Source organism: Nuphar pumila, chromosome 9 (genome assembly GCF_984573655.1).
Source record: "Nuphar pumila chromosome 9, dmNupPumi1.hap1.1, whole genome shotgun sequence".
Lineage (NCBI taxonomy): Eukaryota > Viridiplantae > Streptophyta > Magnoliopsida > Nymphaeales > Nymphaeaceae > Nuphar > Nuphar pumila.
This window is the reverse complement of record NC_143257.1, coordinates 122,358,372-122,419,319: the sequence shown is the minus strand read 5'-3', so window position 1 is coordinate 122,419,319 and position 60,948 is coordinate 122,358,372. Positions and strand designations below refer to the sequence as shown.

At 38.4% G+C, this 60,948-nt stretch overlaps 1 protein-coding gene and 1 pseudogene across 3 annotated transcripts; one reads left to right on the top strand and one right to left on the bottom strand.

Annotated features, from left to right (window-relative positions):
- Positions 1-11,090: 11,090 nt before the first annotated feature.
- Positions 11,091-54,397, top strand: LOC149829188 (serine/threonine protein phosphatase 2A 57 kDa regulatory subunit B' beta isoform-like). 3 transcript variants are annotated; one of them, XM_090017954.1, is made up of 3 exons: positions 11,091-11,185; positions 11,640-13,005; positions 53,740-54,397. In XM_090017954.1, the coding sequence occupies exons 2-3, from the start codon at positions 11,803-11,805 to the stop codon at positions 54,067-54,069; spliced, it is 1,533 nt and encodes a 510-aa protein (XP_089874080.1). In that variant the 5' UTR covers positions 11,091-11,185; positions 11,640-11,802; the 3' UTR covers positions 54,070-54,397. The 3 variants fall into 3 exon arrangements, with proteins under 3 accessions (XP_089874080.1, XP_089874081.1, XP_089874082.1); XM_090017955.1 differs by lacking the exon at positions 11,091-11,185 and adding an exon at positions 11,244-11,388; XM_090017956.1 differs by lacking the exon at positions 11,091-11,185 and adding an exon at positions 11,244-11,437.
- LOC149829189 (E3 ubiquitin-protein ligase UPL6 pseudogene) lies at positions 31,896-34,740 on the bottom strand (annotated as a pseudogene).
- Positions 54,398-60,948: the final 6,551 nt, after the last annotated feature.

The following is a 60,948-nucleotide window of genomic DNA, read 5'->3' as shown; positions in this document are numbered from 1 at the left end:
AGGAAATATGTATCCGACCTCATTCAGTATTCTTAAGCACGGTCCAACCGTGTAGTCCAGAAAGCCATTAAGTTTTATTCATATGCATGTCTGACTATGCTCTCGACAACTACGGCCATCACGAGCACTTCACCTTTTTCGGGTGGACATAGAATTCCAACTCTCTGGCCCTTACGAGTCTAGTTCTGTAACAGTATTTTCCATGATCATGCATATGCCACGATCTCAACGGATCGACTGCTCGATATATATAACTGTAACGAACACTTGGCCTAATCAAGATGCAAAAACTATTCTGACTCATCAGCCCTTACGAGTAGGGTGCCCTTACAAGCGAAGGTGGAATGAGCCATTTTGGCAAGGTTTCCTATAATAGGACATCATTGTGTCATTCAAGCATATCTTCTGCTAAACATTTCGGCAACATTTTTTCTATTAAACGAAGAAAGCGGGACAACCCTTTCTACTTTGTAGAAAGTACTTGACATAATTTTGGCAACACCTCCTTTATATGACGGAGTAACATACTACGTTATTTTTGAGCTTTGTTGAGCTTCTTCAGAAATTTCGACAGTACTTTCTCTCTTTAACGAAGAAAGCGTGTGTTTCTATTAAGCTTGGTAAGCATCTTTTTAGAAAATTCGATAACACCTCATCTCTTTGACGAAAGAATGCTATGCTTTAACTCATAAAATAGATGCACACCATTCTGCATACTTCATATTTATCGAGGTTCATTGGAACTTTAGGTCTTAGCTAAGTCATGCGCAAGTAACTTAGGCTTTTACGAAAAAATGGTTTTGCGCAAGGGCGAAGCTTTTCCAATAGGGGCTTCTTTCATCAATAAGAATCTTGATTGAGGTGTGGTATATGAAATCACATCAGCAATTTGGAGTTAATCGCCATTTGAACGCTCATTTATGCACAACCATATATAATATAAGCAGAAGCATGTGCTTTATAGTGCGACGGCGTAAATGAAAGCATATTTAATTAATGTTCAATAAGAGAAATTGAACTAAATAACTTGCATAAATCAAATACATATATGTTTTCAGAAAGCAAGAGTCTTGACATCGTTCGACGTGATGTCAATCTTAAATGCATAAAGTAAATTACAGAAAGTAAGAGCCTTGACATCGATCGATGCAACAATAATCTTAAATGCATAAAGTAAATTGCATAATGCAGGAGCCTTGGCATCGTTCAATGCGATGACAATCTTAAATACATATATACTGCATAAAACATGAGCTTTTATCAAAAAATATCCAACGATAGTCGCAAGGAGACACGTGTAAACACTGAAGTGTCCCAAAGAACGTAAACTAAGGACTAAGGTCAGATACTACTTTCAGAAATGTATATGATATATATCATAACACAAAAATTAACAAATACTTGTGAGAGAGTGATCAACGGATCAAACTTATATTCAGATCGGTGAAGAATGGTTTCAACTGCTTCAAACCTAGTTTCGACTAAACTGAGTTCAATCCTTCTTTCAAAAGGCTAAACTAGGTCAGATGAGTTCGACCTAGTTGAGAAAAATGAAGAGTATGTCAAGATGCTACACCCAAGTGGTTTGGACCAAACTGGTTTCAGTCCAAGTCAACTAGGTCACGTGGGTTCAGATTTAGCTCAAGGAGGCTAGGTGGATCAAACCTAGGTTAGGACAAAAATGAGTTTGACTTGATCAGGCTTGACTAGACTCAGTTGGGCTTAAGGTAGGTCAAGTAGGTTCAAATTAGGTCAGGCCAGGTCAGGCAGGCTCAGAAGAATTATGCTAGGTAGGGGAGGTTTTAGAGAGAGAAAACAAAGATGAGAGAGCGGGGGGGTCAAATTTCTTAAAATGAGAGAGGGGGCCTTTGCTTCCTTGGCTTTCTTGAATATTCGAGAAAGCACCTTTTTACCTTTTTGCCTCTCTCATTCCCAATAAAGACTGGAGATTTCTTTTATGTGGGGCCCACTTAGATATTTTCATGGGATATTTTATGGGTCCCACAATATATTTTTTGAAGAATATTTTTATAGGGCCCGCGAACATTTTTTTGGGTCCTACAAAAATTTTGGGGTTTCGATGCTTTTTTTTTCAAAATTTTTTGACTATGTCATTCTCTTCGTATCAACAAAACTAAGAAAGTTAGCTTGTATAATTTTTTTTATTTTATTAAGGAAGGAAGTTATGACCCCCTGACTGTTTGAGTATATATTTGCGAGGATACGTACATCATAAGTATAACTGGTTCATTGAAATCTATTTGTTTCGTATTTTCGGTTCATATGCTATTTTCACATGAAAATGCCTCATGAATTTATTCAAAATTTTTGCTGAAAAATTATAGGTTTTACAATAAGCATGTAGATACATAATTATCTGTTTAATTAATTAGTTAAATTGATTGTTATAATCATAAACAAATATGAGGTGTAAACAATTCTTTATGATATGGATTATCCTGCCCTCTTTTTCATTAGGGACTCTAAAAAAAATATAGTTTTAGTTATTTTATGCCCAATTTGAACTGTTAGATATGTTTATCATTAAGAAACAAACTTTGTTTCTATTTGATTTGACTTAAAAATATGAATATTTCATCATGACATTTTAATACAATATCAACCAGTGAATTTTTTTTTTACAACATCCAAGCATAAGGATGCTTATCACACTACAAGAAATTTGATTTTTACTGTAAAGGCTATGATCAGTGAGAAACGTTCATTTTTCCCCTTTGCAGAGCTCTTACCAAGGTAACTTCATCCTTGATGAAATGGTGGTCACCCATACACAAACCAACATTGATCACCAATTAATTCACTGTTTTTTAAGCTAAATGATCTTATTAGTAGAAACATGTATTAGACTAGGCATTGTTTACCTTTAGATGTGTGTTTTCTAGAGATTAACAACCGATGGTCTTTATGATAACAAAATCGACTTTTTTTTGTTTAAATTAATTCAATCAAAAAACAAATGAAACAAAAAACACATGCAACTATATTTTTTGAAGCGGTTAAGACAGTTAGGACCATGAGTTGTTTAGAAGCTGTCAATTTCTCATACAAGCCAAATTGTGTAGAGAGATGATTACATGAGGTCAAGTTGGACCTAAAAGCTAGTGGATAGGACCTTGTTTTTTTTAAATATCAAGGGGGCAAAAATAATTACTTTATACTTTACTATCCAACCATACCCATGTTTTAAAAATATATCAGATATGCTATGAGAAATATACACGATGTTACTATCCAAAAATATACAGCATATTAGAGACATAGCTGCTACATTATGAATAGCTAACACCCTTGTCCATATGCAAATCTGTAATCTTATCATTTTGTAATGCCGCCCCCCACCCCCACACCCACCCACCACTGTGTTGGCCCCACTTCAGAAACAATCCCAAAAGGCTTATCTCTGACCACCTAATTTTCAACATTCCAAGATGCCCAAATTGACTATTCATGAATATATTTAACATATAGACAAATCTTTGTACTCCATCACAATAATGCATTTGCAAATCCAATTTTTTTGTGTCAACTGCTCAGATAACAAACAAAAATGAGAGAGAGTCGTTGTACGTTTGAGTTTTTATTACTAATTCTAAATAGAATGCCATATGGTGAAATTTTCTTCTTTTGGTGGTTGTGGTTTTGAATTGGCCTGTGATTTTCATGAATGAGTTGACACATGATGATCCGTTGGAGGTTGATTTTTGACATTTCTTTGTTTCTTTTTGCTACCTGATTTTTTTTCCATATTTTGCCCGGAGAAACCATGTCTGAAACTAGAGACAACATGGCCATCCCGGCCGCGCAAAATGCCAGGGCTAGGACCCTCACCCCCAAGGCCTATGCTAGGCTTCAGCTTACAGTGCCCGCAATAGTAGAACCCCGACTAGCCGTCTGACAGCCTAGGCCCGCTCCAACTATGCTAACCCCTTTGAGGTTTTTATTTGCTGCCTGATTACATTAGGTATTTTGTGAATTGCATGAGATTTTTTTTTTGCATAATATGGTTTCAAGAACCACTAAGATCCTATTTTCAAGTGAAAATAATTGCTAAGATCTTGTTGTTTTTTAGTTTTAAAATGCGTTTATATCTAGTTGAAATGGGTTCCTTGAAGATGGATCATGGGTATCTCCTTTGAATGCTCTGATTTAGGACTTGGTGACTTTTACTATGATTGAGAATGTTTTGCTTGTCTTGTCCTACATTAATCCCATTATATCAAGAATATCCATAGCTACCCTATAGTTTTATTTTACATATTTTATCATGTGGAAATAAACCATAGAGTTGGGCACCAAAACTTTTTTACTGTATAAGAGCTTTGCTAAATAAGTTTATCACTCTGATACGTTGGTGCCAATATGTTTCAAATGCTCTTGGCACAAAAGTTTGGTCCTACGTTAATGAAGAAGATGGAGGAGTGACCCATGAGAATGAGGATTAGCCTACCCCTCTTTTTGCTAAGTCACTGTTAAGACCCTTCAAAATTCATAGTTTTAGATGTTTGATGACCTATCTGAACAGTTTGATGTGTTTATCATTGTTTACTCAATAAAGAACATACAGTTGATCAATACAAGAAATCTGCACTTTAGTGGTGCACCTTGGCTATCAATGATTCACTAATAGTTTGAGGGTCCACCATGTGCATTTCTTAGACATTGCCTTATGGCATTTATATATTCCATATCCCAACGAATAAAAATTCCATAAAACATGGGTTTTTGTTTGTCAATGTAATCATATTGTTGTGGGGCCTTAAAACATTAAGTTCTGTTGAAACAATTATACAATTGTTTTCTGTTACTGATATTGTATGGTATCTGGTTTTTAATACTTGGATATAGTGTTAAAATGTGTATATATATATACACGTACTTGTGTATTATATGTATTTGTATGCTTATCTAAAAAGAATCTATATGACTCAAGTGGACGTGCTCATTCTTTACATTTATAGACTATGCCATGAGCTATCATTGATAACATTTATGCAACCTCATGTGAATGATATCTCATGGTAACATATGGATGATACCTCATGCATAATCAAGCTTGCATGCAAGGATGATACCTCATGATAACATTGATACCTCATGTCACTTTGGATTGTATAGACTGTCAATTACATATGGCATATTGCAGAGATTATTCTCTACATGATAACATTGATCATTGTTCTATGTCATTTATTCTTCTGATCATATATTTGCAGATGTTTCTCTAAATTTAGACTTATTCTTGTGAAATGACAAATGAAGTTTTTGTTGTTCAATTGGGTTCAGCAGAAGCTAAATGTGGTCATGGGAAGATTGATGAGTACAATCTATAAGGATTCGATAAATAGACTGCTGACTGAAAAACTGCAACAAACAAGCATTATTGCAAAAGTCCACTCTAAGAAGGTAATGCTCCCTCACTGTTATTATGATTTTCAGAATTTATCTTCAAAACAAGATTTTTCATTGCCATGGTATTGTGTCAGTAAAGCCTTGATTGTATAACAGTAATGCATGATGTATATTACATCTCTATTTTTTATAATTTTTTCTAGTGCACTTATTTAGTGTGCCATGAAAAGTATTTTAGTTGGCATAGATTCAATGCCAATGAAAACTAATCATTGACACAAACACAACGCCAGTGAAGGTAACACCACAAGTATCTAGTTTTATCTGACGCCATGTTTGCACCAGTGCAACCAGTATCACTGGCTCTCATTTTTGTAAAAAACTTCACTGGCGCAATCTTTGCACCAGAAAAATGATTTTCACTGACAAATATAATTTGCACCAATAAAACCTTTAACGGCAAGGGTTTTACTGACACACAAGTTACCTTGATATTGTTAGCAGGAAAATGTTTTCATGCACAAACAAAAAAGCGAAAATGTTTCTCGCTTTTTTTTCATCCTCATTTTATCATGCTACACACAAGCTAAAAACTTTCTTTTGGAATATCAAAACTTGTCAGGCAAAACTTTCTTTTTCTATCAGAGTTTTTTTTTCCGCTTCCAAACATGCTCTAAAGGCATGTTTGAAAGCAATAAAATATCTCATTGGAAAAAAAAATTGCCTATGACAAGTTTTGATATTATAAAATTTCCAAAAGATTTTTTTTTGCTTGTTTGTGTAGCATGAGAAAAACGAGTTGGAAGAGTAAGAAAAATTTTGCTTGTTTTGTGCGTGGGAAAATTTTTCTCTCTCCAGCAAATCATCACCATTACCACCCTCCTGAAGAAGAGGATGGTGATGGAAGGGATTAGCGGGGTAAAGGAAGAGAAAAAATTAGAAAGAAAATGGAAGAAAGGGAGAAGGTGGGTTGCATCCGAATCCTGGGATTTGGCAATAAGGATCTTGATGGCTGGGTGAACGATGTCATGGTGGCGCCATTGTTGGAGATGGTGGTGTTGCCCTTGTCGTCATGCATAAGCTTGTCCATGCCCTTAGGCCCAAACGTCTTGTCGACGATGTCCATCACTGCCGTGCAAGCATTGATGTTGCTGATCAGCTGCGGCTTCCTCTGGGAAGTATCAGTGCCTTTCTTCAGAAGGATGATCTGGGGCTGCTGCAACACTGCCATCCAGATCTCCCCCACCTCGCCCTCTGGAAGGATCCCACTGGGAACCCTCGGTGGAGGCTTTGCCTCTCCGTCACCATACCCTCCCAGCCCGCTCAACTTCACTGAGAGAGAAATATTTTGACATGAAAAATTCCTTGGGTGAAGGATTTTTTTTTAATAATTTTTCTCCGGCTTGGAACGGTTGGAAAAGGGCACGTTTGGAAGAGAGAAAAACTCTCATAAGAAAAAGAAAGTTTTGCAAAAAGTTTTTTGCTTGTTTGTTTAGCACGAGAAAAATAAAGTGAAAAAATGTGAAAAAATGAGAGAGAAGAGGAGGGTGGTGGTGAGATGGATCATGGTGGTGGTAGTGAGCTGTCGTGAGATGGGTGGTGGAGAGTGTAAAAATAAATTTTCTCTTGTTAGAAAACATTCCTGCACCTTTCCAGCGGAGAAATGTTTTCTATCAAAAAGTGTACTTTTTAGAAAAACTCTTTCAGCAAAAAAGTTTCAACCATTTGAACGGATCAAAAAATCCGTACCAGTCTTTTTATTTTTACATCAGTTTTCCTACATCTTTTGGGCTTTAGACCCAAACACCATAATGCAATAACTAGAACTCTTGCTAAATTAAGTGTTTTAGGTGCTATATAGATTTGGAAGGGTAAATCACAAGAGTGGTACGCAGGGATGGAAGATCTATGTATTCTATCAGCTGTACCGGTAGGGTTCTGCCTAACCCCAGCTTGATCAGCCAATAAAAAATTATGGAGAACATTTTTGCTAGATTAGACCAAGAAGACACCTACAAATATGCTTTTTGATGGTCAAAATATTAAATTGTTTAGGACCTACTAACCCCTTTGGCTTGTATTACTTAACTAAAATATGTTATATCAAAGAACATAACATATCATTCACATCTCTTTTGTCGGTTACAGTCATTCCCTAGAAGTTAGAAACCTTGCCCATAATGGCTCCATAGACTTGGCAAGGTGAATCAGCTTAATGCATTCAAATTGAAGAACGTCACGAGTTTGATACCCAGAGCATGCATCCCTTACTGCAAGGTCAAAGCTGAGAAATTATGTCTGGTGGGCGCGGAAGGAGTACCCATGGAGTTTTACACCACATCTATACCGAAATGGGGCTACTGTAAATGTGGCACCTACTGGTCTGTAATAGGATGTTCGAACCAGACCCAAGGGATTTGGCGTAGGATGAGGCCTAGTCCGTTTGACAGGCAATCTAGGTTCAAATCCCATGGGCATCACCTCCTAAGCTTGGCGACTCCTTGGGGTCGAGGGGTAAGCCCTCAGAGTTTTACGCCGACATGGACAGAGACCGTAAGTATGGTGGGCTAAACAAGCATGGCTATAGTGCCTGGGGCGGTTTCTCCGAGTAAAAAAAAAATAGGATGTTCGAACCATAAGGGTGGTTCTGTTTCTCCCTGTTAAAACAAAGAAAAAGAGGCTTAGTCCATGGGATATTTCTAACATGTTCTATTCTCAAAGAGCCTAGATAGGGTCATGTTGAATGGAGCCATTTTGCTGCATCATTAGTACAATCAAATTTTGGATCATTCAGTAGATGGCGCTTGCAGCTGAATGGCCATGATCAAACTAGGGATGCAAATGGACTGGATCCAGTATGGTCATTTTATGATGTTGGCTGTTTTGAGACAATCCGGTCCCACTTTTCTATGTATTTAGCCGATCCTGATCCGATCTGTTTGCACACTAGATCAAACTGACAAGTCCTAGACAATTTCATAGAGACCCGTAGGCTAGATATTGCTTTCATGATTAATTAATTTGGTCAATGTGGCAAAAGCTTTGCTAGATATTGCACATTTAGCACCTACCAAGAAGCTATCAATAGGTTACTAGCAATATAAACCAAGAAATCCTAATGCATTGAAACTTCATAGACAACATTAGTCACCCCTTAAGAATGTTAGAAACTTAAAAGGCTGAACAGGCCAAATGACAAAAACTTTGCCTATCATAAATTTTTTTCTAAGAACTTTACCTATCATAATTTAGTGTCCTAATATATTACAAACTTGCCATGAATTAACATTGATCATCAAACAAGATAAACAATTCACCAAGGGAATCCTTTATATTGGTTTAGGCATAACATTGTCCACACCATTTCTAAACAAATAGATTACCCATATCACTAAACAAAGCCAAAGGTCTTAGCCAATTTACCTGTCCTAATCATTTCTAAAAATAATTTCAAATGGGGTTAAATGAGAAAGCTGGATGGTTAGGCCCAATGTTGTCACTATCGGCCCTGAATCGTTGGGCCTCCGATTCAGCTGTATCGGCCCGATACTCAATTGAATTGTTTTGTATCAGCCCAAAAATAATAAAAAGTTATAACATGTCAATCATAATGTGCAATATTAAAATGCATTTTTGATATTTTTTTTACAATTACTAAAAAACAGCCAATTCTGGCCTGCAGCATATCGAATTTCTGCCTATACGGTGTGTATCAGCCTATACGCACCGATACTGATAACATTTGTTAGGCCACACTATTATAGTGGAGGTTCTCGGGTTCAAATCCCAAAGTATTGAACCCTAAGCTTGCCAAACAAAAACAATTTAATGTATTTTTTTTTGCTTAATTTGAACTTAAAGATGCATATTATGTTGCTCATTTTGTAAAAAGCATATATATATATACTATAATTTTTATATGGGTGCCACTTGTCTGGTAGAATCAGCTAGTGCACGTCACCTTGTGTTGGGACGGTGCAAGTTCAAAACCCAATGATATAGTTGTATAACTGGTAGGGGTCTGCCTAACCCCAGCTTGCCTTTCAAAAAAAGAAAAAATCAACCCTTCATATTTATCAAATTTTGTGTAAAATTCATTTTTTTGTTAAATTAAGCCATCCATAGTATATTATATAGCAAACAGGCAATGACCAACTCATCTCTAGTTCAAAATAAGTATAAAAATACTTACAGACTATACTTTTTTGGAAGACTAGTTAGACTTGGCAAATTTTGAAACGTGAAACGCCCTTGCTAAGACAGGACAAACGAGCATCAATAACAGAAAATCAAGTACTTTCAATGCATTTATTATTTTCTTTATATGAAAGTGTGACTCAATCAATATTAATTTGATTTAAGTATACAATACATCAAATAGGGATATATATTTGATACAATGTAGTTGGGATGTGTCAATGTAAGTTTTTTTTTTGCTCAATCTAACCACGTAAATGTGCTCAACATGGTCCATTTAGTATAAACTAACCCTTAAATCATGTTTTTCAATGAGAAAAATGCTTTTTGAGCTGCAATTTTTTTTTTTTTTTTTATAACAAGGAACCCTCATCGAAGCAAGAAAAAACCTCGAGTGGACCCCATGACCATCCTGCCTTAATTAGCCCACCTCTGAATCACTTAAGGCAGGGTGGTCATGGAGCCCCACCCAGGGTTTTCTCTGGCTTAGAGGGGACAAGGTTTTCACCCCCGCCCGGTCTCAAAATCCTACCCACCACCTTTATCCCTGCACAGGTTTTGATTTTAACTTCCATCATGTCCTTCTTACCTGGCCCAAATGGGATGAGGTGGGATGGGGCCCATTTCTCCTTGGTCCATAGTTATCTCTAAAGAAGGATTGAGGATAGGGACAGGGCAGGCCCAGCAGGGTGGGGCTAAGCCAGGATCGGGGTGGAGACAGGACAGGACATAGAGTAAGTCCATTCCCACTTTCATCCCCATACGGGTTTTGATTTTAACCTCAATCCCTGCCTCCATCCCCGTTTCATGTCCTTCATCCCCAGTCCAAATGAGGCGAGGTGAAGCTGAGCCCCATTTTCTCCGGTTCATCCCTGTCTAACTTGGCGAGGGACAGTAAATTTTTACAGCTCAAAAAGCATGTTTTCATAGCCATTGATTTTTGTATTCCTAAAAAGCTTGTACACAAGTCAGATTCTAGTGATTTAAAAGCTGATTCCTACTGATCTGAGCATACATTTACGGTGTTAGTTAAAAAAAATGTTTTGCTAAGTTGATTGTAGGTATAATCAGTTGCAGCCAACATTTACCGATCGAATAAATAACAATAAATCAAATCAAGGAAAACCACTTTTCCAACTATGATTTTTTTTTCTTTCAAAGAATCCAAATATTATTTTTTAATGGACCTGTTAGGATAGGATCTACCGATTTTCTCAGACATGTAACTTCCAAAGACAGTCCAATATGAAAGGATTATTAAAATTATGGGGTAAAAGCACAGCAGAAAAGGTGAATCAAATCCTTTCATATATTTATTACTTTGCTTATTGCCAAAAAAGTGAAACTCAACAAATGTCCGTGCGTACAGTTTTCGGTTTCAGCGCCCAATCTCTCTCTCTCTCTGACTGACTGAAAACGCCAGAAAACGTTTCTATTTAAATTATGTTTTACGTTTCTCTCCTGTAAAAAGAGTTGCTTTTACACATCAAGTCTATAGAAAAAAATTACTGTGAGAATTTATTGTTTTTTGCAAATATCGACTACTGAGTTTCTGGAATTGCCACGGGGTGGTCGTGGCTTTCCTTGTACCAACCGAAGATGGACGGATCCGAGATTGGTATTTTCTCTCTGAACCCATTTTCTATTAGATCCATCAGTATCAGTCTGTCTGAGGATCCCATTGACACTTTATCGCTACTCTTTTGCTTGAAAATAAGGGTTTTTTTTCCGGCCCTTTTCTTAGGGTTTTGTGGTTCTCGGTTTTGCTTCCGTTTGGGTTTGTGGGTAGTGATCAAATGACCTCAGAATGTGATTAAATTCGTGGGTTTCGTTCCTTTTCTTGATTTTGTTCTTATAAATCGAGATTTCAGTTATGTGGTTTTTTTTATCCCTTTGCTTTTCAGTTATTTTTGTACTCTTTTGTGTTTTTTAATTTTGAGTGATTGCATCTTCGATTGATTGTTACTCCTGGATTCGATTTACTCACGATTCGTGTTCTTGTTCGATAATTTGAATTACTGGAATTGCGAGATTTTAGTGATTTAGGTCTGATTTTTCCTTTTCTGCATCAGGTTTCGTGCGAATATGCGGTTCCGCATTGCTTTGGGCCACCGGGGACCGCTTTTTGGGTTCTAGAGTGGATCAGATTTGATGGGTTTGGTTAGAATTTCATGATTGATCCATTGGGGCTGCTGAAACGGGAAACGGTTAGCCGTTTCTAGGGTTCGATCAGGGATGTTGAACAAGATCATTGGCAAGAGAGGGAGCCGTAAGCCTTCCAAATCGGATGGAAACGAACCGGCGGTGTTCCACTTATCTGCTAATTCTTCTTCCGGCCTTCGCAATTTGGCGTCAGTCTCGAATCCGACCAGTATTTCCACGTCTAACGCCACTGTGAATAGCAATGCCATTAGAAACAATGCCACTGCACAACCTAGTGCAGAGAGAGTTCTGGCTACCACGCCTTCGGCTGTGGGACCGATCGAGCTACTGCCGCTTTTCAGAGACGTTCCCGTCTCCGATCGGCAGAGTCTGTTCATTAAGAAGCTTCAGATTTGTTCTGTCATTTTCGACTTCTCGGATAGTCTCAAATTTGTTAGAGAGAAAGAGACTAAAAGGCAGACGTTGCTTGAGCTGGTCGATTTCATTCAATCGGGTTCAGGGAAGATCACCGAACATGTTCAGGAAGAACTGATCAAGATGGTTTCGATTAATATCTTTCGATGCTTACCCCCTGCTTCGCACGAGAACAGGGGCTCGGAGAATGCTGATCCCGAGGAAGAGGACCCTTTTCTTGAGCCAGCATGGCCACACTTGCAGATTGTTTACGAGCTTCTTTTGCGATATGTTGTTTCTTCAGATACTGACACTAAGATTGCTAAGAGGTACATCGACCACTCCTTCGTTCTGAAATTGCTTGATCTTTTTGATTCAGAGGATCCACGGGAAAGAGACTATTTGAAAACCATTCTCCACCGCTTTTACGGGAAGTTCATGGTACACCGCCCCTTCATAAGGAAGGCGATCAACAACATATTCTATAGATTTATATTAGAGACTGAGAGGCAAGGTGGCATTGGTGAGCTCTTGGAGATTCTGGGAAGCATTATCAATGGGTTTGCTCTGCCACTGAAAGAGGAACATAAACTGTTCCTGGTTCGGGCTCTCATCCCTCTTCACAAGCCTAAATCGGTTTCTTTGTATCATCAACAGCTGACGTATTGCATAGCACAATTTGTCGAGAAAGATTACAAACTTGCGGATACAGTGATAAGAGGGCTGTTGAAATACTGGCCTGTTACTAACTGTCAGAAGGAGGTCCTTTTTCTGGGAGAGTTGGAGGAAGTTCTTGAGGCAACACAATCGGCAGAATTCCAGCGTTGCATGGTCCCGCTCTTTAGGCAAATAGGGCGTTGCCTGAATAGTTCCCATTTCCAGGTATTTTATTATCAATATTTTGTTTGGAATTGTTGGCATGCTTTCACCATTTATACATTATGCAGCATGTATGATCTCTTGCCTGTTGTTTTAAAATATTGTAGGAACACATCGGTATGTTAAAATGACCGACATATCTGTGTAGATGCTGGCACTTTTGGGTGCTGGTATTAGGTGTTTTTGGTGCTACTACACAGAGAAAAGTATATTACAAGAACCACAGTAGGTTACTATGTACATTTTATACTTTCTACATTTTTCCTTCATTTTTAGTGGTATTTTCTGTTTACAGCAATACACATACATATATGTAAGTATGTATGTTTGTGTGTATATGCATGTATGTTCAACATACACATCCCAGCTGCACCCTTGCACCCTTCTTTTTGGAAAACAACTGTGTCATACCAGCCATAGATGTGTTATAGCACATACCAGCACCCCTACCTATGTCACATAGGATTAGGATGACTCTGCTTAAAAGAAAATAAAAATTGCTCTATTTAGGAACCTAAAAAGTTGAACTTGTTTTTATTTCAGTTTTTCTCTTTAATGCTGTTGGAAGGTTGAGATATTAAGCTTATATGGTTATGCACCAAAATATCTGGAGACCTTGTATATCCCTTTAGCTTTATCTTCTAAATATGTTGATCAGAAGATGGAGATGTCCATGGCAGGTGTATGTTACTATGTCTAGATGCAGTGTCAGAGCCATTACCTTGTACAAAAAAAGAAATTGTTTTGATTCTTTAGCTCTTTTCTTCCCCATGTCTGGTTTGTCTAACCTCCTTGTGCTGGCCATTTTGAGTTAGAACCTGCAGCATCAGAGCCATTACCTTGTACCGAGAAAAATTTGTTTCGATTCTTTAGCTCTTTTCTTCCCCGTCCATGTTATTTTCATTTTGTTTATGCAAGAGAATGCAACTGCTTCTTTTTTTTGAATTTTACTGTATCAGAGTTGCCCCCCTCAGTCAGTGTAGTCATTATTGTGGTTGTCTTTTTCCATTGGAAAGTGAATTTCATTTTGCACTTCAACTTATTCCTATGTTTGTTATGCAATGAATGTATCATCAAAGTATTGTCAATATATTAAAAAAAAATCACTTGGGGCTTCACTCGTGCATGAACTTGCAGACTTGGTTCATGCAAAGGATATCTGTTATTGAAATTGATATTAATTGTCAAGTAGTGAAGTCCATCTGTGACAAACAGCTTCACTTTCATTAGTGCATGTTTTTTTGGTAGTCATAGCTTAGGAATTCTGTGTATTTCATCTGTCAAGAAAACGTAACTGTATTTTGGAATTAACATGCACTTGTAGGTACCATCAACCTTTTAGTCAAATATGTTATCTTTGAAAATTAAACTTCCATTGCATAGCAATGAGTAATCACAAAAACTGAGTATGAGTAAAAGGTTGAGAAAGTTAAAACATGAAAGAGAAGCTGTGATTGAATGCAAATCTACGAATGGCAATCCAGTTAATTGTCACCCCCCCCCCCCCCCCTGCTTGTGGATATTGGGATATGGCCATTTTTGTGAAGTTTTCCAATATAACTAATACATATGGGGATACAATACGGATGTGAAAATGGAGTATCCATGTGACATAGCTCCCCCATCTTTGCCAGAAATGAGAAGCTGTGATTGAATTCTGCTATGGATGAGCCACAGATACTGAGATTTGTCCTTGAAAGTCTTCATATCTGTTTGTTTCCAACAATCACAAATATCGGTATCGGTATCGGCTATATCTCGGCGAGGCTATTTCTCGTGATATTATAGATTTGGTGATAAATCTTGAAAAAATCTCTGGGCATAAAAAAATAAAAAAAATATATAATAACAAAAATAAGTAAGAAAATATTATGTTTAGTTAATAAAATACATATATATTAAAATAAATAAGTAAAAAATACAAAATAAAGAAGAAAAACACCTTTAAGATGTAGAAAATAAGTAAAAACAATGACAATAATTGATAATATTGCGATATTAGCAATTTGCTGATATTTTCAAAATATCATGATATTTTACCTATAATATCGTTTGATGAACATAACGCGATAATATCACAATATTTTCAAATATTGCCGATATCTGTGACTATGGTTTCCAAATCTGCCACCAAGCTAAAAAAAACCGCCACATACAAATAGTCCTCAATTTTTTGCCTTTTGCCCTGGACCAAGGGCTAGAAGAATAAGTTTCAATGAATTGCTAATCCAAAGGTTTCCTGTCACCCCAAGCCAAATGAATGAGATTTTTGAAAACTTTGTAGGTCCAAAGGAGATAAGCCATGTCACAGGGACTCCTTATAAGGGTCGTAACACCCGCGTCGACGCGATGCGACACGACATGGGTGTGGCAGTAATAAAAATTTGTTGCACTAGGTGTCGTCAAATGACCCTGGGTGCGGGTTGACTGTACCTAGGTTTATATTTGACCAAAATAGACTTTATCAACATTGACCGAGTCTATTTTGGTTTTGTTTTTTTAAATGGTTTTTTTTTTTTTGGGGGGGGGGGAGGGAGGGCGAGTTTAGGGCACAATCACGCCACCCCCCCAATCCCGACTCCTCCTCTCCTTCTCGACTCCTCTTCTCCTCCTCTTACGGCAATGGCGGCGACGATAACTACAAAGGGCCACCTCCTCTTCCGACGGTGGTGATGAAGCCAGGTACGTCTCTCTTTGTTCCTCTTCTTATTCTGCCTCCTCCTCTTCTCTTTTTTCTGCTTCTTCCTTCTCCTTCCTCTTCCTCTTCCTCCCCCTCCCCTCGTTGGCATAAGGGCCGAACCCAGGCCTAGGTTTAGCAGAACCTGAACCTAGGCCTGGGCTCAGCAAAATTGAACCCAAGCCTACTGGGTTCGGCTTTGGTGAACTCAGGCCTAGCCATAATATATTTAGTAGGGGTGGCAAAATCTGACCCGACCCACCAACCCGCTTCTTAGCCGGGTTAGGGTTTGGCTTAAACGGGTTCGTGTCGTAAACGGGTCGACCCTCCTAACTTGTTTATTAAACGGGTCGGGTTCGTGTTAGGGGTATGCCAACCCGCCAACCCGTTTAATAGGCGGGCGGGTCAACCCGTTTACACGAACCCTGGTGTGGGCTGTGGGAAAGGTGAAGAGGGAGGCGGACCGGCTCGAGAGCGAGCTCCAAACGCAGGAGACGGTGGACAGGGTTCGGAGCCAGTCGAGAGAGCAGCTCCGCCTAAACGAGGAGCTGATGTGGTTGCTGCTCTGCCTCGACATCGTACCGGGGACCGTCCCATTTGAAAAGGAGCTGAGGCGCCTCCTCAGCCAGAAGATCGTTGGCTTGCTATTGCATCACCACTGAGAAGGAGGTGGTGGTGGATGCCAGACGATCACGAAACCCAACATTCTGCTTCTACAAAGGTTTTCACTTGAGCGCGCAAGCATCAGTGCCGTAGTCAAGGTCTCTATGGGATAGTTGCTGTCGGCGTCAATGGAGGCGGCTTCAGGGGCGATGGTGGTGGTTTTCAAAGGTGGGAGTGGCAGAGGCAGCCGGTGGTGGAATCCCCTCCACCGGACGGGCGGGCCTGTCAGAACCCGTGATGAAGGTGACGGCAGCCACCCCACTTCTTCTTCTGGTTTTTTACCCATTCGTAAAAGGGATTTACGGAAGAGGGTGAGAAAGAAAGGAAAAGCAAAAAGAAAGAAAAGGAAAAACAAAAAAAAAGGAGAAAAAGGGGCTTTAGGGTTCTAAAGGTTGGAATCCATTGAGATAAACGGGTCGCCGTGTTTAGGGTTTATGTTATCAGGTCGACCCGTTTAATAAATGGGTCGTCATGTCGTGTAATCGGGTCGTGTCGACCCGACCCGTTTATTAAACTGGTTAACCGTGTCGGGTCGGGTTACCCGTTTAATAAACGGGTCGTGTTTGTGTTTGCCACATCCGACCCGTTTAATAAATGGGTCGTGTTCGGGTTGAGGTATTCTGACCCGCCAACCCGCCGACCCGACCTGATTGCCACCCCTAATATTTAGGTTGATTTAATTGTGGTGTTATTTTTTATTTATTGATTTATTTGTGGTGTTATTTTTTATCGATGAGGAATATCAATTGTAGATTGTTATTTGTTAATTTGATTTATTGCATGATGAATTGATGATATGATACTTGTTTTTATTTTATTAGCGTCAACTTAAAACTGATAAAAATTATATATATATATATATATATATATATATATATATATATATAGACACACACACACACACACTCTCCCCGCACCCCTGTGCCCAAGTTTTTTTAAAGTGCCGCATCACCGCACCCACACCCGTGTCCGCACCAGCACCTATGTGACATAGGAGATAAGCCACAATCTCTTCACCCATATGACACATCAGACACATGCTGACTAAATGGAAAACCCTGATATTGTGGTTTACCTGGGTGGGAATCTAAGCGCTAAGGGAACCACCTTAGGATTGGCACGGGGTCCCCTTATAGTCCTAGGTGGAAAAATGCTGCTTGCTGGTGGTAGGAGTGACCTGTAACAAGATTTTATTGTCAATACATTGCTTAGAGTACTAATTAATTGAGTCTTTGGGCAAGATGACTGGAACCTTCACAATCTGTTGGTATCCCGCCAAGCATTTATTCAATGAGAGAAGGCATCTATGGGAAATAATATCCCATACTCCCTGTCCACGCTAGCTATAAGCAACTGAGTTAAGCTTGTTATTTTTCCTTGACATTTCAAGCATGGTAAAATTGTGCTTGTACTCACATGTTTTATTTTATAACGAGTCTCTCACGTAAATGAACATGATTAGTTTTGGTCATTTTAATGTAAGGGAGTTCATTTGCCAAACACCTCTTTGATTGTGAACTTGGAAGTCTCTATCTCAAAGTATTTTGGCATGCTTTTACATAACTGTGACCTATGTCACAGGGATTCGGCTAGCAGGGTGCCGCACCCGCGTCGACGCGACTCGACGCGGGTGCGGGTTCGGGTGTCGCACCGGGTGCGGTCAACCCGATCCTGGGTGCGTTGACCGCACCCAGGATCATTTAGGTCCATTTGTTTTTTGGATTTAAAAAAAAAAAAAAATTCCCTGTGAAATGGGCTTGCGAATTTGAATTTTTTTAAAAAAAAATCTGCTGTCAGGGCTGACAGGCAGCTGCTGTCTGTCAGGGCTGACAGGCAGCTGCTGTCTATCTTTAAAAAAAATCTGCTGTCTGTCAGGGCTGACAGGAAGCTGCTGTTTATCTTTAAAAAAAATCTGCTGTCAGGGGCTGACAGCAGCTGACAGCCCAGAACTGTACTGGAAGCTTTTCCAGCTCGTATAGAGACCATTTTGCTCTAATAATAGTATTTGTCAGTGCAAGCATGCTAGAAGTGGTATATCATGAATGACATTCATCTTTGAGAAATACTATCTTTGAGAGATACGATGCATTATAAAAACCCTCATTTTACCCTAAATGTCTTATGAAACTTTTTAATGTCAAAATATGGCCTAACTTTGTATAAGCGGGAAACTCCATCAGTGGCATGATTTTATTATCTGGGAAGACCACATCACCACCTTCTCTTGTGATAAGATGATCAAAGTGATACACTTCCCTTTTATATATATATATATATATATATATATATATATATATATATATATATATATATATATATATATATATATATATATATATATTTACATTTTTGCCCCTGCCGCACCCCCGCACCCGGGTTTTTTGGAAGTGCCGAATCCCCGCACCCGCACCCGCACCCGCACCCGCACCCGCACCCGTGCCCGCACCCGCACCCATGTGACATAGACTGTGACCCAACATGAAATCATTGGATGGAGTTAGATGTTTGTATAGACAAAAGAAAAGAACTTGGATGGGATGGTAGATAACTCTTTCTTGCAGGTTGAGCAGTAGTTAAATTGACTCTCATTATTTTCATATATTTTTGGGTAATTTGTAATGAATTCAATATAAGATATTGAATTCTGACTGATGCTTTTGCGTAACAGTTGGCTTGTTAGGTTGGGTTGGCTAAGCAAAAGTTTGGAAGTATATTGCTTTACTAAATCTTAATGTTAAAGCATATTGCTAAGACTTATTTGTTTTAGTATTGAATGTTATGTCTTCTGAAGCATTCACCGTTTATACTATAATTTATTTGTCTGTGGGGAGCACAACCATAATGTGATTTACTAGCCACTTTACCACAGCCAAACTGCTACATCATCTTATCATAGACAGTTATTATCATTTTGGTAATCATCATTATCACCATCACGACCACCACCAACATTATCATCATTTTCATTGTCATATTCATCAGTATCATCATCATTGTGCCATTGTGCTACTAGTGTTATCACCAATGTAGTTATGATGATGTTGATGATGATGATCATCATCATTTGTGACCATCTCCTTGACACTATCAAACATAGGCATCATCATCATCATCATCATCATCATCATCAGTGTAATCACCAAGCAGCATCAAATTATCATGTATCTTAATCATCATCGTCATTATCATTATTATCAGTGTAATCGCCAAAATGATAACACCTGAGGTCACCATTATACCATCATAATCACCACCTCATCTTCCTCTATCATGATTGCTGTTTTTCAGCCACTGCAACCACTATAACCACCAGCATTGTCATGTCATTATTATTAAACATATCATCAGTGTTGTAATTATTGTATCGGAACTCATATCGGAAGGGCTGTACAATACGGGTGTATCGTACCATATCATATCATAAGATACGGAAAAAATCTTATTTTAAAAATCACAAAAAAATAAAAAAAAAGTACACAAAAAATGAGTTTTTTTTTCAAAAATAAAAAATAAATCATAGTACAACATAGAAAAAATAAATCAAATTTAATCATTATGAACAATTAAACATACACATGTACTACTATAACATTTGAAACAACATCATAACAAACTAACAACTAACAAAAACAAAAGGTTTACTATTGAAGAGTCACATTAGATAACAAACAAGAGAAAAAGGTTTTGAGTAAAAAAAATAATGAATTATAACAATCACATAATACAAAATTAAAATAAAACAACTGAATATCATATCACATCGCATAGACAAGCGGTACTGCGATACGCCATATCGTACGATAATGATAACACTGCATATCATCATAACTGTCATCTTATATATATATATATATATATATATAAATAGAGAGAGAGAGAGAGAGAGAGAGAGAGAGAGAGAGAGAGAGAGAGAGAGAGAGAGAGAGAGAGAGAGAGAGAGAGAGAGAGACCTGTATACAGGTCAGATTCCGGTGATCTAAAAGCCGGTTCCCACTAAACAAAACCTATAGATCACACCTGTGGTGTTAGATATGAGAAAAAAAGACTAAAAACTATGTTTTTTGAAGCGGCATAATGGGGGCAGAACGAGCACATTTCTGATATATATATATATATATATATATATATATATATATATATATATATATATATATATATTGGTAATCTCCACATAAATAGCAGTAAACCTTTGGTTATTTTGCATTTTTTTCTGCAATTGTGTCACACTATGGAGATGCTTCTTGAAGTTTTGACATGTACAGAGGGTGTATTCTCTCTCTTGAATACATGATTTTATTTTTATTGGCAAGATTTCTATATCCCCTCTCACCGCTGAGATTTGTTATTGATGCTAGCTGACAGTTTACCATTTCCAATCTTTTGAGAAATCGAGAAATTACGATCAACTGTTTTTATGATGAAGATGCCATAGCTTTTGATATGATTAATTGTGAACGCCAGCCACCAGCAAAAGCTGTGTTGCTTGAATTCTCATTTTCAAATCACATAAAGTTTGACTACTGAGTGGTAGACTTACTGTGTATGGTTAATGGAGCTTCTCATAATCAGACCAGCTGCACATTCTCGTTGAACTAAAATTGATCATACTGATCTGGCCTTTTATGCTGTTGAATCTGAACCAACTTGAATTCTAACTGGATCACATCTTCATGACCTTTGTGTGGCAACAAGATGGGGAAGTGTTTGGTGTTTGGTGAATGGGAATGGCATATGCATATGATTTGTATTAACTGAATCACTCATTAATTGCAAAAATGGATCTATTTTTTTTGGCAATGGATCTAAAAGTCAAAATTACAAAACCAAGCTTTGCCCTCCAATGTATCAACAAGGCTGTATAAAAGGTAAGTTGCATTCCTCATGAGTGGTACCGTGATACGTAGCATAGTGATTGGGCCCAAGTTAAAAGGCACCCAACCATAAGCCTGATTTTGTTTAGTTGCCAGAGAAATTGGAACCAACAACAATTCCAGGTAAAAACAACAGCTAAGAATTGACCCTGATGCTGTGCAGCATTAAGCCACTGCCTAATTGGAAGGACTCAATATAGCAGACTGACCCCTTTCAGGAATCCCGAAGAGAGTCAGTTTTGAGATTGCCATCCATGTTAATAAGCCTAGAATTATAGGAATAGATATAGACATGACAGTTAAGTAGCTCCACCCAGCAGAATTGTGCATACATGCTATTAATTCAGGGTACTCCAGATGGCACCAAGTGTTTGAGGGAAGTCATTCCAAGGCTGAACTTCTTCCCTAGTATCCTTTCTGACCATTGTTGCTATATGTGGGCACATATGAGCTCACTGAATAGAATAACTTGATGCATTTCAACACCTGTTTTTAAAGACAGGCGTTTGTCTGGTTATTATATTGGAAGTTTTCTATTATTATGCCACATAAAATTGATGCCAACCAATGGTTGCCAGCGAGGTCTGGTTTGGCTATAACATTACCTATTGATATAGGAAACATTGTTGGTCTTCATAAGGATGTGATCATATGTGTACCTTCCATGTGACTCATGGAAGCGGACGACATCAATGGTTATGTCCAACCCATGTCAAAGCTTTTCTTTGCACGCTGTCCTTTGTGACATAAGTATCTGCCGCAGCATGCCAGATAGTAATCCTGGGCAGATTGCTTGCATTGATACAGAAATCTCTCTGTCATGGACAAGTTTCCCCTGTAAGTAGAGTTGTCTCAGGGTATGCTTTATAGGTCAAGAGCTTGCACAAGTTGGGATTCTAAGCTTTGCAAGGCACCTACTTGGTTCCTAATCATGCCACAGATTTGAATTTGTAACCAAGTGAGATTTCAACTGTTAAAATTTGCATTGTACAAGATACTTGTGCTTATCTGATAGCAACCTGGTTTCTTCTTGCAAAGAGGCAGAATGGATGCCACCAACATGAATGCCTTGACAGAGTGGTCCTTTAGCATTATTCAAGTAGGATGCATAGTGATAAAAGTTTTAAATGGGAAAATAATGGCAGCCAAACTGTCATGAGAAATTGAAGTCTTTGTTTTTCTCATGTTTTTGTAGGCAAACATCGACAACAATAAATAAATAAAAAAAATAGGAACAAAATTTTGTAAAAAGGAATAAAAATAGAAATATAAAATAACAAAAAATTTCCTGAGACACAGCCAACATAAACATAAAAGTCACAATAAATTCATGATATTCTCGTTGAAATGATAATTCATGATATTTTGAAAATATCAGAATATTTTGGTGGTTTAAGATGGCAACCAAAATATCACATTTATTTGTGACATTTTCAAAATATTGCCAGTATTCGTCACTATGGTGCCATGTCTGTTAATTGGAATAGCATAAAAAACTATCTTGACAGACATTCTTTAGCTCTGTGTGTGTGTGCGCGCGCGTAAGCTTCCTGCTGGTGTTTAACTTGGAAATGTAATTGGATCAAGTGTGTGTGTGTGTGTGTGAGAGAGAGAGAGAGAGAGCTTCCTGCTGATGTTCAACTTGGAAATGTAATTGGATCAAGGGTGTCCACGTTAAAATCACCCATAGAACAGGAGGTGGAATATTAGATATGAGTGAGAAAACAACTTTGTAAATGAGTAATATGAATCCGAATCGAGGAGGATATTCACTACTTTTGGTTATGAATGATGTTGCGGCCAGCAGAATAGCATGAATAATGTCCTCCAACATTGAAATGGCATTGTAAAAGCAAAGGAAGACCTGGGGATGTAGAGTCAGGTTGAAAAATATTCATTATGGTTTGTAAATATCCATGTAACTTGGTGTGGATCTAAACTAGTTCTGAAAATATTCATTATGGTTTGTAAATATCCATGTAACTTGGTGTGGACCTAAACTAGATCTGATAGTTGAGTCCTGCATCAGGCCTGTGTCATGGAAAACAATTGCTAATTTTCTTTTTTGTTTTAGGGCTGTTTATAAATTGTTGATAATTAACCATGGAAAATGACATCATTCACTTCTGAGCTCAATGGTGTAAACCCCTAGGTTTCCTTGCCCTTCAGGTAGTACACCCAGTGTTGCCCTCAAGGCAAGGGTTCACACCCTTGGGTTTCAAATTCATGATATCCCTTCGGCTTGGTGACATTTACTAGTTCCTATCAGATGAGTGAAGCCCTTGTGGGCGATTAGTTAGAAAGGTTGTTTAGACAATGAGGTTAGTTTTTCCACAAAAAAAAATCTGTTCCTGACTAGGATTATGCTTGGATGGTCTGTCACTCTCGGTTTCTAACCCTAGTGATGATGTGAAGAAGGAATTCTTCAGGTTCTAACATTTGATTTTCCTGGTTCCTTGCAATTCTAAGGGCTGCAGGATCTTAATGGATTATTGTGATTGATTTTGTTGAAGGAAAAGGTTATGTATGTCTATGCCTTGTCTTATTGCATGTATGCCTTGTCATATTGTTGTTGGGTGTGATTGTGCTGCAGTTGCCTAGTATGAGAAGCTTCTTTACTTGCTGGAATTATCTTCTTTTTTTAGGCGTAGTTGTGCTGAAGCTTCATTAAACTTGAAGGAACCTCTTTACTTGATGAATTCCACTTGATATAGCTGAAGCTTCATTAAACTTGAAGGAACCTCTTTACTTGTTGAATTTCACTTGATATATGAATAGCTATTGTGGGACTACCACTTTGCACCACGATCTCTGGATAATAAAGAACTATGTAACACGGACTCTTCTAACAGGGTACTGCACCCGCATCGCACCCACACCCATGCGGGTGCGACACTCGGACACGGCTTCCTTTGTGTCAGGTGAAGTCAACCACTCTGAGATCCATTTCTGTCCAAAAGTAGATTCAGTTAACCCTAACCAAGTCCAGTTTTAAGTTAACACTATGTGCATGCATGTGTGTGTGTGTGTGTGTGTGTGTGCCCTCCCTGCACCCCCGCACCCAAGTTTTTTTAAAGTGCCGCATCTGTATCCGCACCCGCACCTATGTGACATAGATAAAGAATTGCATTCTGAAATGCATATGGTAGATTGCTTTCTAAGGTTTGGTAAAATTAAAACCCTCTACAGGCTGCATATGTATTGTGACAAGAGCAGCTATTTATTTATTTTGATCTTTTAGATTACATCCATCTGCATTCATGTTTCATCATCTAGTTTTTGTATGTGGAATCTGTCTTGTGTATCACATTTTTCTGTAGGTAAGATATCTCCGAGTGAAACGTATGGATTTTAAAAAGCATTAGTGGTTTAAAAATAGAATAATTCAAGAGAATCAGAAATATAACTAAAATACCATAATAAAAATCAAAGTAGCTTTTTGATAGTCTAATTTTAATAGAGTTGGACAGTAGTGCTATGTGAAAAAGTTGCTAGTGTATGCAATCATTACCTTGAATGACTTGATGCTAATTATATATTTTTAATGGAATATTTTTGGGAAGAAGTGTGAGTTTATTGGGGAATGCAATGCCTTTTGCCGGAGGCATTGTTACTAGAAGCATATTGTGCAGTATAACTTTTTCTTCGTATTTATAAAAAATACCATTACTGTTATATATGTCTATTACTAACAACCTTAGTTGTCAAAAGTGGTAGGCAGAGCCAAGGCGAAAGACCCCTAAAAGGCCTAGTCAGGACTAGTTGGCCTGGCGGGACCAAAAAAAAATGTTGAGAAAAGTAGAAATATCTCAATAAATTGTTAAATTTAAGTAACAAACATATGATTGTGACTATGAATGAAGTATAAGTGTGTACTTCAGCATAATATAATTGCATAACATTGAACATAAAAAACAATTTGAATATATATAACTGAGAAACGGATTATTATATATAAATTATATAATATATATTTATGAAAAAACACAGATTATATATTATATAATGTATGCATGTGAAAAACACAAATATATCTATATGTATATACATATCAAGGTTGTAAGTATCGTATCTTTACCTGTATCAGTCGGACCCAAAATAAGATACATATTGTATCGTATCATAAAAAAACATTGATTTTTAATAAAATTTTTATAAAAAATCATGAAAAATAAAAAAATAGCAAAAATTCTAAAAACTCATAACACATGAAACAATGATGAATTTTACAAAATACAGCTATAAAATCACATATGAAGCATTTATGTCTCTATGAGCTGCACAAGACATCATCAAACATCAACTATCTCAAAAAAAATGCAAAATATTAAATATCTTGCAATTAAGAACATGCCACAAGACTCACAATTTCATATTACATAAACAAAAACAAACACAAAAACAAAATAACCAAGTCTACTTGAGCAAACCGCAAAAAACCCTCTTCCTTGATCACGGATCGACCCCCAAATCGCTTTTACGACTCTTAGGGTGCGTTGGTATCCCTCTAATGGCCTCTACACAAATGAGAGAGTCGACCCTCAAGAGGTCTTAAAACCTAAAAAAGAAAAAATTATGATTCGACCATTTTTAAAGTGCACCGAAGGTGTATTGTACGACACACCCTATATAGTACGATACATATACAATACACATATGATACACACTCGTATCGGGATACTATCATACGAGTGTGTATCGTATCGTATCGTATCGTACGATACAATACGATACTTACAACATTGATATATATATTTCATAGTCACCTATATCTCTAAAGGTAATTTCTCGTTGAGGGTATTTCTCGGAGAGATTTTCAAAAGTTGATAAATCTTGAAAATATATTGGTAATATATAAAAAATTAAATAAAAATACTAAAAAATAAGTAAAAATACAAAAAATACAAAAATACAAAAATGAAAGAAAACTAAGATAAAGACCTTAAAATAGACAAGATAAATTGATAAATGAGCAACTAACAAACAATAAACTAGTAACTACATAACACAACATAACAAGTTACAACTAACTACATAACTAACAACTAACAAAAAAATCACAAAATGTGCAAAACTCATCGATTCAATTTGGTTTTTGAACCAAATCAAACGAAATTTTGAGTCCAAGGCCACTTTTTAAAAAAAAAATAGAGTGATTTTTCCAAATTTTTATCTTCAATAAATTTGGGGCTTTTTTTAAGAAGAAAAATCTGAAAACAGACGCAGTTTTCTATAGCAATATTTGTCACGATAATAGCACAAGATATATAATTTTCCGATATATTGAAAATATCGTGATATATTCCCAATATTATCATCTACCTTGAAATATCTGATAATATCGCAATATTTTCAATATATTAGTGATATTGGTGACTCTGATATCTATCTATCTATCTATCTATCTATCTATATATATAAAACCAAGTAGGGGTGTCAACCAGTCAGGTTTACCCGGACCCCACCCCTACCAAACCCTTTAGGGTTTGGTTATGGTCATAAATAACAAGACCCTATTAAGACCCGAGTCCGGACCTGAAGATCCGATTAATACATGGATCAATGTATAGTTTGTGAAATTTTATACCAGACCCGGGCCCGACCTGAGTTCCGCTTAGGACCCACAAATTTTCAATGTAAAAATGATAAATAATACTTTTTACCTATGTCACATGGGTGCGGGTGCGGGTGCGGGTGTGGGTGCGACACGGGTGCAGCGCAATTTCAAAATTTTTGGACACGGGGACTCGGCTATATATATATTAAAAATAAAATAAAATATATATATATAAGACTCGGTCAAAGTTGTGCCCATTAGGGGACAGGTGATGAGTTGTGAAGGCATTCTGTACACTTTCTTCATACAGGAATAATTCACTTTTGGGCACTTTCTTCATACACTGTAATAATTTACTTTCTTCATACAGGAAAAAACCACAAAAACTTGAGTTGTGCCCATTCTGTACTTAAAACTTGAAAGTGTACAGGTTTTTTAGTTGTGATGGGTTTTTTTCCTTACAGCTGTAGCCCAGAAAATTTTAAAAAAAAAATTCAAAAAATTTTTTTTTCCAAAAAATGGACCAAAATGACCCTGGGTGCGTTGACCGCACCCAGGGTCGGGTTGACCGAGTCCGAGCCTCACCCGTGTCGGTGCGTGTCGACGCTGGTGCGGCGACCTTGGAGCCGAGTCCGTGTGACATAGCTTTTTACAGGGTATCGCCCTGGTCTGGTTCATGTAGTTCTTATCGGGTCTGGGTATGGTTTCTTTTATGGTGGGTCCGGACCGGATACCATACCTAACAATCAGGGCCAGGTCTGGTTCCACCTGCGTCTGAACCATACCCAACCCGTTGGCACCCTATAACCAAGTGGAGGGGTGAGAAGAGGAAGAAGAAGAAAAGGAGAAGAAAATAGAAAGAAAAAGAGAAGGGAAGAAGGAAAAAAAGGAAAAGTGAAAAAGGAAGGAAAAGAAGAGGGTGGAGGGTATGAGGTCAAAGGAGGAAGAAAAAAAAAAGGGAAGAAAAAGGGAAAAACGAAGGAAATGAAAGAAAATGAAAAAAAGAGGGTAGAGGCTGTAAGGTCAATGGAGGAAGAAAAAGTAGAGGAGAAAACAAAAGAGGAAGAGAAGAATAAGAAGAAAAGAAGAGCAGAAGGAAGAACAAACGGAGAAGAGAAAAAAAAGGAAGAAAGGAAAAAAATGTACCTAGTCTTCTTTTTGCAGCCATGACCCGAGAGAGAGAGAGAGAGAGAGAGAGAGAGAGAGAGAGAGAGAGAGAGGCCCTTCCCCCTTTATATTTGCCCTAATAAGGGTGAAAATGGGTCCGATGCGGGCCAAATCTGAATCCGAATCTGAAATAAAAACATGGATTGAAATCTGGATTGAATATTCAATCTGTTTTCAGCCCAACAAAAATTTTAAAAAATGACATACGTGTCCCTGCAGCTTAGTCTGGAAAAAAGGGCCCCACTGCCCAAACCCATAAGCTCAGGTGGTGGGGCTGCGTCTAGGGTGCCTAGGCACAGCTTTTGACAACTAAGCTAACAGCTCCCATATACTATGTCCTGTTTGAATGATGGTTCACTCCTTTCAGATCTGCCTTCTGGAAGCCTTCTTAAGCTGCCATATTTCTTTTTTTTTCTCTGTTTTTGTCTGCTTCCACCTTCCAGTTGGCATGTCCTCTCTGCATTATGTCCATAGCGTGTTAGGTAGTACATAGAGCATTATCAATAGCTTAGGCTAAGATCTTTTTTGGGGTTCATTTGAAAAACTTTAATATTACCTGTTTGGGCATTATCTACATGATAAATTTCCTGTTTTTCATGTTCATTTGGTTACTGTTAATTGGCCAAAGAATTGTTCTGGCCTGAGATCTTACAGGTCAACCCAACTCTGACCATGAATCAGACACAATATACTGGTTGGCTATGTCACAGGGATTCGGCTAGGAGGGTGCCGCACCCGCGTCGACGCGACTCGACGCGGGTGCGGTCAACTCGATCCTGGGTGCGTTGACCGCACCCAGGATCATTAATGTCCATTTTAAAAAAAAAAAATTGCCCAAATGGGCTTCGAAATTTTTTTAAAAAAACTTTATGCTAGTCTGTCAGCTGCTGACAGACTAGCATAAAGTAAGTTTTTCACGCACAACTGCTGACAGCTGCAGCAGCTGACAGCTGCAAAGTTTTTAAAAAAAAACCCGCCTATTCCCCAACCCCCTTTATATATATATATTACTTATTACATTTTTGCCCCTGCCGCACCCCCGCACCCGGGTTTTTTGGAAGTGCCGAATCCCCGCACCCGCACCCGCACCCGCACCCGCACCCGCACCCGCACCCGCACCCATGTGACATAGCTGGTTGGTTATAATTTATTATGGTAAATATATACTATGTTATATTGGATGTATGCCATTGTGATATGTATATAAGTTATAACAATTCATTATCTCTATTTTTCAGTTATTTATACACTATTTTCAATTTTGTGCATCTGATTGGGTGAACACAGAGGAAATGCATCTCAGTTGGGTATATCTGAATTATTCAGACATCTATCCTAGAACTGAGTTTAAGCATATTTTCCATTAGATTATGCTGCTTTAAGAATTTGTTTTAGCCTCAGTTGTTTGTGTTAGTGATAAATGAGATGATGCTATATATGAATAGTTCCCTTGGTTTGTTTTATGATGACATGATACTAAAAAACAAACTGGTGAGGGATTATGACGATGGAGGGATTTCAGGTATAGGAATGAAGACTCAATTGAAGGAGAGTAAGAATACATGAAGCAAGTTCAGGAGGAGGCAAGTGAGAGGGTTTTGGTTGTGATAGAGGCCTTGTACTGTTGTATGATAAAATTAAGTATTTAAGCTCCAGCATATAAGATGGTGGATTTGATGAAGATATCAATGGTAAGGTTGTTTTGATCAAATGAAGTAGAGGCATGCTAATAACTTGTTGTATGGTAAAACAACGTGCAAGCTGATGGTAAGGGCATTCTTGTGAAACGATGCTAGTGCTTCACTACCATATGGTGTTACAAGGTGAAACAGTAGTGAAGAAGTGTGTAGCTGAGATAAATGGTTAAAGTGGATACCCTGACTGATAAGAGTGGAATCATAATAATTGGTAAATTGGAGAAGGCTTTAAGTGGTACAAATAAAGTAATAAATTTAAAATATATCAGAGACCTTATATACATCTTAACACTACCCTCTTACCATGTACCATTGACATCATTCATGCAGATTCTCAGGATCTAGTTATCCTCCAATGATGCAAGCTACCATGACTCCATCATACTTCGGTAATGAATTTGTAAGTTCCCATAACATACCTCGATAATTAAGGGTGAGCAACAAGCTGGGATTCCCTTGAGAAGTTTGACTTGGCTTTTTTAGAGACTCGGCTCAAGCTCACTTATTTCATGATGAACCACGTTCAACCATTAGAGCTGACTCGTTAATGCTTGGTGAGCTTGTTAAAACTTAAGTATGTGTAAACTTTATTTAAAAGTACCAATGGGGGCTCCGCGGGGTTGGTAGGAGCTGTCAGTGCACGTCTCCTTGTGGTGGGATGTTGCAGTTTCAAAACCCAGTGGTCTGCTTAACCCCAGCTTGCCTTTAATTTTTTTTTATTTGAAAGTATAATTATATTCTATGTCACCTGGGTGTGGGTGTGGGTGTGGGTGTGGGTGCGAGTGCGGATACGGGTATGGGTACGACATGGCAATTCCAAAAAATGTGGGTACGGGGACACGACTATATATATATATTAAGTATCACATAATAAAAAATAAATTCAAAATAAACTGAATATAGTCTAAATATTTATGCTATGTCTAAAATATATATTATATACTGAAAATATAAAGTTATAAACTGAAAATATAATTATAAATTATAAATTTAATGCAAACTTGTATTTACAGAGGATAAAATGACGTGTCCAGCTGTCCACGTGTGTCGACACGGTTACGGAGGGCAAAATGGAGTGTTCGTGTGACAAATTATATTTTTGTATGTTGATATTATTTTTGACATGGATTGTGGGGTCATTTAAACAATTTATTAACACGTTGAGTTTGATGCTTCATTGTGAATGCATAGTGCTCTTTATGGTACTTAGTGTAGATTGGAGTTAGGTGTGAAATCTGCACCCCTCAAGATCTGTTCCCTCTAAAACAATAAAGAGATAAGAGGAAGAAATGAGAAAAAATATTAAGGGGAGCCTCCTTTTATAAGAATAAATATGGCCAATTACAACAATGCCCCTCTACTATAGATAACACAATACAACCTTCAAACTTGAAGAACAAAAATACCCCTAAATGATACAATAATAATTGCATCAATTTCTAACACTCCCTCTCAAACTGTACATGGGTCTTTGATGACCATGGACAATTTGTCTTTCAAGAACCAATGTCTCACGAAAGATAAAGGCTTAGTGAACAAATCTGCAACTTTATCCTCTCCTCTGACAAACAGTGGCTGGATTTCCTTACTCTCTACTTTTTATCTGACAAAATGCTGACCTAACTCCACATGTTTCATTTTCTCGTGCTGAACTGAATTGGTAGCTATTTCCATTGCACTCCCTTTATCACAAAAAAGTAATTGATGCAGCGAGGAGGAACCGATGTTTTGATGCAGCGAGGAGGAACCGATGTTCACGCTCTTAGCTTCGGCAGATGAGGGCAGGGCCCTCACGGTCGTGCGATGTGCGGTAATAAGAAGAGCGACCACCGAAATGATGGCACTTGTTTATTATCTCAATATAGTCTCCAACCGAACAATGGAATAAACCTCAAATAAACAGGAACACGCAATAGAAAGGAAGAAAAGAGCGACCACCGAAATGATGGCACTTGTTTATTATCTCAATATAGTCTCCAACCGAACAATGGAATAAACCTCAAATAAACAGGAACACGCAATAGAAAGGAAGAAAAGAGCAAATGGAAAAGAAATAAACTGCTGAAAAAAAAACCAGAAACAAAGGCTGCTGTCAACTTCAATCTTCTCTGCTCTACGCAACCCTAGAATAGGGTTTTTAAAGACTTCAGTTGGATCCGGGTCTCGGGTCCGGTTTGGGACCCGGATGGGACCCGAAGCATTCTTCATGCTGTTGTTGGGTCTGTGACATCTGGGACGTTCCGGATCTGCTCTGCATCATTCTCCCCTGGTTGGGAAGAAGTCGGCTCTGACGACTTATTGTTACCACATTATGCATATAGATCAAACACACCTTCAGTAGCGGCCCTTTGTATATAAGATCTTAGTTCCAAATACTTGAATCCAGGAAGGGGTCCACGAGAGCATCTAGTAACAAACTTCAAAAATTTCTTTTGGTGCTCTGCTGAGAAGCCCCTTAGGCCTTCCCGAAACATCTCAATGTCAGGATGCTCCTCTTGATATCCACCAGCATAATGTGTAGTTGGGCATAAGTCATCAACATCCATACCATCAAGTGATCCTGAAATAAGGAGCTGGAGTTCATGCTTCTTGAATATCTCTATCCAATCTGGCTGTATAAGCTGCTGCAAATCTTGTCCACCTGGAAGGAGCTCCTCTTCAGTTTGCTTACCGTACTTATTATTTACGATTACGAAATACAACCCTAACTTAGAAATGTCACCCTTATAATGCTTCAAGAAAAGGAGGTGTTGGTACCATTCTGGGTCCAAAGAAGGCAAGTCATTGAGGTAGTTATGCTTCTGCTTCAACTTGCTCAAGAAGAAAGTCACAAACGGTTTTTTGACAAGAATACCCTCGAACATTGCCTTTCCAAGGACAGTTCCAAGAAACTGGAAGTACTGGAGGTGTTGTTCATGTATCATTCCTGAGGCAGGGTTTGGATATAACATGTGATCAAAGGTTTCCTTAAATAGGCCATATTGCACATCAAGAGCAGTTCTGGTTATGTTTTCCACAAAATCCTTACAAACCCCTCCTCCAACTATGCCAACCTCATTGACTCCCAATTCATTGACAAATGTCACCAAGATCATTCCCTTAAGATCCTTGTCAGACAACAGGCTCAACTGACTAAATGCATCTTCAACAATTCGATCACGTCTTATTCTAAACCGGTGTCTAGTGAAAACAGCATGAGCCCCATTTGATTGCCATATAGCTCCCAACTGTGAAGTGTAAATTCTGACTCTGCTCGTAAATGACACCAGAAAAGGAGATTGCTTTAATATGTTGTTGGCTCTCGTATTTTCACTTACAACCTGAGAAAAGAAATTTTTGCTGATTGCTTCGTGAGCATGAAAGTCATCAGGTGATATAAACTGTCGCCTGCTATTCCAATCTTGCAACTGTGCCAAAAGCTCAGATGTCACAATACTAACTCTTTGGTCAATAAATTCAATCGAAAGTCGCTTGTGACTGGAAAGATTCGCAGTAGATTTCTGTCCTGTAGAGTTCTTTATAGGAACCACCCACAGGAGATGCCACAAAGCCTCCTTTAAAATGATTATTAAGGTCTCGACATCCTGTAGAGTCAATGGTTTCTGCTGTTCATAAAACTCTTCGTTGTCTATCATCATCAGCATGTGCCTCGTGACCTGCTGAGAGCGTCGATCTCTATCACCCTGTGGCTGGTGCTCTGGGCGCGCCGGCTCATGTTGTACCTGTACTGTTGTTGCTAGAGGCGGTCTCAGTCGGTTCCGAGCAGGAGGAGGAACTGGTTGAAATCGCTGCTGAGGATCTGGTGGGGGAGGTGGTCCCAACCAAGGGGAATAGACTGGGTATGTAATAGAGTTAGGGTTTGGATGATAGGTTTGGTTTGGGTTAGGGTTTGGGTTTGGATAATAGTTTGGGGTTGGACGTGGATAGGGTATAGGGGTTGGATTTTGGATTGGAATAGGGGTCTGGATTTGGGTAGAATAATGGGTTCAGATTTGAGTTTGGGTAGGGGTTTTGGATTTGGTGTTGATTGTAATTTGAATTTGAACCCAATTGGTTTTGGATCGGGTGTGACCCTAAAGTAATCGTTGGACCCAGATTTGGATAGGTTGGATCTGGGATCGAGTTGAGGGGGTAAAAGGCTTGGTTTGAACTCGATCCACGATCCATATGATTATGAGTCTGGTTTTGACCTGGCTCAAATTCAAACTGGAGCTCCGTCCAGGTCCGATATAAGTTTGGGTCGGCATTGGATCCATTTTGGTGTTCAAAAATAGCGGGTTGGGTCTGATTCGAGGCGAACCCCGAACCAAACCCAACTGGGTAGGTCGGGTAAGGGGCTTCGGATCTCGGACCCGTTCTCGGGGACCCAAAGGATGGTCCCCGAGACCCGGGCCTGGGTCCCGCTGAAAAAAAATTCCGGTGTGGACCCTCTCTGGTTCGGACCCTTCCACAAGGGTCCCCCTGCTCCCGCTCGCAGGTTTGCTGCTATATGGCCTCTACGCACGGGATCAGGGGAGAAGGCGAGCTTCTTCTCGGGTCGGGCTGACGCACCTGTCCCATCGTGACGCTGGGGTCCTGCAGACCAGGCCCGACCTGCGACACAACCACAGGAACCCACGGCCAGGGCTGCAGTACACCCGACAGATGGGGGGATCCAACCGTGATCCCCTGATTCTGATTGAGGGTATCGGCTGTGTGAACCACAGTCGATACCAGTTCTAGGTGGAGGGGGGGGGGGGGTACCAGATGGGAAAGGCTGCCGCCACCTGTATCCCTGTGCAGGGCCTCCTCAACTCCCTCTCGTCTCGCCGCATGCTGGAACATCAATTGGGCTGGGCCAGTGGTTGCGGTATCCGTAAGGTTAATCACATGCTCACCTAACTGGTTCATTTGCATTGCGTCCGCATCCACCGGTGATTCAAGAACGACCATCCGCGCCTCGATTCCATCCACGCGTTTCGACAGACCGACTACCTTCTTGTCTAGGTGTAGCAGATCTTCTTGGATCATTGTCAACATGTCCATCATCCGCATCATCGGATCTTCGTTGCCGGTCTCCTCTCGCGCCTTCCCGCTTGTAGGATCGTCCCTCGCTTCTTGCGACATGCCGTTGACCAAGGAAAAGGGGCTGATACCATTTTGATGCAGCGAGGAGCAACCGATGTTCACGCTCTTAGCTTCAGCAGATGAGGGCACGACCCTCACGGTCGTGTGATGTGCGGTAATAAGAAGAGCGACCACCGAAATGATGGCACTTGTTTATTATTTCAATATAGTCTCCAACCGAACAATGGAATAAACCTCAAATAAACAGGAACACACAATAGAAAGGATGAAAAGAGCAAATGGAAAAGAAATAAACTGCTGAAAAAAAAAAAACAGAAACAAAGGCTGCTGTCAACTTCAATCTTCTCTGCTCCACGCAACCCTAGAATACGGTTTTTAAAGACTTCAGTTGGATCCATGTCTCGGGTCTGGTCTGGGACCCGAAGCATTCTTCATGCTGTTGTTGGGTCTGTGACGTCTGGGACGTTCCGGACCTGCTCTGCATCAGTAATGATCTTGATATTCTTTGATGAAGTGCAACCAAAGATATCTTGTCTACAACACTTTCAGCTGTCACTACAGCCATTGCCATATGTTCAGCTTTTGTACTTGAATGGGCCATAGTTCTTTGCTTCTTGCTGGACCAAGATCTTAGAAAAATTGCATATCCTGTCACCGACTTTCTAGTAGAATGATCACTCGCCCAGTTTGCATATGAATATGCAACTCCACCAATGCCATATGAACTCGGTGGTTCCCTTAATGTATCTGAGAATTCTTTTGGTGGCTTCCATATGACTCATTCTTGGAGAGTGCATAAACTGAGAAACCTGATTTACTATAAAGACAAGATCAGGTCTGGTAAAAGTCAGGTAATGCAATGCTTCAATCAAACTTCTCTGGTTCCTTCACTAGTTCATCTTCAGCTCCATCATTTGTCAACTTCACATTCATAGCTATGGGTGTTTGGACAGGTATACAATCAGTCATGCCAAATCGGGTGTTTGGACAGGTATACAATCAGTCATGCCAAATCGGAAAAGAAGATCAATTGCATATTTTCGCTGCATCAAAACAAGGGAATCATTACCTTGGTCAACTTCCACTCCAAGAAAGTACCTCAGAGCTCGAAGGTCTTTCATGTGAAATTTACTGTTGAGCATGCTTTTGAGCTTGGTGATTCTCTTGGGGTCACTCCCTGTGACGATTCAACTTACACAAGAACGATGGTAATATGCTGTCCATCAAAATGAATAAAAAGTGAATAGTCACACTGACTCCTAATGAAACCCATGGTCCAAATAGCTGTTCTAAAAGTGAAAAGATTATCACGACTGGGTCTGGATCTCCGGACCCAATCTGTTTTAGTTGTATTTAAACACATGCTCATTAATGGCATGTTGTAAATTCCATACTGTGTAAAGGGTGCTTTTGTACCCTAATAAAAGTGTATGTGTGTATATCTAATAGAGAATACAACAAACCCAAATTGAGTGGGTTTTTTGCAGCCATCGATATCTCTCTCCCTCTGTGCTTCTCTTTCTCTTGTGTTGAAGGTGGGATACCATTTCTAACATGGTATCAGAGCAACAGATCCCTTGAAGATTGTGTCCAACCTCCTTGCTATTCTCTAAAGGTATTTTTCTCTTGATTCTCATCGTCTCTTCCTTTCTTCCCAATCCAACGATTTCTTCTTTTCCTGTTTGTTTCCTCTTTCTCTATTCCTTTTTTCACACAACATATTCTTTTCTGATTTCTCCCATAAAATATTCTTTTCTTTTCTAACCCCACAAATCTGAATTCATGTTTGCGTGATTTCAAAGTTTGAAATCACGTCAAACCCATCCCTTATCTTTTCTCATAATTAACGTCAGAACTGAATCTGACTTGTCTACTTCTATACGTTCGTTGTACTTCCTTGATTGATTAATATCATTCTGTCTACCTCTCAACTTTGGAATTTTCCCTTTTAGAAAGAAAATACGATTAGATAAAACACGTTATTTTCATATTGACGTGCCTTCTTAGTGATTGATCCATATTTCCTTTAGAGCAGTTTCTTTTCTTTCTCACTGCATATTCTGTTTTTTGTCTCGGGTATGCAGGTAAAAAAAAAAAAGGAACCGAGTTCTGAGTTTACTTTGTTTGCTCTAAAAGTGATTTTTCTTTCCGGTCTCTTAATCCTTCTTGTTTTTCACCCATTGACTATGGACTCATTCCCTTCTTCTCACTCTGGCCTATCTTCCAACTTTCTCAGTCAGCTTGTGTCTGAGAAACTGAACAATTCCAACTTTTTAACCTGGAAGAGACAAATCATCCCATTCATAACGAGCTAGGATCTTTCTGGACATCTGGATGGCTCTGTTCCTGTCCCTCCAGAGTTCTTATCACAAGAAGGCAAGAATGGAGAGGGTGAAACTTAAATTACATTTGTTAGAAATCCAGAGTATGTATCCTGGATGAAGCGAGATCAGGCTTTGGTTGCCTACATCACTTCCACTCTGTCATAGGAGGTGCTTGTGGCAATCCCAGATGACTGCTCAGCTATGCAGTTATGGCATCATCTTGTTCAGACATATTCTTAAGTTTTTCAGGCTAGAATTTTATTTTTAAAGAAAGAGTTTCAAATGCTGAGGAAGGACTCCATGACGGTCATGGAGTACTTAAACAAAATGAACACTATCACAGATCAGTTGGCTATCGTGGGTTGTGCGGTCAATGACAGAGATATGGTGCAACAAACGTTGAGCGGGCTGGGGCCCGATTATCACATGATGGTTACTTCTTTGTTGTGTTTGCCAGACTTACCTACTTTTGAAGACCTTTGTGCAAAGCTATTACAATATGAGATGACTTCGAAGGGATTTTCCGAAGGTATTTACAATCCCATTGGAGCACATGAGGTCCTTGCCACAGGTGTTACTTATGGTCGAGGACGTGGCGGGTGTGAATATCGGGAACGGGGAGGTCAAGAGAAGAATGGACAAGGAGCCCGTGGAATTTTACCTACTCCCAATATGTCTCCTAATCTGCAAAGGCAAAGGACAATACCTATCTGCTTTCTCTGCAACAAAAGGAGGCACATCAAAACAAATTGCTGGTATAACCCGCAAAATTGAGGGAAACAATTGGAGACAAGAAAGGGACCAGATACATTGAAGAATACTGGGGAAGACAAGGAGTTGTTGTTATCTGCCTTGGCTGAATTGAACATCAAACAAAATGATCACGATACTTGGTATGTTGATTCTGGTGCAGCCGCCCATGTTACTGGTGATGCTGGTAAGCTCCTAAATCTTGCTCCTTATGTTGGTAGAAATAGTATTGTCACTGGAGATGGCTCTCATCACCATATTTCGCACATTGGAAATTCTGTAATTCCTATGTCCAACTCTTCTCTTGCTCTTTCAAATGTCATTCATGTTCCTAATATTAAGAAAAATATTGTTTCAGTTTCTAAACTTGTCGATGACATTAATGCTTCAGTCGAGTTTACCCTTTTTTTTGTTCATGTTAAGGACCTTCACACGAGGGAAACGTTCGCTGAAGTTAAACGACAAGGGAATATGTATGTGTTTCAAGAGAATCCTTCCTCTCGTGTTCAACCTGTTGATTCCATCTTGAAGCTCACATCATCATCTTCAGCTTCTCCTGAAAGTTTTTAATCTTTCTGAATGTATTGAGCCGAATCTTTGGCATGGTCGTCTGGGTCATTGTAGTAGTCATTTTATTGATAAGCTTGTTTCAAGCAGTCTTATTCCCAAGTCAAGTTTGAATTTAAGTATCGATAATAAAAAATGTTTCAGTTGTCTTCAGTGTAAGAGTCATGTTCTCCCATTTCATTCCATTAATAAAAGAGCTTCAAGACCATTTGAAATTATATGTTCTGATGTTTGGGGTCCCGCTCCAGTTCTTTCCATGTCTTACACTAGATATTATCTCATTTTTGTTGATAGCTATTCTCGATATACATGGATCTTCTTCATGAAAAGTAAATCTGAAACCTTCAAATTGTTTCAGAATTTTCATACCTTTGTTCAAAATAAATTCTCTGAGAATATTACGTGTTTCCAATGTGATGGAGGGGGTGAGTTCTCTTCAAATGACTTTATTAATTTCCTTCAGACAAATGAAATAAGTAAGCAGGTGTCTTGCCCTCATACACCTCAACAGAATGAGATTGCTGAACGAAAGCATCACCATATTGTTGAAAGTGCAATGAGCATGATGCATGATAGTAATCTTCCTGTTACCTTGTGGGCAGAGGCCTTTCATACAGCAGTCTATGTCATAAATCGATTGCCTATGAATATCTTGGAAAACAAATCACCTCATTTTTCTTTGCATGGTGTGCATCCAAATTATCACGATTTGCGTGTATTTGGGTGTGTATGTTATGTTCATGTTGACAGTTCAATGCGACACAAGTTTCAGGATAAAGCCTTACAGTGCAGATTTGTGGGATATGCTGATGATTACAAAGGATATAGATGCTATGATCCCGTGAGAAAACGCATCAAGATATCCAGAAATGTTGTGTTTGATGAATCTAATTTTGGTCATAATGTAGACACTCCTCCTGAAATTGAAACTTACCACCCTTGGCTAAACTCAGATCTCTTTTCTAGTATTGACGGTGTTTGCTCTACAGACTGTAATCAAAGAGATGAGGCAAACGTGTCTACTGCTGTGCAAAGAACTCAGGAAAGTGTGATCTCTGAATCATCATTGGCTCCCGAAAGGTATAAAGGTATTGTTTACTCTCGACGTGAGAAGGAGATCTTCCCCAACCCTAATCAGGAGCTGAATTCTCCTTCTGCTTCCATTCAATCACCTGTACACAGAAGGTCTACCCGGACTCGGCATCCTAATTATAGGTGGGTTAGTTATGAGAACTTCACAATGGATTTTCAACTTTTCTTAACCGCCTTGGGCAAAGAAGATCAACCCACCACGTTTTATCAAGCAGTAAATTCTAAAAGATGTATTGAAGCTATGAACAAAAGATGTATTGAAGCTATATATGGTCTGAAACAGGCATCTCGATCTTGGTTTGATAGTTTCTCTCTAAGTAGAAAAATATGGTTTTAGTCGGTCTCTTCTTGACCATTCCTTTTTCATATTCAAATGCAAAGATATAGTTACCCTTGTTATTGATATATGTTGATGACATTATCATTACAGGTAACTCTAATGAACATATTGAACAGGTCAAAGAACTTTTGAACCATAGATTTAAGATGAAAGATCTTGGTAAACTGCGATACTTTCTTGGAGTAGAAGTTGATAGGACTCCTAAAGGTATGACACTTACTCAACATAAGTATACTGTTGATGTTCTTAGCAAGGCATGCATGACAGATTGCAAGCCTCTAAGCACACCCAATATACTTCATCAGAAACTAAGTTCCCAAGATGGAGATTTGTATGAGGACCCTGCAGGATATCGTAGGGTAGTCGGAATGCTTCAGTATCTTACCTTCACTCGACCTGACATTGTCTATTCGGTCAATCAGGTATCTCAGTTCATACATGAACCACATATTGGACATATGAAAGTTGTTAAACGCATTCTTCGATCTTTGAAGGGAACTATTGGCGATGGTCTTTTGTACAGAAAGAGTATGCATGACCATCACATGCATGAACTTCTTACTTACATAGATGCAGATTGGGCAGGAGATCTAGATGAGCGTAGATCAGTCTCAGGATATTGTGTTTTCATTGGCCTAAATCTTGTCTCCTAGAGCAGTAGAAAATAAAAGGCCATTGTCAGGTCGAGCATAAAAGCTGAATACAGATCAATGGCAGCTGCTACAGCTGAAGTGACATGGATCAGACACCTATTGGCAGAAGTAGGAGAATCGATTTCTAAAAGCATTCTCTTGTGTGACAATCAAAGTGCTATCAACATGTCATTCAATCCCATCTACCACATTCGTGCCAAGCATATTGAAATTGATCAACATTTTGTAAGACAGAAGGTCGAAGAGAAGGAAATTGAATCATAATATGTTTGGACTGCTGATCAAGTTGCTGACTTGTTTACAAAAGGACTTATCAAGGACAAATTTTGGATGTTAAAAGGTAAGTTGTTCATGGCTCAAAACCATGTGCAACTTGAGGGAGGGTGAAAATATTATCATGACTGGGTCTGGATCTCAGGATCCAGACCCAATCTGTTTTAGTTGTATTTAAACACATGCTCATTAATGACATGTAAATTCTATACTTTGTGTAAATGGTGTTTTTGTACCCTAATAAAAGTGTACGTGTGTATATCTAATAGAGAATACAGCAAACCCAAATTGAGTGGGTTTTCTGCAGCCATCGATATCTCTCTCCCTCTGTGCTTCTCTTTCTCTTGTGTTGAAGGTGGGATACCATTTCTAACAAAAAATATCAAACCATGCACGAGATGCTTGCTTTACATTGTAGATGGATTTCTTCACGAGATGCTTGCTTTACACTGTAGGTGGCTTTCTTCAAGTGGGGGATTGTGGTCTGAACATCAGCTTTAGGATATCCAGGTGAGGGTGCTTCATATATACTTCTTCATGCAAGTCTCCACGGAGAAATGTATTTTTGACATCCATTTGACTAAGTTCCCAACCATAGGTGGCAACCAAGGAAAGCATAATCCTGATGGTGGTTTGAACATCAACTTTAGGATATCCAGGTGGGGGTGTGTGATCGTTGCAAAAATTTTCCCTTTCTTTCTTCCTCCTTTTGAGGGGAAGAAGAAGAAGAAGAAGAAGAATAAGAAGAAGAAGAAGAAATTCTTTGCATGGTCTCACTTGACCTTTTGAAAAAGATGTTTTGAATTTTACTCCCCTTCATTTTGAAATTTTGCGGGAAAAATGGAGAGACGAGATTCACTCATCAGTACGAGGTTCAATCGTTCCTGACGCCTTTACCATGGGTAATTGAACCAAGGATCGAATCAATGCCTTTTGCTTTGCCTAAATTTATTTAAGTGATTATTCTGAAATCCTAAATGAACATGAAATCATGCTAGTGCTGTAATGTATGCATTTTGAAAATATTTCAGAAATCTGGATTTTCCAAGCGATTTTGAAATGGATTTGAAAATATCTTTTTCGAAATGACTTTGAAGTTCAAAAATTGATTGTTGAATTGAAAGGTTGAAATTTGAAATGGAACTTGAAATCAATTTTGAAAAATTGGAATCAGAATTTGGGATGGAAATTTGAAATGAATTTCAAACATTTGATTTTAGAATTGAATTGAAAATTGAAATAAAATTCAGAATTTTGAAATTGAATTTGTAGTGAGAATAGAATTCAAAATTTGGAATCTTGAAAAGAAATAAAGAATTTTGAACTTAACATTTGAATTTGAAATGAAATTCAAAGTTAAAATATGAAATTTAGAAACGTGAAGTTCAGAAATAAGGATTGAAAGTTGGAATTTGAAGTAAGATTTAAAACTGACTGGAATTGAAAATAAAAGATAAATCTGAATTTGTAAATGGAAGTTGAAAAATGATTTCGAATTTTAGAAATGAAAACTGTGTTTTTGAAAATTCATTTCGAAAATCACTTGGAATTTTGAAAATAACTATGGCAAATCATGATGCGACTCTATCTTAAATGATGAATGCATTAAAAGAATTTGTTTAAAAGTTAGAATTTAAAAACAAATTTCATTCTTTAATAGAATTGAAATAAGATTAAATTTTAATACATTCATGATTATGATCGCAAAAATATTCTAATCTAATCTTTATTTGAATTTTAAGAAAGAATAAAATAGTTTTTTTTGTGCTTTTATAGAATTAAAGCCAAATTAAATTTTCATATATTCATGACTATGGTCACAAATATATCTTGATTTAATCTTCACTTTTAATTCTGATAAAAGAAAAAAATGCATTTTTGAAAATATGATGTTTTTCAGAAATGACCTAAAGTGTAGGTCGAATTTTATTCTATAGAAAATAAAAATCCTAAGTATTGTTCGCATTTTGATTATGGTCATAAATGCGAATCATTTACTTAGGGTTATTTACCTCCTATTAGAATGGTGCACATGCCATTCGTGTTTTTCCATAGTGCTTTTTGAAGAATAAAATAAAATGAAATGTCACAAGCAATTATGTGAACTATATGCTCATACTTTCTATTCTTAACAGAAAATTAGAAATTCTCATTAATATGAAATTTATTACAATCTTGAATTGAAATTGAATATTGAAATTCCTAATTTATGAAAGGAAATCAGGATCTCCCATGCTTTCCTGCAAACATGAGATAGCACAAGGTAATAGAAAATGCAAAATATAGAAAGAAATTGAAAATGATATGTTAAAACCAATATGCGTATGATTGTGCCTATGCTTTAATGGAAATGCATATGCATGTGTGAAGATGCAATGCCTCTGCATGAATGAGATGCATGTGCATTTATCTAAGTTCAATGCATATGTTTATAAAGAAATGCATGTGCATTTGCCTAAGTGCAATGCTTATGCTAAATGAAAGAATGCATATGCATTTGCCTAAGTGCAATGCTTATGCTAATGAAGGAATGCATAAAAACCTGAGCATGCTGTGAGTGCATATGAAGCTACAGTAGCTCATAGGATGCTGTGAATGCGTATACTATCATGCAATGCAATGGAACATAAGAAATGAAATGCAGGGAATGAAGGGCAAGCACATGCTGACATACAAACACAAGAAATGAAAAGGTTGAGGCTGATGACCATGCAACATGCATCGTATATACTACAGGGTGATCAACTCAGCCATTCGAATCAGCTTACCATAGCGTAGTAGATTTGTGAATCACTTTCAACAGCCATAAGCCGATTTGCTGCGGCATTGGCAAATGAATTTCAGTGACATGTGACTTTTGGCAATATCAACCCATTGATTTCAGCACATTAACCAGCAGATTTTACATAACCTTTAACTAATGAACTTCTCACAGTATCAAGATAATTCCAACACAGCATAACAAGGTAATCCCAGCCAGCACACTGATTTCAATAAAAGTAAAACAATGAATCAACAAAACAACACAGCAAATTGATTTGTCAATTGATTTCTGCAAATCGATTTCTCAAAATGGTTGTACACTGCACAGTAAGTCGGCTTCACACAGCACCTCAAGGGGGGCTTTTACAGTAAATCACGACGATTTTACAGTAAGTCATTGTGATTTTTACTCAGAAAATCAGGGTGATTTTACACAACAACAAAGCATATGTTTACTCATCAATCAAAAGTCTGATTTCAACTCAACCAGGCATCCGACTTTGGATCGGCAGAACATGGATTTAACAATCAATAAGGTAAAACACATTCCACAGTAAACTGGATACAGTGAATGTAATCACGTGCACATAGTGAAATGAGTGCAGTGAGGATGGTAAGGTATACATGGTGAGATGAAATGAATATAGTAAGCATGATATACAGAGAGAAAAGAAAAAAAGGTATGAAGTGGATATGCAATGAATGCATAGAGGATGTTGACGAATGCAGATGTAGAAATGCAATACGATGCTACCTGCTGATGATACAAAACATGCAAATGCAACGTATTACTCAGATAAAATCATACAATCTTATCCCATCATTTTAAAATTTAAACATGCGTATGCATATCTCACATCATTTAGAAACCAGTGAAAGTTCAAATAGAACCTATACATAGCTCATAGCACACAGCACGACCTGCTATAGATCGCGTTCATACCACAAAAGCTCAGGTTTAGACATTGGCAGATCGATGCAGGTAGACAATGACTAAGTATTGGAGTGTGTAGGTAATGTGCAGGTGTGCAGGAAATGAAGTAGTGATATGGAGGTGGATCAAAACAATATGCAGATGCGTACAAAGGACGATGGAGTATGTGGCGATTGATGAGATTAAATCAGACCAATTGCAGCAGGAAAAAGGCATTCAGAGTGCAGGAATCAGGGTGATTTTTACCCAGTATATCCAGGTGTTTTCAGTACAACACATCAAGGTATTGATGCGCAGGAAGCAGGAGGATTTCGCATAGCAACTCGATTTCATCAAATCGATTGCACATAGCACAGCAATGCTATGCCTACGCAACAGATCAACGCGCGACAGCTTATGCAAAGACACAAAACAAAAAAAACAAAATGAAAATCTAATTTCATGGCAGGATAAACCATTTTCATCGTAAAATCACTCTGCTCTCGTAGCAAAACAACTCAAGTTATTATGCAGATGTCACGGCAGATCGAATAGGAGTAGTTGCTATAAATCCGATATGGGATTAGGCTTCGGTACTGTGCATAAGCTGATAATCACATAATCGTTGTTCACTTAGACCATTTCACACGTTACTTGATGCACTCAGATGCAGACTTGCGAACTGAAGCTAATACAATAAGGTATATGCACAGGGTACAGTGAAATGCAACAGAACCAAAATGATGCAAATGCCGATTCAATGAAGACGTATGGATGAAGGTTGAAAGGATATAAATGTGGAATCAAAATGCGATGAATATGACAGTGCTCCCACATTGAAGCCTCTCGGTGAATATGAACATAATGGAACATCTCAGTGAAGGTGCGCATGGTGAAGTATCTTCAATGGATGGACATATGGTGAGGCATATTCAATGAATGGGCAGGAAATGAATTAAACTGAAAGGGGTATGCAATGATGTGATATGAATGACAATGCCATCGCCAACCGAATGCAACTAAGATGAAATGCAACGTATGATGAATACAAAGGGATAGAACACAGTGAAACAAGAATGAGCAATAAAATCAAAAGAGAATACTGGGATGATATTGAATGAAACTTGGGCGCCAAGAGGATGAATGACTGAAACGACAGGTGATATTGGCAAGTGTGAACCTAATATAAGGTGCATTATGCTAGGCAGGTAGATCAAATGAAAGCTAACAGGTGAGATGCCGTGTTGGGTGCTAAAGGTGAGTCGAAAACAAGGGAAACGATGATGCTAACCCGATGCTATGCAATAAAACCGAAAGAACATAATGCACGGATGAGATGTAAAAGTATGACTATGTAATGTAACAGAAATTGAATGCAGCGGGGGAGCAAATAACGATTCAATGAAGCATTCACAAAAATTGTAAGCAAATGCAAGAAGGAACAACAAAAACATAACAAGGAATTACAAAACAAAAAGAAAAAGAAAAGAAGATAATAACCCACAAAAAAAGGGGTGGGGGGCAGCATTCTATTGCAAAATGCAGATCGATGCTGCTATAGGCAGATCGATGCTACATCTGGTGCTTCCGATGAATAAAGGAAAATGAAATTAAGGAAATAGCATTGCAAAACCGAAAAAAAACAAAAAAAAAATGCTTAAGATATGAATTGAAAGAATATCAAAGAGGGAGAGGAGATGATTCTCACCGTGACTATTGCAGCAAGGCTGGTCTCCTTCAGTCGATCAGGAAGAGGAAAACCAGAGAAAGAAGGAGAAAGAGAGGAAAAAGGAAGAAGGAGAAGAAGAGAGGAAGGGGGAAAGGAAGGGAAAAGGAAGGGAAGGGGAAAAGGGAGAAGAGAGATCGGGAGAGCTCGTTGTGCAGTGCTCGATGGTGCCCGATTGCAATGCTCGATGATCCTCCCCTCACCTCCGATGGTGGTTATAAAGGGGAGGACCATTACAAAATTGTCAAAAATGGTCCTTTAAGGTTTCAAAAAATTTCTAAAATAAGGTTTTAATTACAAGGATTTTTCAAAAAGGGGGGTGAAGCTACTTTCTGAATTTTTTTCTTTTATATTTTTAAAAGAAAAACCTAAAAATACGAGGGAGGGGATCCAGATGAAGTTTTTAAGAGGTTTTGTAAAATATTTGCTTTGAAATTTGAGATTTTACCAAAAGAGAGCTTTTGTGAAATAGCAGAAATAATTCTAAAAATTGAGTTTCAAAACGGATTTGGATCCGAGATTTTGAGCAAATATCGAGTTTGGATCTCGAACTGAGGAAATGAAATGAGGAATGGATCCTAATGGAGATTGGATCTGGGTGACATACCTGAGCCAATACAGAGAATTGATTTTGGATTTTTTGAAAATAGAAGATCCGGGCTCAGAATTGGATTTGAATATCTGATCTGGATCCGAGATTGGGTCAAATATAGAAAATGAAATTGGATTTCGGATCTTCAACAAGGAAGTGAATCCGAGAATTAACCAGAAATTGACCTAATTGCTCAGAAGGTGGGTGTTAAGGGTAAAAAGGGAATTTTTGAAAATTTGAAAATTTTGGGGTGTCTTCATATATACTTCTTCATGCAAGTCTCCATGGAGAAATGTATTTTTGACATCCATTTGACTGAGTTCCCAACCATAGGTGGCAACCAAGGAAAGCATAATCCTGATGGTTCCCATTCTCACTGTAGGATTGAACATCTCGTTGAAATCCAATCCGTGCTCTTGTGTGTATCCTTTGGCAACCAACCGCGCCTTGTATCTTTTTATGCTACCATCTGCCTTGTACTTTATATTGTACACCTATCAACACCCAACTATGTTTTTGTCAGTGTTGAAAAGCAGTCACCATTCACGACTGATCCAAACCCAATTCGCGTTTATTTAGATTACACATTTAAGCACATGTTCATTAAGTTCATTAATGGCATATTGTAAATTCCTCTTGTTGTGTAATGGGTATTTTCGTACCCTAGTAATTGTAACATCCTATATCTAATGAAAAGCCAATACTGCAACCTCTGATAAAAAAGAGGATTCTGCAACTCTCACGTGTTTTCCCTTCAACCTGTGCTCAGCCTTGCGTACGACAGGAGGAATCCATGATTTCCATCATGGTATCAGAGCATCAGATCCAAATCCAAAGGTTCATGATCTTCTTATGAACGGTAAAGCTTCCTCATCTCCTAGATCTTCTTCTTTCTTCTACCTCTTTTCTTACCGATTTTCTCTTTTATTCTTCTTATCATTCAAGTAATGTGTTCCTCCTTTACGGTTCCTCCATACAAAACCCAACGTATTTCTCTTCTCTCATCTTAGATTCTTTGTTTGCTGATTTCCTATTCATGTTTCCATATTGTCTCACTGTTGCACGTGTTATATATTATCAGCTTTAGAAAATCATGCAAGATTGGATTTGAATCATTTGATCTTTGCGTGATTTCAAAGCTTCAATAAGATCACGTCATATTCTTTTGCATCTTGAGGGCACATCCGACTCAGATCTGGAAGTGATCCCATATTTGTCTTGTTTTCTATCTGTTTTGCACTAGATTTGTCTTGTTTCCTATCTGTGCAATCTGTTTTGCACTGCTTGCCTATATTCTCTCATATTCTTAAAGAAAATATGTTATTTCCAAGGTAACGTGCCCCTTTGATTGAGTTTTAATTCAGAAGAGATTCTCACTGCATAGTTCTGGTTTCCTGCCTCGGGTAAAAAAAAGGACGGTGGGATCAGAATTCTCTGATATTAAGTTTTTGTTCTGAATTTTATTATAATTCAATAGCTACTGAATTTTATTACATCTCTTATTCCCTATTATTCCATATTCCTTCTTATTTCTTTTTGGTTTTGATAGAATATGGACTCCTTTCCTCACTCTCAGCCTGGTTTTTCCTCAAACTTTCTTAGTCAACTCGTGTATGAGAAACTGACCAATTCCAATTTCCTAACTTGGAAGCGACAAATCATACCATTCATAAGAAGTCAAGACCTTTCTTGACATTTGGATGGTTATGTTCCTGTTCCTCCAGAGTTCATACCACAAGAAAAGAATGGTGAGGGAGATCTTTCTATTACCTATGTTAGAAATCCAGAGTATGTATCCTGGATAAAGCGAGATCAGGCGTTGGTCGCCTATATTACTTCTACATTGTCACAAGTAGTACTTGTGGCAATTCCGGATGACTGCTCCGCACTGCAATTATGGCACCGATTGGTTCAGACATATTCTCAAGTTTCTCAGGCCAGAGTATTATTTTTAAAGAAAGAGTTTCAAATGCTGAGGAAGGACTCCATGACTATCATGGAGTACTTGAACAAAATGAAGACCATTACAGATCAGTTGGCCATCGTGGGATGCGTAGTTAGCGACAAAGATATGGCTCAACAAACTTTGAGTGGACTCGGATCAGATTATCATATGATGGTTACTTCTTTATTGTGTCTGCCAGATTTACCTACATTTGAAGATTTTCGTGCCAAGCTTTTACAATATGAGATGACCTTGAAGGGTTTTTCTGAAGATACTCATGCCCAAGTTGGAGCACACGATGTCCTTGCCACAGGAGTTGCCTATGGACGAGGATGTGGTAGGTTTGATTTTCGGAAAAGAGGGGGTCAAGAAAGAAATGGACAAGGAAGTCGTGGCATACTACCTACACCCAATATTTCACCCAATGGGCAAAGGTAAAGATCAATACCCACCTGTTTTCTATGCAATAAAAAGGGGACATATCAAAGCTAATTGCTGGTTTAATCCTCAAAATAAAGGCAAACAACCAGGGACCAACAAAGGGCCAAATAAATTGAAGAATAGTGGTGAAGTCAAGGAGTTGTTATTATCTGCTTTAGCTTAATTGAATTTAAAACAAAATGATCAGGTCCCTTGTTATGTTGATTATGGTGCAGCCACTCATGTCACTGGTGATGCTGGTAAGCTCCTAACTCTTATTCTTTATGCTGGTAGAAATAGTATAGTCACTGGAGATGGGTCTCACCATCATATTTCTCACATTGAAAACTTTGTAATTCCTATATCTACTTCTTCTCTTTCTCTTTCAAATGCCATTTATGCTCCAAATATCAAGAAAAATATTGTTTCTGTGTCTAAGCTTATAGATGACATCAATGCTTCAGTTGAGTTTACTCTTTTTTTTTTGTTCGTGTCAAGGACCTTCATACGAGAGAAACGTTCGCCGAAGGAAAACGACAAGGGAATATGTACGTGTTCCAAGAGAATCCTTTCACCTTGAAGCAAGCAAATCCGTGGTGCAAGCGAATCCGTAGTGCAAGCAAATCTCTCGACCGAACGACCATTGTGAACCGACCTTATGTTTCGATAATTACTAGCCTGCGGGTACGCACAGGCAAAACGTAGAAACAACTGAGACTAGTTCGGGCGTCTGTTATTCTATGTATTTTCAATAACCCGAATAGCTAGTTGAGTTCGCTCCAAAGGGACGACTTTAGCCGAGAGAGGATTCCCCAAAGGAAGCTGTGCCACGGATACATCCAACTTCTGCAGAAGTGGTGAGCTAACTAATGTAGCCCCTTTCCCCTAACTCCAATGACTGGGGAGGCCGAATCAAATGCCCGTAGGGTGTATGTTAACAACCTGTCCATTGGAGTTTGTACCGCTCTCTCCTCTCCCTTGACAGACACATAGAAGCGAATAGGTACGTTAGGGGTTGCTTAACTAACGACCCATTCTATGTTGTGGTTTTTAAACCACTCGAGCATCTTGCCTATGAAGGCGAATGTGAGGTCATTTATGTGATTACAACATTTTTCATTTAGCGTTGTTCGAGGTCGCACGACCGTCTCATCCGATCATCGCAGTACTAGACGTGTCGTGCATCACTACAAGTACTCTAGGATGAAGGGGGTATAACTCATCAATAGAAGCCTCAACAGGAGTGTTTCACAAAGATGTAAAGTTTATCAACTTTACTTTATCTTTTGAAACAACAGTACCTTTTGCCAACATTATGCATGTGATTATCTCGAATCACATCTGCTATCGGGGTATCTACATGTCTCGCATGACTCGATACTGGCCTCGATAGACGGGATACGAGTTTCTCAACAGAACACCTGCTAAGAAGTTCGCTCGAACCTCCAATTCAGGATCACCCGAGATAAGCCAAAAAGGCGAGCAGAACCAGCCAATCACATCCTTCCAAATGCTTCGATTTTGAGCAGTCTTTGATGCTTTTGCGCAGATCCCTAAAATCTCAAGTCGACTCTGCAGGACTGCGCACACGAAGAGCCAGGATCCTTGCGAGGTATCCCTCTCCTTAGACGAGGATGTGTCACTCGCTCCCGACTGAACTCTTGTCGCAAGAGGGAGAGTGGTAAATGCCCCTCGCATCCTCCACGAGGATGCCTTTAAGACATACGCAAAGAGCAAGAACCTGCACGTCATCTGCAATAGCAAGGCAATACCTACACATATGCAAAAGCAAGAGCCTAGCGCAAAGCGCGACGACAAAGTAAAGACTGTAAGCAGGAGTGCAACGCAGAACCTTTGCGCGATGCGCAACGGCAAAGTAAAGGACAAGGATCGCGAAACCGCGTCCTTAAGTTAAATGCGTACTCGTATAAATATATATGATATATATATGCATATATATATATTTATTTGTCCTTTTTAGTTAATTGAACTCAATTCAATTGTCCAAGTCTTCTATGCAATCTTCCCTTACCTTTGGGAGTTGCAAGCTTGCTGGCGTCTGCGAGTGTAAGCGGTGGACGGCTTGGGTCGCGGAGCACGAGCTGCAAAAGTAACGATCTTAGCAAGCTACCACCAAAAATAGAAAGTCAGGAGTATTGTCGTCGTCCTGACATAAAGGAAGCAGAGGCAGGGGCATCGTGCACATGCACACCTGCTATAAGCGCAAGAAACAGGGACAGGGGCTGCGAGCCCCTGCTGACTTGCTGTTAGCAAACAACGGGGAGGCAGGGTTGCGCCCTTGCCTCATGAAGGCACGAGGGAGGCCGAGGCATCGCCCTGCTTGCCAGCAGAGCAAAGAGACAAGGGACCAAGCCCCCACCCATCAGCACAAAGGAGAAGGCAGGAGGCTTCGCCTCTGCCTGCCGAATACACCAAGAGGCAGGGGCTTGGCCCCTGTCGGTCGAGCACGTAAACAAGCAGGGGGCAAAGCCCCTGCTTGACGCCCGAGAAGAGGGAGCAGGGAGAGGCTCGACCCCCCTCCCCTACCATACCAATAAGCAGGGAGGGGCTCGGCCCCTCCTGCATATTGCGAAGGCAGGGAGGGTCGAGCCCTCCCCTGTGAAGATCGAAGGCAAGGAGGGTCGGACTCTCCTCTGCGCACGTAAATAGGGGAACCGAAAAAAGGGCCAGGGGCCTATGGCCCCTGCCAGGGAAATGAACAAAAAGGAAAGAGGCGCAGGGGCCAACAGCCCCCATGCGGCTCTTGGAAGCGGAGGCAGGGGCCAAAAGCCCCCGGTTGGCGTGCTAAACAGGGAAACGAGATAGGGGCCAAAGGCCCCTGTCGGTTTCTTAGAGGAACAGGAAGCAGGGAGGAGGGGCTCGGCCCCTCCCCTGCCGTAGCAGAGAGCAGGGAGGAGGGGCTCGGCCCCTCCCCTTCCGTAGCAAAGAGCAGGGAGGGGTCGTGCCCCTCCCCTGCTAAAAGGGGGCACGGGGAGGGGGTTTGACCCCTCCCGTGGCCACACAGAGAGGTGAGGGAGAGAGAGAAGAGACAGGAGAAAATAGGGGAGAAGAGGCGTACCTGAGGCTGCCGGAAGGAGGGGGTCCTCGATGGGGTTGCTCGGCAACGCAGAGGCCGACGAGGAGGGTCGCAGGTGGCGGCGACAACGAAGGTCGAGTACGGAGGCATCGCCGACGAGGTCGCAGAGGGGAGGCTCGAGCAGGCTGCCGGCGATGCGATTGTCGGAGCTCAGAGGCCGCCTGTCGGCTTCGATCGCCGGCGTCTCCAATCGCAGGCGACAACGACAGAGAGACGCAACAGAGGGGAGAGAAGGGGAATCGAGAGGTCGAGAGTGCAGGAGAGAGACAACGAGGGGGGGTTTCATATTTGAAACCCCCCTGCCTTGTTTTCTAAAGAAGGCTCGAGGGAGGCAGTGAGGCTGTGTCCGACCGCCTCTCCTTTTGGATCCGGGTCGGGTCCAAATCTAGATCCGACCCGGGTCGAATTTTTTTTTTCATTTATTACATACAAAGACTCAGGAAAGTGTCATTTCAGATCCCCTCTTGCCTCCCGAAAGGTATAAAGGCATTGTTTACTCTCGATGTGACAAGGGGACTCTCCCCAATTCTGATCAGGAGATGCATTCTTCTTCTGTTTTTACTCCATCATCGGTTCCCAGAAGATCCACTCGACCCCGACATCCTATTGATCGATGGGTAAGTTATGAGAATTTCACTATGGATTTCCAACTCTTCTTAACCTCTTTAGGTAAGGAAGATCAACCCACCACGTTTTACCAAGCAGCAAATTCTAAGCGATGGATTGAAGCTATGAATGAAAGATGTGTTTTCAACATCTCAAAGGTGTACAAGATTTCCTTAGTTGTATCTGGAGATGCTGTCTGTGAAACAAATAAATTGGTTGTGGTAGAATTCATTGACTATTGATTGTCTTTGGTAGTCTCTGCATGCATCAGTGTCCGAGATGGACAGAAGATAAATGATGTGTGGCTCAGAAAACAGGACTATACATATGCAGACATGTGCACATGCACATACACATATGCACACACACAATGAGGTTTTATTCCCTTATATTCCTTTTTCGAAGAACACCCTTGTTTTTGCAATGAATGGAGGAATGTCTCCTATTAGGAGCATAAGATATCTAGAGCAGGTAAGTCAGTTGTTGTGGCAGGTGCATGTGTGAATGCAATGCTAGGAATATCTAGGTGGACAATGCTGAGTTCATGAACTTACCTAGTCAGTGGAGTGCAATTTGCAGCTCAATTGTTCAACCTTGTGGCTTTCTTGAGTTCTTGGGGGCTAGTTTGCTGATGCCCTCGCTAGCTTAAGTTTTTTCCTTTAAACTATTTCTGCTACGAAATCTTAATGCACATCACATAACATGAAGACTATGCAATGCCCAGCAGCATCAACCACTGTCCAGTTTATGACAATCTTTGTGCCAGGGTCGTCCAACAGTTATAAATCTTGAAGTCTGTAATCTAAATCCATGGGATATGATGAGGGATTGGAACATTCTATGAGAAGGCATATGCATAGCATGTACTAATAGATCCCCTCATGTTCAGGATCTGCTATGATATTGTAAATCCTACCTTTTATTTTTGGTATAGATGTTTTGGAACTTGTTCTTTTGAGCTGATACTGTGTGTACAGGTAGCTGAACGTGCCCTTTTCCTATGGAACAATGATCACATAGTCAGCTTGATAGCTCAAAATCGTAATGTAATTTTCCCCATCATCTTTGAGTCACTGGAGGAAAATATACAATCTCATTGGAATCAGGCAGTTCATGGGCTGACTCTGAATGTCCGTAAGATGTTCTTGGAGATGGACAATGATCTATTCCTTGAATGCCAGCATCAGTATCTAGAGAAAGATGCGAAGGCAAAGGAGTTGGAAGAACAACGTGAATTGATATGGAAAAGACTCGAGGCAGAGGCAGCAGCCAAGGCAAGAAATGTGGAAATGGTGCTGGTAAGTTAAGGGAACTTAGTTTCTTCACTGCAATGGTGCTTCTGGATTTGTTGGAAGGACCTAAATTAATGTATGGAATGATGGTTGTTCAAAGTTCGATGGTTTTAATTGTATCAAGGGTCAGTGGTGGCCTGCAGTTTACGAATTTCCCCCTTTTTCTTCTCTTCTACTTGAAGGTTTTTACATTGCAAACCGGATGCAATGTCTGACAAGAACATTAGTTCTTGATTGAGAGGGCTCAATGGATGCAACCAATCCGTTCCTCATGGAATCTGTAGAATTTTTTTTTGTAACATCATGTTTAGAAATACATATCGTTTTTTCTTGAACAGAGAAATAGTATATGTTGTCATTTCTGAGCTCTACGTCTTTCTTGCTCTGTAGCTTCCTTGGGGGAATAAGTTTTGCTTTCTTACTCATTTTGTTGTTTCATGTAAAGTTTTTTCCTGGATTTTCTTGTTCTTGTTTTCGTAATATCAAATCGACTCTGATTTATTTCTCTACTGCTATTGCACTGCTACTTTTTGTCAGGAATGTGGTGGCCTGAGGCGTTGTCTTGATCTGATGATCCCATATTTGAGTTGGTCCAATTTAGCTGTACCTGAATCTGAATTAAATCCAACCTACTTAAATCTTGCCAGGATCCCCTGCTTTATATGGATATAAAATTGATTTTTTTGATTAATTTTGCAGAAAATGACCATACTGTCCTTGCAAAATGACATGTTTTATGAAATGCCACAGAATTTGCAAAATCCACATGTCCCAAATTGCAATGCTCAGCTTTTTTAGGACCTTTTTACCCTTCGCACAAGTGAACCTCTTAAGGTTCGCGCTGATATATCGGTACATTAGGATATCACAAACTTTTATTAAAAAGTAGATTCACATGATAATTGCTTAGACTTCATGAATTTCAAATAAACAAATTTGTGAATCTTGATAGTTTTCATCTCTGCAAAGTAGTTTTACACATCACAAGCATTTTTTTGGTTTTGCAACACCCATGCAAACTTGCTTTGATTGAAATGTTCTACCTCGGAAAGTTTGTTCTATGCATTTGCGAATCTAGAACATGTAGGTCATGCAAAACTTCTCTAACTGAAAACTTGTGCAAATTCGCAAATACCCTATGACATTCACGTATATAGTATGACTTTTGCGAGCCACCGTGCGAATACTCCTTAAGTAATTAATCCTCTAGAAGGTTCACAAATGTGTGGTGACATTTGCATATACATGATGTGAATGTTCATGAATGTCGTACTCTAAAACGAACTTTGCAAATAATGTGCTAACTTCGAATATAACGTATGACCTTTGTAAAGCATTTTTGTGAATCTTCTTAGACGAAATTTGCCTATTGTTGTGGATGCCGTCATGACTTTTGCATTTTTCATTGCGAATATGTTATGTATATGCGAAACTATTGACTAAATTGTAGAATTGTCGGACATTTGCAAAACTTGAGAATGATTGCAATGTGAATTTCTCATGCTTTTGCGAAATTTTGCATGAGCATTAAATGCGACCCTTCGATTGAAAATAATGGTCCCCCTAAAGCCATTTTTGCATAAACCAAGGTTTTTTGTAGTCTTTAACATTCTTCCTCTCGATAAAAATTTTCAACTACTATTTTCGGTGATTCATCGATGGCACTTCATCAATGACTTTTGAAAAATCATCGATGAATTTTTATGGTAAGCACATCTTTAACTGTTTAATCCATTATTTTTTAAAATTGTGACAATCTTTATGGTAAGCACATCTTTAACTGTGACACATCTTTATGGTAAGCACATCTTTAACTGTTGAATCGATGGCACTTCATCAATGACTTTTGCATTTTTCTTTAACTGATGAATTTTTCAAGTTATCTTTGCATGTTTAATAGTTTATTCTATTTTTTTTGTTTAAATCATTTTCATGTGAATGTTTGTTTGTTGCTTTGTTTTATTAACAATTAGTATGCCTCTATCTTCGGATTTAGTTGTGTATCTGTTGCAAATCCTTTATTATAAACATGAGTAGGAAATATTTGCATCATTTTGAGGTCTTTTTTTTTTGCATTTTTAATCATTTATTCTGTTTGTTTTTTGTAATGTTTTATTAATATCATGTTCCTTGTTTTTATTGTTCGCTTGTTTATGTTTATTTTTTATTTTGTTGTAAAAAAATCTGAATTTGTTTATTACAAAATGACGATTGAAAATATTGTCTCGAAGGGGTCACACTCGCACCATATGCTATTGTTGAAATACAATAAAAAAATTAAAGATGAAAAATTACACGTTGGGTGATACTTTCTACTATGAAGTACAAAGTAGGCTTGAAAAGTGGATAGAGAGGAAGGCTACTTTATGGCCAAAAGCTGGGTGTTCGACATTTTTCATAAAAAATGCAACATCAATTAGCTGAACTAAAAATCTACATTCAACCAAGCGGTAACTAATACCTTCAGTTTTGCCCAAATCTATGGTTGAATCTGCAAAAAAAGTAGTTGATGAGTTTATGTTTGTCATCTCAAAAGCATTTAAGGAAAAGGATGGGGACTCATGTATGCAGTCGATAGTGAAGAAGTTCGAGCCATTGGCTCAGTTTAAGGTTGTCGCTAACCTCAATGCTTGACTACAAGAAGCTGAAGACGTGGCCACTTGCAGTGGTGAGATGAAGAGGGACAATGTGAAGAATAGAGAGGAAGGATCTTGTCCAAGGGTGGATAAGGTACATCAACAAGTGGAGAACAGAGAAGTTGAAAGTGCCAAGGTGGAGATTGATATCAAGAGCCCTCAGAAAGTGATGGAAAGTGAGGGTCTTTTGGCTGGATCAGTTATTCAGCCAAAGGTTAAGGCTGAGATGCAGAGTGCACAGGAGGATGCTCAGAGGAAGAGGTCGCAACGACAAATAAGGTTTAGTGCTTATGAACAAGTACTCATTTCATTTGTTATTTTTTATATGCATGTTTGTAAGATATTTGCAGTCATTGTCAATTTTATATTCAATCGTTGATTAAATTATCATATATATGTATATGAAGCATGTTTTTAGAGCAACTAGTTTGATTATTGCAGTTTAATTTTTAAAATGCTATATATATATATATATATATATATATATATATATATATATATATATATATATATATATATATATATATATACACATGTGTATATGTGTGGATCATGTTTGTAAGATAACTATGTTGAATATTGAAATTCATTGATTAATTTGTAGTATATGTTTGAAGCTTGTTTATAGGATAACTAGTTTGAATATATATATTTATTAAATTAACATATACATATGTATATGTACATGTATATGTATATGTATATGTATATGTATATGTATATGTATATGTATATGTATATGTATATGTATATGTATATGTATGCACGTGAAATATATTTTTAGGATAATTTGTTTGAGAGAGAGAGATCCAATCTTTAAAACATTATGTATGTGTGAAGCATGTTTGTAAGATAATTAGTTTGAATATGCAAATGTACTTCATTATTTGTGGAAGTTGTTTTTGAACTGAAGTTATTGTATATTTAAGTGAGATTCACATGCACCTAACATGTAAAGGTCGTCATGTTTGCAACTTTCATATCATGTATTTATGAAAGTACTCTATTATATAAGGATGTCGTTTATCTTACGAGCTCCGCATAAGAACTATCCCATGCATTTGTGAATTTTCTCTGTTGGCTAACTAAATATGTTGTTTTTTATGTTTGCAGAAGGAATATGACCTTGTTAATATTATCCTGAAAAACCTAACTATAAGCAATTTACATAATATTAAAAATTTATAGAACATTAAAAATTTTGGCAAATTTATATCTGATGTGTCAAATCTATATCTCAAAAAGCAAAATAAAATATTTATTAATGAACCATTCTATCAAATTATGTCAAATTCACAATAACAACCAACAATTATACCCTAGAATTGTCTACAACTCAGCTTCCTAAGCAAGGTCATCTGACACCTTATCGTCTGATGTCTCCTTCTACTCTCCCTCTACTTTTTGTTTGACCTTTAAATATTTTTTTATTTTTTCCTCCCCTTCAACCTTCTTTTGGGCCATCACTTTTTTCTTCTTCCTCAGGCTTTTGACCATACCTTTCCTGTAGTTTGTTGTATCATCCTGAAAATAAGATTATTAGCAAACAATTAACTATAAATTGCATCCAAAAAATACTAATATAAGTATGCATCATCCTTAAGCACATAAAAATTTGTTTGTTCTAAACGTAAATATAAGTATGCAAAGTTGTCCAACAGATACCTTGTCATATTCTTAAAAAAGATACGACAATTTGTAGGCCTCTAAGAAGGAAAACCCCCATCTCTCATCAATTTTGCTTCGACCATTTATTGTGAACAATTAATATTAAGCAATTAGTTTCTATTAGTTGATAAAAAAATAAGAAAACTATCACTTTCGATGATCATTGAGAAATACGAGGTAAGGTAAATGATCTTTGATAGTTTTGTTCCTGCTTTCATATCTTAAATGTGGTACTATTGAAGTCTTTCTATGAATCTTTTAGATGCTACATAATCAAAATACATGATACATTCACTTAAGATTCAAATGAGTTGACATAAAAATATAATAATCAAATATGTAAACTCAACTCTTAAGTCACTGCTCAACATATGTCTTCGCATAAATCATGCTCTTCTAGCTCTTTTTGATGATGCACATCTTGTTTATTCTTATCAACTTGTTTTCATGACCAATTGAAATTAAATATAAACACAAACATGTTAGTACCACTGATTGTATACACACTTGTTACATTTATTATACACTTTACTACAATTGGACCCTTGCTTGGGGATAATGATTTGGTTTCCTTTCTACTGCCACATTCTTTATATGTATATATCACAAAATGCCTAAGATATACATAGAATATATAAGACATTAGAACAATTTATTAAAAACTCTAGATAAATATAAAGAAGCAATTCATTAAACAACTTTAAACAAATACACATTGCAAAAATAGGTAAACATACATACTGATATTCGTGCTTTCGCCTGTTGTGGTCAACCTCACTATATACATTACACTTGTATGACATAACATCCTTGTGTTATATTCTTCATCTTTTCATCTTAGGTCACTTTGGTTTACGAGCCACTTTTGATGGATAGTCAAAAATAAGAGTCAGTGGAGCATTGTGTGGGATATTATCCACCATTTTAATGAATGGATATGTATGATATACAACTCAATACGATTCAACTATGAATAACTTATAGTAGAAATTCTCTGATAACTTATTCTTACAAAAAATGCATGTGATCATATGTTCACATTGAATCTCATTGACATGTCACTCTTTACAAGAGCATAACTGCTTCTCAAGATCAATACTATAACTATGAGATTGATTATGGGCTTCGTATTTATGTCAGTGGTAATTCACTACTTGCACACGTAGTTATTGTGCCTTTCTTTTTAGTGCCTCTACCTTCTTTTTTTTACCTTAGGCATTATAATGCCTGACATTTTCTACTTGATATTCTTTTTTTTTCTCAAAAAGTTTTATTAGCATGAAATAAAAAATTTCAATAAGTGAAATTAGGAGCTTGTCACATATGAAAACAATCTATGAATTGAAGCTATATGCTATATTAGATGTTAAACAACCATATTTTTTGTTGGAATGCGATTGTTAGTCTAATATTTTGGTTTCACGTTAGTGGCAATATAATTGTAAGCAGTTAAGTCTTGCCCTTAGATTTTTTAAAGAAAATAATTACATTATTGTTTTGTAGTTACTGGAATTGTGCTTCACCAAAGTGCACTGAGGGCTGAACTAAATTTTTTAGCAAAGTTCTCTATAAAGTGCTTCATACAATATCTAATATGACATTTAGGCCATGTGTGGGGGACACCATACTTAGCCTTAGGTGTCGAAGATAATTGTTAACTCTTATTGAAACCCTCGTCACCATTTAGTGAGTTTTTTTTTTTATGATGAGGAACCCTCACTGAAATGAGGAAACACCTCGGGTGGGGCCCCACAACTATCCTACCATACATGGCCCACCAGATACACCTATTTAGTGAGTTATGTGAATGATTTGTGTAAGAAAATTGAGCCTCTAAATAGGAATAACTTCCAGTTTGTAGCATGGTTACAGTAAGCATGCTTTTGAAGCGGGAAGCACTATGCTTGAGTGAAACTCTTCCCATTTGTGGAAACACACTTCCTATATCATAAGAAACATGTTTTGCTCTTCTCAATTTGCTTCCCTCAATTCTCCCTTGCTTTCTACTTGACTGTAATTGCCTTTCACTCACTTTCTCCTTGTTTTTTTATGTTTTTCATATTAATAGTATTATTTTTTGCTTCTTGCTTTCCCATGTTTCTTCATTGCTTCCTACATGTTTTCTTTTTAGCTTCTCATATGTTTTCACAATCACTTCCAAAACGAATCTTGCTTCATACTGCATACTACTTATTAACACTCATGCATCTCCTTCACACATCGCTTCTCGTACCTATTTTCTATCTTGGTAACTATGTTTTAGATTAAGGCTCTGTTTGGGAGCCCGACATGGGAGTGGAGCTGGTATTTAATGAGGGTGTAATTAATAACACCTACTCTCACAGGTGTTTTGGGAACACTGTTTTGAGAGATGAGAATGGTGTCGGGAGTGGAGATGGGCCATTTCAACAAATACTCTCAGGACAAAATTCCTTGACCTATACCATTTTAATGTACTAAGTTATAATGCAAAGAGAATCCCAACTTTATTTTTGCTTTACTTTGAAAAAGAATTGTCGCGTACAAGTTATTAAAAGTACAGCATAATATCAATTTCTTTTATATCAATCTCTCACTTCAAACGAATAAA

Coding starts and splice junctions, on each gene's coding strand:
- LOC149829188 (XM_090017954.1), top strand. CDS start 11,803: ATGTTGAACAAGATCATTGGCAAGAGAGGGAGCCGTAAGCCTTCCAAA. Junction 13,006..53,739: donor TGAATAGTTCCCATTTCCAG/GTATTTTATTAT, acceptor CTGTGTGTACAG/GTAGCTGAACGTGCCCTTTT.